Raw genomic sequence first — 72,089 nt, forward strand, 5'->3', positions numbered from 1 at the left:
TGGAAAGTCTAGACAGTGTTTTCTCTAGAGATTGCAACTTTAGAGACAAAGTTAGTAGATCATTTTTCCGATTGTCCAAATAATTGGAAAAAATATTTAGCACAGGTGGAGACTTTTTAAAAAAAGAGTAAACATGAAAAACTGGTCAAGGCATTCGGGCCTAAGGCCTACCAGGACCCCTTTCACTAGGAGGAGAATACATTTTATTTTGTGAGATAATGATGATCTCTTGCACTCTTGCAGTTTCAGGGCAAAATTATGAATGACTTGCTTTACTTCACAGATTCTTTACCTCCTCGGTATATTTTACAGTACACATAGTTTACACAAGCCATGGAAATTTCTGGGAAATACCAGTCCTGTCTAATGGGATGAACACGCTTACTGTTCTAATATTTAGCTTAATAACATTAAACCTTAATATCCCAGGAAGAAAAATGAGCTCATGAGAGGTACCAGATGGACAGATGTGACACTGGAACCTCTAGCCGTATGTAGAAGGATAAAAGATGAAAAGCAAAATTAACATTCAGAATATCAGCATCTGTTTTCTCAGTGATGTCAAGTGTCACCTTGTGCAGAGAGAATGCACCTTATTGTGCTCCCATAGACACTTGTATGTTAGATGTGATGTTAAATGCAACAGTTATACCAGGATAAGAGCACATGAGGCAGGCTCATGCCTCAAACACAGCTGTAGTCTTTTAAGAAGAAGAAAGAAACAAATGTGCGAGGAAGTTATCAGCTGACGAGTATATCTGTGCACGTAATACCTTTCAGCTTTCACCTGTGCATACAGCCAAAAGAATAAACCATAGTGGGTTATTTATGTATCAGCAAGATCTGTCCTGGTTCTTTGTTGTGTTTGTATTACGGTCTCACAGCAGGAAAAAAAAAAAAGCACGTTGGCCCTGCGGAATGAAAGAGGCATAGAAATGTCCAAGGGGGTGGAACCCTGAGCTGATAATTTAATGGTGTTGTGAAGTGCTGTATGGACCATACAGCAATCTTGTAAAATCATGGGTCCAACCTTACTGGACCTGAAGTGCACTGTATGGCTCATATCACCACTAGTTTAAGGGTCTTTGCTGTGAATATTATTTCTTGAGGTAGGCATACTCTGAGAAAAGAGTTTATACCAGCCTCTTAATATGGTTCAGAGGATGTACAAAGATCATGACACCAACCACAGTAGTAGTACAGAAGTTGCAGTTCCTGGTACCCTATTTCTAATGGTTCTGTACCGCTTATCCCCACCATCATACTCAGCGTGTGATCCACATTTGCCATTTGAAGCCTGAGAAGTACGGGAAATTAACCTCCTCCCTCTGCTGTATTCACCACCAGTAGAGAAGGGAAGATTTCTTTCTTCTCAGTACCTGAATCTGAGAATGCTTTAGAGGCTCCATATTAAGCTGTAGGAAAAGCTGGGAAAAGTCTGATTAAAAAAGTATATATTCCGTCTGTTCTTTTTTTTTTTTTTTTTTCCAAATGGCAATGAACTGGAATATGAAGTGAATTTCAAAAAAGGGAAAACTTTAAAATGTGTTCTGCTTTCTATATCCCTCTCAAGTTTTTAAAACACAATGAATATATAGAAATTGAATATGTGAAGTATTTGCTAGTACTTCTTACAGAATGAACAAAGCAGTATATGTTGTACATTAGAGCTGTTAACAGCAATGGTTTGCTATTTATCTTACTTTTTTTGTCCTGTAGCGTGATATATCATAGGTCAATGCTATTTAAATTTAAATACCATTAATAAAGTCTTGGCTCTTGAAAAGTCTGTAACCTTGGTTCTGGTCCTGGTTTAACACAAGATAAATGCTTCCTGAGATGTACAGTTTTCAACAGGGAATTGCAATTTACAGAAGAGTGTACTGGGAAAGAATGTAAGACAGCAGCCTTCCTTCAGCTTTACACTTGTAGGTTTCTCTGTGAGAGAAGTAGATCTTGGATACATAGCTCTGCTGCAGAATTAAATGTTCGGACTGCCTGAGTGGCCAAAAGCGAAGGGAAACACAAGAGCCCACTGAGAGTTGCTCTGTTATACACTTATCTCCTGGAACTGGAAAACTGAGTGATCAAAGACTGACCGTACTTGTCCTGGATTTTCAGCAGCTGACATAGGATTTCATTTAAATTACAGTGAAAACACCTGGGGAAAAAAGGGAGATCAACTGATGTGAAGCTGCATGTGTTGAAAAGTCTACCTTTCATGAAGTACTGAAACATTCATTTCTAAATAAACTTGCATATCTTTGCAGAGAACCTTTCAAATAGAGTTGTAAATCTGGGGGCACAACATGTGGCACATAGACAGTAAAACAAGTAGCTAAGACTAGAAGAAACATTTTAATCCTAAAAACACAGAAATTTAATTACATATAACCACCAAACTTGAACCATTGGGCTCTTTTTCTCTCTTTTTTTTTTTTTTTTTTTTTTTTTAGGAGTATGAGCAAAGCACGTGAGCACATGCACACACATACACATGCACACCCCAGTTCAAAGTCACTGAATGGTATCAGATGCATAAAGTTAAAGATCCGGTTAGATTGCCTGTGAGTGTTTCTCATCACTGAGCACTCGTGTCCAGTACTGTACCCAGTTTTAGGTCACTCACTACCGTGCAGATGGTGATAAACTGGAGCGAGTTCAGCAAAGGCCACCAGGACGGTTGGGAGCTGGATGCTTGCCCTGTGAGGAGACATTGAAGGAGCTGGGCTTGTTCAGCTTGGGGAAGAGATGATTTCATATGGATGTTGTCAGGCAGCTGAGCACTTTCTCCCACCCCTTTCGAAGAGTTTGCCCATCCACGCTCGTAGCCAGCTCCCTGGTAAGGCAGTGGTCTGAGAAGCCTTGGCTGGCCTTGGAGCTCTGCAGGAAGAAGCTGGAAGAAGCCTCAGAGGACCTCCCTCTCAAATAGCTCTCCAGGGAAGGCTCAGTCGGGGCTTCCCCTCCTTTGAGTTAGAGCTGCTTTTAAGCAGAGGCTCTCATGTTTGGTCCTGGCCTGAGCTGTATTGCAGCCATGCCTGTGCCTGGTTATGTGCACCCTTGATTCAGATCCTGATCCTGACTCACAGATGGACTTCCCAGGTTAACCTTGGATCTATCTCATCATTATGGGCATCACTGAATGTTGTCTCCCCCTGATTACTGTTTCCAGAACTGATCCTAACCCTAATTTGCCAGCTCAACATATGGGGTTGACCTCAGTCCTGCTTTATCGCCATGGACTTGTTGGGTCAGCGGCACTCTTGGCTAAATCCGATAACTATTACTAGACCTGCCCTGCTTGTCTCACTCGCGTCCTGTGAGACCGGGCCCTTGTGTGATGTGACTGCCTCTGCCTCCGTTAGCATGTTTGGATCCTGCTCCCCCTGTTGCCCTCTGGCATATCTAATTGAAGTCTTCCACAGCCAAAAGAGGAGCATAGTTAGAGAAGATGGTGCCAAACTCTTATCAGAGGTGCACAGTGAAAGTACGACAGGCAACAGATGTAATTTGTTGGAAATTACATCTGGATATAAGGAAAATTAATTTCATAATCAGAGTGGTTTGCCCTGGGACAGGTTACTCAAAGATACTGTAGGCTCTTCGTCTCCACAACTTTTCAAAATTCAGCCGGACAAGACCCTAAACAACCTGACCCAGCTTTCAGGTTATGTCTGTTTTAAGCAGGCGTTTGAATGAGGTTTGAGGATGCTGTGCAGTAAAATCACAGATTATAGTTTTTGAGACTAACTTGTTCCAAAGGTAGAATGAAATATAGAAAAGAAAGAAACAAATTCAGTGTATCCTGTATATTATTCCTACTATATCTTACTTTGTGTCTTGCAAAAATTGTGGTGGCACTTACAATCTAATTATTCCTGGTTCCTTTAGGAAATCATGTTTTTAGCACCTTTGGTCTTGCCCCAGTGGAAAGACCACAGCTGTGATGGACTTTCGTACAGATTGTGTAGCTACATAATTATTGAGCACAGTCTAGGTTATTTTACTGAAGTAGATTAAATGTGTGTGACCCACTAATTATTATTGACTACTTTCCTTCAGCTCTGTCAGCTCTATCAGTAGGGGTTAAGTTCTCTGAAGAAAGGACAAATACATTTTATTCCCCTTATTACTTTGAATGGTCATAAAGTCTTGTTCTAGGACAACAACAAAATTTTAGGAGATAGAGTTGTTATAAAATAGCCATAAGTGTGTTAACAGAAGCCAATGAAATAAACAAGAAATACATTGAATGAAATAAAAATTTATGTAACATGCACATTGATAAGAAACAAACTAATGTAGAAAACCTGCATATTCTCTCTTCTTTGCAAATTAGCTTAATTTAGGCAATTGTGATTTCCATAATTCACTGCATTTTCAGGTTGTAGCAGTCATTTTTTAAGGATGGTGACAGCAGCTAGTAAGATATATCACTGTTATGCAAACATGCTTCTATGTTTCCATATTAATAGCAAAATTTATCAAATTAAATGAGCCCCTTTTTGGATGATGGTTAATGAAGATCAGTGACATTACGTCTTCGGTAATGATTTTTCTCCAATTAATTTTCTCAGCATACTTCTGGCTGATATCAAAGCTCCTAGCAACAGTGAGACTGTGTCACTGAACTGATATCACTGCATATCCCACTAGAATTGATTCCCAGTTCAATATAATATTATTCTGTCCTAGATCATCTAATTATATGAGATATTTTTCCATTTTCTGTGTTCAGTAAATCAAGCATTTTTGGAAGATAAATTTACTCGTAATAATATCACAGTCCAAACAAAGGTGAATTCCCTTAGGCCATTAATTTTATGTTAATCAAATTATAATTACTTTTCATTTCTAGCTGTAATATGCAATCATTTAATTAAACACAAAACAGATTTGCCAACATGGTGATTCCATAGGATGGGGATGGCAGTAAACATTTCTGTTTCCTGTTTCATTTGAACAGATTTTTGAGAATAAAATATATTTAAATATCTCTTAAATACTAGAGTTCTTTGGTGCTTAATCATGATCTTATTTATGACTGTTTCTGACTTAATCTTGGCCCTTATTTTTTGATTTTGGAAATATTGTAAGCTCAGTTAAGAGTTCAGAGAATTTTTTTTAACCCTATTGCTTAGGTGATTATCCAGCGGTTGAAACACTTCAAAGGGCACAGGATATACAGATCCTGGCTTTGCAGTGCTCTCCTCTGTTGCCTTCGATAAGCCTCTTACATCAGTGTATCTCCATTTCCTCTTCGTGTAAGAACATATCACAAGCCTTCTTCTGCAGGGAATCTTCACTGCTCCTAGGGGAAATTCTAATTGGTCCTACTAGAAGAATGCAAGTTTATGAATGCATATCTGCAAAGCCTTGCAAAGCTTTGGCAAAACACATTGATGGATACCTTTATAAATATCAAAGCACTATTTTTTACACATATACACAGGATGCAAAATAAATTTGCATACATGCCACTTGCCACTGTCCTAGGATAAATTCTAACAGTTCCTCAGAATTTGTCCTTCACTTTACTGGAAGAAGTATGAAGTTGTTGATGGAGTTTCTTTCTCCAAACTCGAGGACCACACTGCTTCTGTCACACTCTCTACCTTGCTCTTTCTTCACTGGTTTGCAATTCTAAATCACGTCTGAATTTACTACATAGGTATGTTTTGCATATGCTGCATACTTACTCTTCCTTTTCATTGCAATCCTTAAAACTGTTTTTAGCCACATCCCAAGGTTATATTCCTTTAATGACCAGTAACCACCGGTGATCAAATAATACTCCGCTTTTAAAACAGGCGTATCACTTAAATACCTTAATCCTGTGTGGGATTAATCCAGTCAGAAAGAATCTTCTCATAGATTATGTAAGCATACGGCTAAGATATTAATGGATACAAGTTATATAGATTCTAATGCTATTTGTTATTAGGAGCTGTGATACTTCAGCCATTATGAAGAGATGTAGTATGCATTATTTATGCGGGTGCTGAGCCAAGCAAGTAGCACCATAGGAGTAGCAGAGGTGCAAACTGTACTCTGTGACGCAGACGCTTGAATCTGATATGAACAGTTGACCCACATTTAAATGCTGATTCAGCACTGACACCTAAAATTATGGTATTAATTTGCTCAGCAGATTTCTTTGAAATTCTTAAGATTCAACTTTCAGACTCTGATCATAATGCCAGCTAGATACTAACCAGTTCTGATTCTGTATTTTCTGGGTTATCGGATTATGGGGGTAGGCTGAGACTAGTGACTTCCCTCACTCCACACTGGTTTGTTGCTAGTAAATGCCAGAACTTGCTGAAAGTTCACATTAGATTTTTTTTTTCTACCCTTTAAAGCTATAATTACACTAGCAAACAATGAAAAAAATCAACGAAAAAAGAGTCTGACTTTGTATGATCTCTCTAGGTAACTGTGGAGCTATCTTATGCTCCGCTTTGAGATATTTGAACTGCTTATATAGCAAGGAAAGTTTCTGCATTGCATTATCAATCATTTAAGCCATTCATCCTCCTTTCTGAAAGTGATAAGACGTTTGCGGCATGCATTACAGGTGATGACAATAGAGAGTGTACAGATTCTGCTCATTTCATTGAGTATTCAGTTCTATTTATTTATGAGTTATCTATGACAGACTGCAGAGGCAGAATTTTTTTTTTTTTAATGTATCTCTCTAGTCTTAAAAATGTCCGCAAATTCCTATAATGAAACTTAACATTTACGAACTTCAGTAAATGGATGTAAAATAAAGTCTTGACTTTTAATATTTATTGAATAGAGCTGGAGATGTACAAAACACTTTGCTACTTCAGCAAGCTTTTAGGTATGGATGAAAAGACTAGAGGAAAGAACTTGAATAGAAGCAGATACAAACAGTGCCATGGAGAAAATTATTCTGAAATGGTACATGAAAGACGGTATTTAGTGAGGAAATTCTAACCTCTTCTTTTTTTGAGCCTAATTACCTCACCTGAATTCTTTTTTATTTTGTTTTGTTTTGATTTGGTTTGGTTTTGTTTCTACCTTCTATATTCAGCAACCTTAGGTTATAATGAACTAAATGAATTTTGGCAAGATTTTTGGTTATGTAGAAACATTCATATACAGAAACCAGAGTAAACGCATATTAGGACCCTCGCTTATTTTGGTTTTGGATAAAATCATGATACCATTAAATAATAAAGAGCTATATTGGAGTATGCAACTACTCCAAACTAAATAACTAATATAACTAGTCCAGTTCATTTTCTATAAGCAGGGACTGTGGGTTTTCTTTTGGGTGAGTATAGCTGCAATGTGCTCTAAAATGAATTAAGAATTGTCTAATGTGATAAAACAGGCCAGTTTCAGAACCAGAAATGTCTCACTTTCTTTGGAAAATTTTGGAAATTTCCAAAATTTCGAGATAAAGGATGCGCCTGGTGCAAAGAATATGCACACATATTCTTTCCCTTTTCCATATGATGTTCTCCAGCCTTCTCTAAAGAGGTATGGGAAAGCATGTGAATGGGAGGACAAAACCTCACTTCTTAAGAACTAAGTAATCATAAAGATGTTAAAAATGCTTCTGGTATAGTTGGTATGCTATATCTTATGGAGGCTGTCTAGAAAAGCTGTAACATCACCCCTTCAATACTGCAAAAGTTACAAGGTTGACACTGAATGAATTTGCTTGTACTGTGTAAAGTGAAGGTTCAATATTTCATTCAAATATATGCATGCTCTGAGATTCATATTCTTCTGAAATCATTGTTTATTCCTGAATGCTGTTTGTTTGCCTTAACAACTAATTATAACAGATCTTTGAAACTTAAATGGTCAGATTCATTGTGGGAATAAGTCCTTCAATGTCTTCAATGAATATGGCCATAGGGGACATGAGTATTCCTATAATATTTTTTGCGTCTATATCCTAAGAGGAACTTGACTCTACTAAACATTGGACTGGAAATCTTATTTTTCCAGAAATGTCCTGCCTAAACTTTGTCCCGCTTTGAATATTGAAAATAAATAGATATATGATTGTGTGGCAAATGTAAAAACTGTGTTTGCTACTGTTAGCTCACTGTTCTACTTTGCTATATGAAATGTTTCTTTCTATTTCGCCACCTAGACAGATCACAAAATTTCACTGTCTATATTAGAATTGTTAATTTTTTCAGGATATAAAATGTAAACTCTTAGGCCTTTCATATACTGATCTTATTAAAAGAAAAATATAATAGTGGTTTTCAAAAATGTACTATCTATATAAGCTATATAGCTCTCTCTAGAACAGAAACTATCAATATTGAAATGCATTGCTATGAAAACAACAACAAGCAAAGAGCTGTAAGTGAGAAAATATTTTTTTGAGATTTTACTGGAAATCTCAAATCTCTGTTAATGCAATCTAGAAGCTAACTTCTACTGCATTGAGTATGCTCATACCCAGAAAAGAAACTGTTGCTGAAAAGCAGAGAGATAGAAACCTTCCACACTGTCTCTTCAAAAATCAAATAAGAGTTGGACCAAAAGCTTTCGGTGACAAGGATGGAAGGACAGTATTTGGTAGTCCTCATATTTCTTTCCCCTGACAAACCTCTACAGACTCCTCACTACTGAAAAATTCTATAGTGATCTGTTTGGTCAGTATGTTTGTAGTTCTGCTACTGAAACCTGGAAAAGTATCTTCAAAAATTCTAAGAGAATGTGGTTTATATTTTTGTTTTAACACTGGATTTACATAGGCCCTTAAATTCATAGAAAGATCTCTGCTAACTGGTGAACTGGATTAATATCAGTATTTAATAAAGTTAAGCAGAGGCATGGCTGTTTCATTATAGTGCAGACTAGAAGGGAAAGTTTCATTTTTCATTTCATTTGTGAATGTATTCATTTGAAAATCTGCTTACTCTCAAATTTCTTTAGTGAAATTTTGCTCCCATTTATCTGCGTAGACACAAATATTGGTGACTAATACATATTGACTCATTGAATTTAGCTATAAATACTACCAATTTATAAATCATTTAGTGTCTGTGAAAAGTTGCATATCAACAAAGAAAACAAAAACTTAAAAAATGAGCAGTAAATGAAAAACATATATATATATATGTATTCCAACAAGATTAGGAGTAAGAATATATGGTTTAATCCTGATGAAAATTAACTTATCTCATTTAAATGATTATACAGAAGAACATGTTGTATTTCATCCTGTTATAAATTGATTATTATGAATAATATTTGCAGGCTTCCTCTATGACACATTTTACAATATCCCCTCACGTTTGTTAACATTATTTTCACTATAATTGTTACAAATTCATTAAAACATTAATTTAACAGATAAATATGATGCCAAACTACGAAAACATCCTGGCACTATTTTAGAAACAATTCTTTTATTCTCATAAGCCCTGTGAAACGTGTATCCTAAATCTTCTGTTTAGCTTTTTATTTTCATTTAGTTCATTTTCACTATTGTTTTCTAGACTCGATTATAGCCCTAAGTGAGCCCTAATCTCTAAGCTCTCTGCTTCAAATGTCTCTGACACTTATGCTTCCACTCCTGCTCAGCTGGAAAGCGTAGCTCTGCACTGTAAAGTCCCTCTAAAAGGCACATACTGTATCCCCCAATCTTGCTGTTCACTTAGCATGTCATGAATTGCCAGTCAGTTTGTTTTTTTCCTCAATACTTTTATCAGAATGAGCTGTCTGGTTTTTCAACTAATATACCCTATTTTAAGTGCCCAGAAATTGTGTCTGCTTTGATTTTTTTGTGCTAATTATTAACAGATATGATTGGTGTAACCTCATCTTCTGCATGCATCATTATAATTCTTTACCCTTCATCAAAAGAGATAGCATTACCGCAAGTAATGCACTGGCTAATTCTTTAAGATGCTGAATTCCATGAAAAGTATTGAGTGGTCCTTCTTCACTTTGATATAACAGATCATTGCCTGACAATGCATCCTGATAGATGAGACCCTGAAAAAAAAGGAAAATATTATGCTGCATATGAAGTTTTGAACACCTGCTACTCTTACACACCTGAACACACCTGAAACAGCACATTTTAGCCAAAAAATCTTTTCACAGTTCTGATGAAGCTTACATTAATTTTCCCACTTCAAATCATCTTTGAATTGTGCTTTATCCATAGTATCAGCTAGCCTATTCTTAAATCATTCAAGGGCATCCTTTCAAGCACTGCCAACTTTTCTAGTCTCAGCAGACTCTTCCCTTTTTATGGTTTTACTATAAAAGGATATTGTAACATTTTCCTATTCGTCTCATTCAAGTAGTGCTTTCCCACATCACGCACAAAGAAGCAGTGAGAAAATGGCAGTGGCCATGTATGAGTGAGGAAAGCTGATACCAGCACTGTCGAAGCTGCTGTACTTCAAAGTATTTGAAAGTTTTGTTTTGATAAAAGATAAAGGGACTAAAGTTCCAGTTTTGTGAGCAGAGGCCCAAAAAGCGGGTATCTTCCGATGAGCTTCACTTGTTAGCTTTGGACTGCGTGCACTCAGACTGTCAAAGTTGCCAGCATGGCTAAGCTGGATAAGAAAATGAGTGACACAAAGAAAATGAGGGGCACAGGAAAATCAGAGGGGAAATATATGAGCATTTGTCAACGGTGGGAATCACAGGAGAGCTGAGTAGGCTTTGATATGCCTAACTGATTTGTAGAAGAAATATTTCGTCCACCACACAAAGTGCCTTGCCTGCTGCCTCCCTGAGCTGGTAATGTTTGCCTACAAAAAGGGAGGATCACGCAACAGAGAGGTTAGGGAATGTGTTTGCCTGCCTATATTCTCTCTTCTTATTTTTTATGCAGGGTCCATGAATCTGTGCTATTTGAATCTGATTCTCTAAATCACAGAATCATGGTAAAACTCAGCCTGGAAAAGACCGCTGGGAGTCGTCTGGTTCCGAGCTCCTGCTCAAAGGAGCGTTCACTTCCAAGTCAGATCAGTTCCCTCAGCCTCTCCTCCTGGCATGTGCTCTAGCCCCTCACCATCTCAGCGCGCTTTCAATTCTGACTCGGTCCTGGCTCAGGCCTGGAGTCTCTCCAGTTTGTCAATATCTGTCTTGTACTGGGTAGCCCAAAATTGAATATTGTATTCCAGGTATGGCCTCGCAAGTGCTGTGTGAGGGGAAGCAATCACCCCCTTTTGACCTATTGGTCACGTTCTTGTTAACATAACCAGGTATGCTGTTAGTGTTTGTCTCTATGAGGTGCAATGCAAGGAGCTGAATAGATCTGTTGACTCTCCTGGCATTTCCTTCAGCCAGTTTTAACCGACTTACTCTGTCCCTCGCTCCAGAAATGAAGTAATTATTCTTTTAAACTTAAATTACTCTTTTTGAAAGGCTCCAGCAGGAAAGCTGGCACCTGTAAGAACTCAGTAATGAACCTGATGCTTAAGCCCAAACACCTGTAATGTAAAGTCTCAGCAATTTAAGGTATCTTACCCAATGACATCCTGCTGATTTTTGAATGAAAACTTCCCCAGATGACATGATCCTTCATCTCATTTAACTGTGGTGCCTGTCTGCACCTGCACCTTTGTATGACTGATCAGTAGTGTTCTCTCATTTCCCTTTTACTGTGATGTGAGGTAGCTGTTTAGATCGACAGGAGTCTAAACAACTTTCATTTAAGTTCATCTTTCATTTGTAAAGATTATTTTAGAATTTGTATGCCATAGTGTTTGAACCTTTTCAGTTATTGTACAGTAAAATGGATGCAAAAATGAGAACTATAACTTTTGGCATGTTCCTTACAATACCATATCTTTTCATTTGTTCAGTAGGTGCTTTATTTGCTAGAAACACTCCCGTTGTTTCCCTTTAAAACAAGTAATGACCATACATTGTCAGTATGGTCCTCAATAACATTTAGTTTTAAAGTTGGACTGTAGACAATCATTAAGGAAAAGAACCTGATAAACAGTCTTGGAAATGTGAGAAATCTATTAAAAAACATCAAGTTTTATAACTGTGAGCCGATCACACTTAAAACAAAGATTCACTTATCACTTCAGTGTACACTCATATGTGTCTCGCACCAGCTGATTAATCTTCTTATTCCATTCTATCCCTTCTCTTCCAGCCTTTGCCCTGGCAGGCTTCCTTTTCTAACAGTTTAGCGTGTGATAGCTCCTTAAATAAGCTTTTGCACATTCTCTGCCCCAAAAAGTAGTCAATACAAAATGATAGACAAAGGGAGAAAAGATTTTTATATAGATCTTCCTCCCTTCCTTCCTTCCTTTTCCTTCCTTCCCTCCTTTCCTTTTTTTTTTTTTTTTTGATAGTCTCTGACTCTATTGGTGATAGTTCTAAGTGAATTTTTATGCAGTCAGCATTGATTTAGATCCCTGTTCAGTGCTCCCTGACTAAATCCTCATACAATGCTGAGAAAAATATCACCCTGAACACTTTCCAGGTCACATTCAGTTTAGCCTGAATACCATAAAGTTGCAGTCTTTGAAGAAAATATAAAGTAGCGGAATTTAATATATTCTTTTTGTGTCTGAGTTTATTAACCACTGCTCACACACTATGAAAATGTAAAACAAACAAGCAATTGACCGAATATATCATGAAAAATTACCCAGGAATGAATATCTAATGGCTTTTAAAGGGGCATTCCTTTTAGTTCAACTGATACTGTGCAATCTTACATCTGAGATTTGTAATTTAAAATTAAAGGTAAGATCTTAGGTGGTACTAGAGAGGATGAGAACAGAATGTTAAATATAGACATTTTCTGCGGTAGCCTCTTGCAACTCCATTTTCTGTTCCATTAACTTTCAGCCTTTGCATTTGGGATCAAAGGTAGATTTCTAACCAATTGATAATCATGATTTTAAGCCTCATGTAAGGTTTACACAGAAACATGTGATGCAGAGCAACTTCAGCACAACTCCTCCATTTGGCATCTCCAAGCTGAGGATCAAGAGAATAAGCTACGGTGAAAGGGCATGACTACTCAGAGGTATCTGATATTTTAGACTGAGCATTCCAAAATACTGGCTTTTATAGCCATAATAGTTTAAGAAAGTTGGAAGTGTGTATGTAAGGAGGGTGAAATATTATAGAAATCAGTTTTGAACAGAATACACTACATAGGTTCTTGGGTTCATGCATATGAAAGCACCATGGGGTTTCAGTGAGTAAGAGAACTGTTTACCAAGATAGAAATGCCATATGAACACTTCTAACAATATTTCTGCATATGGAATTTGGAGTGAATGAGCTGGGCATCAATTAAAACTAAAAGGCCAAATACACTAAGGAGCGTATGTACCTAATTGTTATTTAGGATGTTTGATTGCAGTGCCAGTGGAAAGTTTTAAAAACACCAGTGAGCTGCAGGCTAAGCCTGTAATCCTAACCCTGAGTCCTATCTTGTGTGTAATTTCTATTAGTGTATAGTTATCTAGGCTGTTTCTGAAAACAGAAACAGGCCTCTTCCAAGGCTGATTCATTCCACTCTAAGATTAGGAGGCTGAACTACCCGTTGGGGGTGCCTGTCTTCGGGACCCGGGTAGCTTTATTTTCTTCTAGCTTCTGTCCTCAGTGACTGTGTATTTCATTAAGATTCAGTTAGCCCTATGAGCTTGTTTCTTCACATCATTTGAACAGCTGTCATTCTCTATTTTTACTGCAAAAAGGTGATTAAATAGCTAGCCTTTTTTTATTTCCTTCCAGATTCCCCCTTGCACTAAATACAAGGGTAGTTCATCAAGAAAACTCCAGCTGTAATCTCAGTAGACACATTTACATTTCCCACCATGATACGTTTCAGACTGTATTCATTTTGTGAGTATATGCATTCCTCCCTTTGGGGAAAACCTTTAGTCCATGTAATTTATTATATAACTTGTTTTTCCATTTACAATATAGAGGATAGAGAAAGTAACGGCATGGCTATAGTACTATAAAATGATTGTTGTCTTTATGGGTCATTTTTCCTTAGTCTTTAGTTTGACATATTCAAGCATTTCTTTATCTTATTTGCTAAAATTGTCCATTTGTATGACTTTTTTGTTGAATCTTGGTTAGGTTTTTATCTCTGTTTTTTGGCTATAGATTGACAGATCTGAAAATCTACAGGATTAAAATCTGACATTTTATCCATTGGACTAAAAATAAGACTTTTTTTCCCAAAAACCTAATGCTCTCTAACTCTAGGTCTGCAAAACATGTGCAAATGCTGTGTACCTGATTTGTTCTTATTTATAGCTTGCCCTCACATTTAGTCCACAATATGCATAGGTCAAAGAGTTTATCATATAAAACTGGTTTGATATGCCAACGCTAGCTAGTGGCAGAATGGTTGATTCAAGTAACTTCGTCATCAATAATATAATAGTCGTGTTGGTTTATGTTTCACTTGATATAACTCCCACTTTTTGTTTTGCAACTTTTACTTGTTAAAATAGCTACTTTCACAGCTAAGCTAAGCTAAGAAGCCTCTGGCTGGATCATGAGAAACTGAGGCCTTTTCTAATAAGAATATTCACTTTTCTCACATTATTGTTAGACAGAAACAAGGCCATCCCCAGGAGATGACTGCCACTCTTTGATCTGGTAATTATGCAGGATACACTGAGAGCTAGTTTCAGATGGAGTCTGTCCTATGAGAAATATAGCAGAACATGCTGCTCTGAAACACAGATTATCACAGTAAAACAACATAAGCTAACTGACAGAGAACTTTCCTTGACAATATGAAAAGCATCTATACAGAGATTTACATTGTCCAAGTTAAGTCAGTAAAACATATCTATCATCTGCTCCGTTTGGCATATTCCTTAATGACATTTACACCTAAGGAAGGTTTTAGAGTGGTCCTGAAGACAAAATAATACAAACTAAATAAGTAGAGTAATAGACATGCGAAAGGAGGCAGTAAATTGCAGATCCTTATAACTTTTTTACAAAAATATAGAGTATGGAAAAGGAAAGTAGAGAAGACGTGGATGTAGAGGACAAAGATTAAAGACTTTTGAGAATATTAGAAGCTGTAATAAGACTCAAAGATTAAGAAGGTAACAATCAGGAAACAGGACTGAGAAGGACAGGACATGGTCAGGAGGTGCTAGAGTTTGAGTGATGATAAAACCTTCTTTTTTTCCAAACTGCCATGAAAGGAAAATAAAATGCAGTACTCATTTCTGGGGACATCATGAGATGGACAAGAGCCAGTAATTGCCCATTGAAAATCAAGAACTAAAACATTAAGTAAATGATTATAGTTTCGAGAAAACAGATAAAAATTAATTATTTTTTTCTGATGATTGCTTTAAGTCTGAAATGAGGCACTTACAAAGGTCAGTAGCTGTTTTTTGAGCATCATGTTGAAGGAATTCTGACCTACCATTTTTCCTTCTGTTAATTAAAGTATTCAAGGTAAGGACAAAATAAATAAGGAAAAAATTACTCTGTGAAGAATTTAAGTGTGCATACATTTTACTATAAAAGTTAATATGAAATAAGTTTTTAATTCTGGAAGATTAAGGGATTAGAAGTCACATCAAAACTTCATTTATCTACCCAGTCAGCAGTGAAAGTGAAAATAACTAGCTTTCTTCTGTGAGATGTTGCCTTTGTTCTTACTTCTGATACGTCAGCTTACAACGAAAGCAAAATGACTACAACATCAGAAACACTATCATGTTCAGCAGTAATGTTGAACAGTCTTTCAGCACAAAGAGGAATCTGATCTTTAGCTGTACCTGCTTTGCTGTCATATCTTTCTTTAAGAAATAGAAAAAAAAGCTAGTCACATACATTTTATTTTTATCTTACTAATATAGTTGCTCAGAGAATGTTTATTTGATTTCATACAGTAGCACAAATGAACCCTAGGAGAGGAAGACAATGTTCATAGCAAATTCTGTACATCTAATCCTTGTACAAAACCTCTTCAAGTGAAAAAGAAGAGTTCATGATCAAGAAGATGAACACGCGGTTTGTTAGGGAATTAGCTGCATGTCAAATAGAGATGACACACAGATTTTATACTCTCATCTGATGTATGCAATCTCAGAGAGCATACATCCAGAACTTTTCTTTCTTGGTGTTGTATTTGGTGTCTTTATTAGAGAAAAGGATAATGGCATGTGTGGATAGACTTTTTACATAGTGTGATGAGGACAACGCTTTGTAAGTTCAGGATCATGGAAACCATTAGTCATACATAACTGACTCTGCTCCTAGTTGATTGTGATTTCCCAATTTGCTATATTTAACGTGCTTATACGTGCAGTATTAGCAGAGGATAACCTTGCACATTCATATTTTCCACTGGAGAAACTAGAGCTGCCAATTGGACCAAATTTCCTAGGTAATGTGCAACGTAGAGTAAAAAAGTGTGAGGTGTGCAGCAACAGTCAAAATCCTTTAATTAGAACTATCAGGTGGATTAAATATGTAAGGAATGGTAATAAAGAATAACAGCATAATTTTTTTGATAAATGACACAGATGCAGTTTGTCATTTATATTTTCAAAATGTGTTTGCAGAAGAGAGTATTAGGACAAGTTTTTACTGATCATGAGTTATTGGATCTCAGGCCGTGTGAATTTAAAATTCACTAAAGGAATAAAGTCCTTTACAGTTATTTACACACATCAGAATATTCCTCAATATCTTTAAGTGCAGCCATGATGCAGCTGTGCTGAGCGAGCTACAATTTTTTGCACTTGTACAAGTTTGCTGAGTATGTTGACAACTTTAAAAATTTGAAAACAGGGACTTTCTCGTCTACCTTTCGATTTCTTCCCAGAAGCTGTCAGGATGTGTAAGAAGTAATCAATCGTTGCATTACTGAGCATTTTTCATAGACAGATTCAAAAAATGCTAAGTGGCTCTAAAAGTAACGTCTAACACCATTAGAAGACAAGTTTAAGTGCAAAGAATTAATGCAGACAAAATAATACAGTTCAAGAGAGAGCTGATAACAGAGACAAATATTCTACGAAGGCAGATCTGAGCCTTTTCAGACAAATGTGATGGAAAATATATTCTGGAAAGCCCCTCCAAAGAGTAATCACAATGGAAAAAAACAAGAGGCCTATCAAATTTTATGCAGGTTTTCAGAATAAATAGAAACAGACTCCTTACATATGATGAACATTTGCTTAGATCGTGAATAGACATGTTAAGTAAAGCAAGACCACTGAGAGCCTTAGAGTGTAGAGACAGACGTTTAAATTTGATTTTGTATTTGACTGAGAACCACTGAAGCGAATAAAGGTCCTTAATTAAAAAAAAGAAAAGACACTTTTTGAACAAAATGTCTGAAGTGTTATCTGGCTTTGCGAAATGCAAAATCTGTAAATACCAAGAACTAAAGTTTGTAACAGTGTTAACACTACAATAAATAATTAATGGAATGCCTAAATAAGGATATTTATTTTTCTATAATGTAAGCAATACTTTGTGTGTATGTTCATTTGAAAACTCTCACAGCCTTTGAAAACGTCATTATCATCTCATTTAGCTGGGCTATATTTCTTCAGCTGAGAACATTAAATAAAATTCCCACTTTCTAGTGTTCATTGAGAAAGACAGCATGACCTCCTGCTATCCTCAGCACATTTCAAGACCTCATTCTCAAATCAAGTGCAGGTAACATAAAATATTCCTACTAAAACATCAATTAATAATTCAGCCCACATGCTGATAGAGGCAAGGGTGATCAATGTGAACTACATTATCAATGATTGAAACAGTTAATACTTAAGAGTCGGTCTTAGAAACAGGAAGAAATTGATGTAAGTTGATTAGTCCTACTGAAGTCAGTAGATTTTTACTATGTAAAATTGAAGTAAGTATGAATAGCCTCAGAATACACCATCTTGAAATTTACAGCTGAAAGTATTTAAAAGATGAACTTTTTCTCCCAAGCAAATCATGACTCTTTTAATAACCAAGCATTCTAAGTTACTCTCCTCTTCATTCATGTAAGCTATTTGCTGTCTCATAAAATTTGTCAAGACATTGTGCATCTTACCTAAACAATAGAACACCCATTGTTATGGCTGATACTCTTTCCATGAAGGCTACATTTAGCTGATATTCTTTACATAGCTTATACATTAAGAAAATGTGTTATATCATTTATTGTATCTTATTAAACTATGATGATTTGGCTATCACTGTACGTTCTGTGTAGTAGTTTTGTATAACTAAATATAATATTGTTTCTGAACATAAGCAAACACAATATGTTCATTTATTTTGTAATTTACAATTTTTGAGATTCTTGCTTCTCCTACTGAAGAACCATGTAATGCTTTATCAGATAGCCAAAAGTTACCGCAGATTACTATGTCAATCTAGCTGCAAGAGGTTAACAACATCCTCATCTCTAAGCTTCTACGGTTATCTAAATGAGAAGTAAGAAATATATGATGAAAATATAGGTTTTGAGATGCTTTAAGGCAGTTTGTCAATGTAACTGTTATTCTGACTGTTATTCTGTTCAGCCAAGGTCATTTGGAAAGTCTCTGTCAGAGAGAGAAATTTAGAGCTCTTGACTCCAAGATATCTGTATTTTTACGAAAATTCCCTAGTAGGGTCTGTTATTCACACTGAAAAACTAATCAACAAATAAGCAAAACTTAGCAGAAGGACATATGCAGAAGGAAAATAGCTTTCATTTTGAAGCGTAAAGAACATTAAAATGCTATGTGTGAGAGAGGGAACCTGAAAACAAAAAATGTTTAGGAAAATAGAATCAAAATAGTTTCACTGGGTTTGCCTGGCTCCTACTTAACTAACTTGACATGGAACAAGAAAGTTTGTGTGTTTGAAAAGGATGGGCAGCTTAGAAATCTGGGAAGATTAATACTAAAAAAATGAGAATGTGAGCTAAAAAGAGACTTCACTGGAGTCACCATAACTTTCTGAACATTACAGTTTCTAACTATTTTCAGAGAGAAGTTCATCCATCCCAATTTTCTTCTGACTTCATATATCTGACTAAAGAAGAGCTAATTTAAACTTTTTGGATCTTTAGTTCAGACTGTTAACTCATTTTTGTCCTTACAGAGCCAGCCTATGCCAGAAGACTTTTTATGAGATCTTTACTTGCAATATTTCCAACTGCCTGTCAGAGTTGATCAGTAAAGAGCACCTTCCTCATTGACTTGGGACAGATAAGAAAACCTGGGACAATAGATAAGGAAAAAAGTCAGTTAAGAAAGAGAGGCACTGACCTGTAGAAGCATTACTACGTTGGTCACAACCTCTTTCACATATATCAGCTAAAACACCTTCGGCAAATTTTCCCTGGGATAAGCTCCCACTTTTGGGGCTGATGAAAATGACAAGATACAGTAAAGTGTCTGTGAAATACGACACCTCTAAATCCCAAATGGGTCTGATTTACAGATACCTACGGTAGTTCCTTGCTCAAAAGTAGTCCTTAATATGATGGTAATCCCAAACGACAACTGCAAGATACCTGCCGGATGGCATGCATTTTGACTTGAGTAAGTGATCTTGTGTTAACAGCTCCTCGGTGTGGGCAAAGTCCTCTTTAGAGTCTGTCTTGCAACATAACGTCATTCCTAACTTGAAATCCTTAAAAGAGAATAATGAAAGAGTTGCAGATAGTCAAAATCACATAAACAAACTGCTTTTCCTATACAGAAATCTTCACCAAACATCCTCAAATTTTAAGTGAAGACTATACCTTTTTACGTTAATGGTCCATCTGAGATGCACAACAGCCATGGGCAGAGGAGAAAACACCTGCACTTGAGAAGAAAAGCTGGCAGTTCAGTCTTACCTTTGGTAAAAGGCATAAAAATTCAACTCCTGCATATATAGGATTGTCTTGTGGCTGTCAGCAGCCACATGTTCTTTGGGACTATTTTCAACTACTGAAGCTGACAGTACCTAGCATTTAAATATTTATAAAAGTTGACAGTCATTGTCCTTAAAGCATGGATAACCTTCTTTTTAAAATAAAACCTCAAAATAAGAAACTAACGAGCATCAGGTTACCAGACCAAGAGAGCTGATGCAATGAAAAGTTATAATATAAAAAAATTCTTCATAGGATTTTGAATATGTCAAATCCTGATCTAATGGAGCTAGTTGCTAGTTAATGTAATGTTATTGTCAACTTAAATACTTCAGACTTTCTGAACCAATACAGCCGATGTTTATCCAGGATATATGTCTCTTTTAGGTATCAATAAAATACAGCTCTGTAAAAAATGTCCTCTATCTCTTGAGCAGTTCAGGATAAATCACTGTAGGCTGCTGTCAATTTTAGGTTATTACTAAGAATGCTGAAACTGAGGGGTCAAAGAAATCTAACCACCCTTCCCCCCTTTCTTCTCTCTAACTAACAGAACTTTATTTAAAATAAACAAGCAACAAAAGCTTGTGGAAAATGAGACTATGATTAGGTCACGATTACTCTGACCTGATTTAGACATTTTTATTAGGCTGACTTGATTCATGTCCTAGATATGCTCATTTCTCTTTGACTGTCGTAGGAAATTGAGTGGCTATCATCTCAGTTAAAGATATATGCATGTAAAGATCCATAACCATTCACGTAGAAGAATTCAAATGCTTGCGGTAAAATGTTTAACTCTTACAGAATTTATGTATAAAAATAGTCTACTTTTTAAACTGGGAACTGAATATTTGCCTGTGGTCCCCACCTATCACCATCATGTGGTGCATAAATACCAACATTAACAGCATTAACCTTGATATCTTTTCCGAGCATTCAGGAATAGTTTCCCTACATACAGATCCAGCCACAATCACAGACCTTATTTTCTATTATCTCACCTTAACACTCCTGTTATTCAGCATTTGATACAAAGCATGCATTACACATTCAGATACATAAGGTTGAATACTATCCTCAATTCCTCACCTACAGGTTCACCAGGTTAACCATCACCTTACTGTCATGGCACAGGCATAACAGTAGCAGCAAGGAGAACAAGGTAAGCAGCAGACAAAAACCTCTTACTCCTTCATTTTGTGGTCACATGACATGTAACGCGTCTCAGGGCTATGGATATTGTCACAAGCACTGGATTTATTTTGTAAGAATGAGAGGAATGCTTTTTGGTACGATCTGAAGATTCAGTATGGAGAAACCTTGCTAAAACTGCTTCTCCTTCATTTCCTCCTAATTTGAGTTGAATGCATCTTGTTTAAAATCAGGCAGCCAATACTGAGTTCTTGAAACAAAAGATAATGAATTATTATTAGGTGATAATAAATAGACTCTTACAACTGAGTCTGTTATATCTGCTGATACAGCACTGTGGATATGTATCTCAATTGTTCTGCCCCTTTCTGGTTAATATGTGAGTTCATTCACATTTTTCTCCTGTTCTAAGAAAGGATAACTTATATACAAAAATATATGACTATGCTGTCATATGTTCCTCTGTTTGAATTGATGGCTAAAGATGGTAGTCATCCTAGAAAGGCAATGGTATCAAACAAGAATTCTATTCTATGTTAATAATTTTCCCTTTTTTATATTTTTGCCCTATTTTATGTTTCTATTTGATTAATTGTGAATGTGTACCTTAATGAGGAATGTAAGTGGTCAACTGCATTTTAGAGTTGCAACCTGAAGATGTCTGTTTCATGAAAAGGAAATGTAGCAGTATAAGGATGGTGACACCATAAAAGGGATGATATACTCTATGTCTGTTGGGGAGATCAGGAGAAATAAGGCAAAAAGACAGCAACTTGCAGTGGCAATAATGAAAGAATAAAGACTAGTTATCAATTTAAACTACTCCTTAACATTAATTAGAATACATGTTATCAAGAAAATTGATTAGTGCTGAGACATTTTTAATCACTTTTTTTTTTATTTTTTTCAGTTGTCTGATTTTTTTCTGTGGTACAAACTTGAAACTTCATGCACATCCTTCTTTCCTTTCTCCCTCAGCCCTAAGAAATGTACTTTCAGTGAAAAAAAAGAATGAAAATTTAAAATAATGAAAATTTAAAATGCTACTAGAAGTAGCATTATCATGAATCAGAGAGTCTAGTTCGTATAAGAAGGTGAGGCAGAATAAAAATTTGGTAGTAAGAAAAACCTTCCATATCTATAATTTATTGATATTGGTAACTTTAGGATAAGTTTTATAAATGACAGTTCTGGAGACTGTGAAAACAACCACATATTTTAGTTTTCCATCTCACATTATAATCCATACTAAATCAATGTCTTCTCTCAAGGCTGTGGTGAGAATGGTGAAAATGATGTCTTGTGAATATTTGATTTTAAATGGCTGACAATTGCTTAAATGACTTCACTATATATAGTAACTCTTCAGAGACTATTTAATTAAGTCATAATTACAAAAAATATCCTTGTCAGGCACTACAGGGCCATAGGGAAACTGAAAGACGTGTAGAGGAGAATCTCATTATCAAAGATCTGTTTTATACAAATTCAAATTGACTTATTCCAAATAGACTAGATGAATTGAAAAGGCTATGTCTTTTCAAATTAACAAAGTAGTTCAAACATACTCTAAAATAAAGATTTAAGAATATTTAAATTTGAATATTAAACGTGCTTGATGAAGATATAAAATACATGAGGAACGGAAACCCCCAAAATGATCTCCAAAATTATGAACAAAGGAAACCTCAACATTAACAAACATCCTTTTTTTTTCTCTCTTTGTGATTCTATACCCGCTTTTCAACCCAGTGTTGTTGTTTCCAGAGTGTATCGAGCAGCACATAGGGTTGAGAAGTTTCATTACTAATTACTCTCAAAATTAAAACTTTAATACTAGCAACAACATAGCATGTCATTCTTATTGCTTTTATTACTCTGGGACTTATCAGTCAATTTAATCAATGAAGTCATCACCTTCCACAAAATAAAACCCTAATTTCTTCACTGGGTCACTTACACAGGGACAGGAATCTAACTTTATGGATTAATTTAGAAAGTATATATTGTTGGTTGTTTGAAATGCTACCTTGTGACTCTATAGATGGAGTAAGACACCAGAGAAACAGTCTGTCTGTCTTTAATTTCAGAAAGTTATGGCTTCAGGATCATAGAGTAACATGAAATATGCAAAAAGGAAACATTATACTAAAGGTAGCTTCAAAACAGTTCTTTCGAATTCAATACGAGTACTGATCTCTCATTTGGTTCTTAGTAGGTGGTATAGCACATAGTGTTATTAAAGAAAGATAGCTGTTATTTAAAATACTATTCTTATAAACAGTTTTATCTGTTAATTTTTTTTTTAACTTAATCTATAAAAAGTTTCCACAAAATTGAGGCTCTGACATTGTTACTTCATTCACTTCTCTATTCTATTGCTCCTAGAGTCTGTAGGTCAGATACACAGATGGTCTAAACTGGTGTCTCTTCACTGACTTACTTTTCCGGAAGATTGACACGTCCTGAGAATAACAGTACTTTTCAAAAATAGTTTGGCAGTATGCTTATCTATGTCATTTTCATTTCAGCTTTTCTGGCACTGTGATACTTTACAAGAATTAGTCACAATTTATTTGCATATCTAATTAAAAAATGAGGATGAAAAGGAAAGCTGACAAGAGCTTATAAGAATAGACTTGCCCTTGATGAACATTAGCATATGTTTCAGTCTCACTACCTGTTTCTGCTGTGTGTTTTAAGTTAGAGTAGAACACAGAGTTGTGGCTTGTACAGTGTAGGTTATTGGGCAGGCTTCCTACACAGTCCAAAACAAAACAGAGGCACTTGTGCTTCCTTCTGTTATTTTTCATCAGTGCATGTACATCAAACTGAGTGCCCTTACACTAGCTTTGGTGGACTAACAAACTGCAAACTGATAGGCTCTCTGGAGTCTGTCCTGCTGATATCATCTTTTCACAAATGAAAAAAGGGACATCTTTGAATGATACTACAAAGATAATAGAGATCATATTTCAAGATATAATTCAATACAATACAATATGATACAATACAATTTTCTTCACCATTCCTTATCCCCTTTAGATGAGCCCGAGGATTCATAATTTCTGTTTCTAGAGATTATGATGGAAGATAATTATTTTATAAACAATAAAGAAGACTATTCCAATTTCAGGATGAACTTTCTCAGCCTTTCAGAACTGGTACTTCATATGCAATCAGCTAAAGATTTTTTACCTTTTTTAATGCTTTGATAATTGTGCCATATTTACTGGCTTTTGGCTTACTTTTTTGATGAGACTCTCAGACTATGCCTTCAGTAGGTCATGAAATACCTTATCCTGAAATATATGTTAAAATTCACTCCCTTCTAGATGTATGACAAAGCAGAGATATCGGCAAATTACTATTATATTCCCCTTATTCTCTAATACCTGTTTATTTATATCACTCGCCTCTTTGTGTTATTCTTATGCTAGAATAGGTACTTTAGTGCAAAGATCATCTCTCTGGTGTACATCTATCTAGTACTGACAGCTTGTAGGTAACTTCTGGCATCTGTTACAAACATCACATCTGTTGTGGGAAGGTAAGGGGCTGGTTCTGTTTTGCCTCTCCTAAAGATAGACCTGTAACTATGGATTCAATAATCTCTACAGAAGGAAGGAGCCAACTTTCTGCAGTGAACATACTTGCTTCTCAAACCCTGCTTATTGCTATATCTGGTCACTTCCACTCCCCTTTTTCTTTGTGATTTATCAGTTAATATCTGCTAAGACATAAAATTACGTGAACACTTTTCATAACATCTCTTTTAAAACATCTTTATCTTCTAACAGTCTGAAGAGTCCAGGTTTGCAGCACCTCTTAAACGACAGATATGCTTCACATAATTAGTGGAAGACATAATTATTCACATAGTAGTGCCCATAGTAGTGCCCATCACCTGCCTGGCCAAGTACACTAGTAACCAAGAAACTGAGAAAAAGCTGACTTTTTAATAAAGACTGTTTTACATGCATAGAATCTAATTTAGGGGGAACATTAACTAGAACATCAAGTACTTTAAAGCAATATTGAAAATCACAGCTAGTAGGAAAGAACGTTACATAAGGGTCAACTGCATGTAGTGGGTGAGATAAAGCTCCTAATTGGATATAAAAAATTTATTCCGCATAATGCTTAAGATATTATAAAGAATGAATGCTTGTGTAGGAGTATGGAGAGAAGAAAACAGTGGAAAAGAAGGTCTTAATCTAACATCAGTCTAACCAAGGAATAGCGCAGCACTAAGGAACAGCATCGTAACCTAAAAAATAACTCAAGAGCCTGGACTCCTCCTCAGCAATCTGAAATAGCTGACCAAATTTCATTTAAATGTAGCTCAGTTATCTATATAGTAGGTATAGAGGTATAGTAGGTTATATAAATATATAGTAGGTATAGATATATACTAGATTTATACTATATATAAATATATAGTAGGTATAGATCTAATTTGGCAAATTCTGCAGTTGCTGAAAATGTCTCACCTTAGAAGATAAAGCATGCCACTCAATTTATGCTTTGAAGTGGTATTATTAGCTAAGATATGTATTTGCCCTTTGTGTAGAGGATGCCCTTGCCTATCTCCATTAAAAACCAACTAGTGAAGGGACTAATACTATTCCTTCGATTCGCTGATCCTATAGGTAGGCACAGTGGTTCCCAGTTACCTTACGGCAAAACAACGGTGGAATTTGGAGTCACTAGCGAGGTGGAACGTATTTCAGAAGGAGGTGAATTGCTCTGCATGCGATGATTCAGTTGCTCAAACACAGGCATGTAGCATAATTTAAACTGTCATGAAATCTTCTCTCTGGCCTCTAGCTGCTTGTCCAAAATGTCAGAGCTTTCCCTAATGCATATCTCTATTCCTTTTATCATATTTGACATAACTCTGTGGATAGCTTGGATACTCTGGTGCTTTTGAAATGGCACCTGATGTTTATATTAAAGTAACTGCCACGAACTCTACCTTACAGAGTACTGATCCACTCTCCAAGCTCTGATGACTATTTTAGATTGAGGTTTTGTTGACAAAAGGTAGCCATTTATTTTCATTGGAAATACCTGCAATGGCCAACCCAGAAGATTATTAAACAAAGAGTTAGTCATCTACATACAGGCTGCTCTTCAGTTTATGCCTGCATACTGCAACTGTCAAATGACAGCTGCTTGACTCTGGGAGATCTTTATCACGTGCTGTGTAACTGCTATCTCCATAATCACCACCGGTGAGTACTATTCTCAAACTGTGTGTATTAGAACTGCCAGGGTGCACTGTCCCAGGGGTTCATCAAAGTATGGTCTGTACTGCCAGTCTGACTGCTTCTAATGATTGATGAGTTTGATTTTTAAGTAAAGCTCTATAAAAGCAAGGATAAACTTAGAGCTGGTGAACCTCATCACGGACAGGAAATCTGAGCAGCGTGCCATGGCCTGACCAGAGGTCTGTCTGATCCTGTATCATCTTGGGGTTCCTGGCATCCGAAGGGATGCCAATATTCCACCAATAAATAGTGATCCACCTTGAACGTGTTTATGCCTTTCTTCTAGGGATCCTAAATGAACCTGCACTCTCCAATGCACAACATTTCAACCTGCATGTTCCGTCCAGAAGGGCGTAGGTTTGCTATAGATCCTGTGACATACCTGCTAGATGCATGCAGAAGTCTCAGATACACTAAACATTCTCAAATGATGCTAGATACCTTTATCTAGACAACTGAATTGAGTCACTCATCTCAAAAATAGGCACCTACATTTAGATGACTAAATGTAACTGTTAGTCTTGCACCGAACCTCACCCAACATGATGGCTAATAAATCTTCCTTTGCATGACTGAAATAAATGCTAAAACTTGTTATTCTTGCCAAAAAACATTTTTTTACTACTTAAATTTTAGTTTTATTTGAGAAATATAAGTTTATTTAAAAGCTCACGTTATTTCACTGAGTCCTGATTGGAATAAAAAGATATATTTAGATGATTAAATATAAAAATCAGATGTACCTGCATTATAATCAAAGCATTTGTGAATAAAACTGAGGAGAAGAATCATTAGTGTTCTTTGCGTGTAGTGCAGCATAGTTTTATTATGAAGAAAGTGACCTCTGTGCAATCTGACAGTACCATTATAGTCTCCTGCTCAGCCCTTGTGATTGTTTCTTTTCTAATTCTGTTGCTGGTAGGCAATTTTACCGTGTTCTGAAGTCTTCCAGCATATAGTTGCAGGAAACCGAACTTCAGGGAAAGTATGGCAAAAAAAGAAGAATAACAGCAAAAAAAAATTGAGATATTTTCAAATGAGTGATGAGAAAAGTATAGCTTTCCAAGTGAGAAACCCTCTGGTTTGAAGAAATGAAATCAAACTCAACACATTCTTTGTTTTAACAGCTGTAATTCTCATGAGTTAAAAACTGATAAGTGATGTGGGCAAGCCTTCACTGGGAATTGATATGTTTCTTCTTCTGAGGTCAATTAAGTTTTATATCAAATTGTCAGGTTAGCAGAAGACATTTTTTCCTACTCTGAAAAAGAGGTTAATGTGCACTGCTGAGTCCAGGGACTGAGGAAACAGTTTTACATTTTCAATGGTCAGACGCTGTCCCTGATCCACCATTACCTGAGTGGCCCCACAGAAGTTTATCAGAAAAGTTGAATAACTGTACTGTTTACTCCTCTTCCAGGTTACTTGTGCTCTACCCTAAATGCCAAAGTGGTAGGAATGGGCAAAGCTCTTCAGCAGCACCAAGCCCTCTGAACTAGGTGGAACCTTCAGGCATCCTCTATTGCTCACTGTACCCTTTTCTCCGCTCTTAAAGCCATAAAGATTTTATCACACTCTTGAGTTGCACTCACAAGCTTTAAATCCATATAATTTTAGGCTCTGATCTTGCAAAAAGGCAAGGCAAAGTACATAGAATTCCATATGGACCCTATGGCTTCCAGGAATAATTCTTTGGGAAAGGCTAAAATGTTTTGTGTGCCTGCATGTGCACATATATAAACTACATGTATAAGCATATAGTCTTTTCTTTCCTGAACAGTAGTGGTCCAAAATTTGATATTAGCAATTTTTTTTGTTGTTTTACTTCTGAAAACCATTCAAAATGTAATTGGTCTCCCTCTCTCTAAACTGTAACTCTGGAAGAAATCAAACGTGATAAATGCAAATTTCCATTAAAAAGAAAAGTTAAGTAACAGACCTTTCTGATTATAAAAGTCAAAGAATAAAAATAAGCCCACGGTTTTTTTTTTGTTTCATAAATCTTATGCTTTCTCTAGAACATAGTAGTCAATTTTAGATATGCAAGGTTACTGAAAATGTGGTTCTAAAGCTGTGGTTCTAAAGCCGTATACAAAATGACAAATATAAGCAGTGACTTCAGTATTATCAAAACACACAATATACTTTTTAAATAATTCAAGAACAGCCAAGAGTTAATATAAGGGAAATATATACTAAGTTTCTGGTTAGGAAGTGCAATTTTCCTTACATTTTTCAATATGTCATTCCTGTTAAAAAGCCTATTTAGGGTCTTCTCTCATAAGCTAAAATCAGATCTTTAGTATTTGAGCTGTATCTATCTAGCTACATTCAAATGCTATTACTTATTAAGTTGGTACTTGTCAGGGAGCAGCAAGGGCCAACTGCTCCTTAATGGATGGGGAGCCAGGAGCCAAGGTGACCCCAGTGCAGGCCTTGCCCTCACTGATGGGTGCAGACCCGCAGGGGCTGAACGCATCGGCAGAGCCGGGTGTAGGTACCAGGGTCCATCGATGGCCCCAATACGGCAAGTGGTGACCCAGGTCCAGGCCACCCCCCGTCAGGAGCAGGAGACGGGGCTGGGGCTGGGGCTGGGGCTGGGGCCAGGGCTGGAGCAGAGCTACAGCGCAGATCTGAGGAGTCCTCCCGGGAGCCAAGCTCCCCACAGTGCAGGTCCAAGGATGCCTGCAGGGCTGAGCTCCCCATGGCACAGGTCTGAGGGGGCATCTGCGGGATCCCAGCTCCCCGTGGCACAGGTTCAAGGTATCTCTCCTGGTGCTGAGCTCCCGATGGCACAGATCCGAGGAGTCTTTCCTGGTGCTGAGCTCCCCAAAGCACAGGTCTCAGGGTGCCTCCAGGGGCCCAGCTCCCCACAGTGCAGGTCCGAGGGGTGCATGGAGGAGGCAGGGTCAGGGCTAGAGACCCACACTGCTATGATATAGCTTAGGCAGGAACTGGGGTCCCCGGCCTGAGATGAAATGGAGCCCTTGGGCAGCAGTAGTGAAGGCCCCAGATGAGCCTGGTCAGGGCCAGTAAGGGCTGTTAGTGCCCTCAGGCCCTGACAGTGAATGGCTTTCATTTCACTAATACTAAATTTTTCCTGAGAGGAAAAAAAAGTAGGTAATATGAGCACGCTCTCCTTCACATTGAGCATAGATTATTTTTCCATTTTGCAAATTAAATGTTTAGTAATATTCAGAGTAAAATCTAATTCTACATTGCTCAGATATGAATACCTGCATAATTGTTGCAGTTTGTGAGCGTTCTCTCAGTATGGAGACTTTAATGTTGGACCCACGGCTGTTTTCCCACCTTCAGATTTTCTATGGCAATATGAGCAGCTTAAATTTGAAGTTTGTTAATGGGCTGAAGTATGGTTAGCCTTTACTCCCTCAAAAGAGTTATTTTTACATGACTTCATTGCTTTGCCTCTGTAACTACCATTTCTTTTTGCCAGCTGACCTTTTTTATTTGGAAATTTCTATTGAAATTAAGTAAATAAATAAGTAAATCGTATGGACACATTTTTACAGAGCACAGAAACAAGAAATAAATGAGAACAGAGACATACCGACCTTTTCAAACTGTCAGCATTCAACATATCGGAGATGAGAGATTCATTGTGGAAGATAAGTACAGTACATGTTCTTACTTGAAATATCAAGAGTATAGAAAGTGTTTCGGTGCGTTTCCATGAAATGCCTTCATTTAATCACCTTCTTTTAAGAAAGCTCTTTTCCTTGGCAAGTAAGTATTATTACCCTATTGTATATACAAACTGTTTTACATAGTAAAGAAAAGCTTATTGATAAATACAAGAGGTGCACATTTTTCCTTTAGCTCCATTTCCATTTCAAATTGTATCACATTATCATGTGGACACTTCTGGCTTTTAATCACGTAAAGTTTTAAAGCATATCTTTTATTTCTTTTTTCAGATGGTAATTTGCTTGTTAGTAAAGAGGCCTCAGTAATGAAAAAAAAGCTTCCTTGTGAAAACCATTGTAATAAAAGTGAGTGAATGCTTGAAGAATACTTAATCCCCAAGGGACAATTGTGGTCCATAAGACTGGGCCACAGGGAGCAGGTTTGTTGAATTTTAATGTGCTTAATTTTGTTTTTTCCTTCCCTAAAACTTTAATAAATTGCTTTTTTAGAACTACATTGCTATATTACTGGGGAAATAGATGATTTAGAATGCTTGAGTTCAGCACATACTGTATCCTGGCTAAAAGTAAGAAGTATCTCTGAGGTATTGTCTGTATAGAAGTAGTAAAAATGACTGCAGATTGTGTGGACTGAACCAGCTGTAAATTAGCTCTCTCAGGTACAGCTATCAGTGTAGGTACAGAAGCACAGAACTCCAGGCAGGAAGCAAAGCGGTCTCGGTAAGCCAGGTTACACCACTTCCATGGCACTCTCACTCCACTGACACGATGCTTGAATAAGCTACAGGAAAACTATGCAAACAGATATTTCCAAACAAAACTAAGGAAATATATTTATGAGACTTCTACTATTTCCATAAGTAAGATATAAATAAGAACTATAAAATATATTCTAAATTACCATATCAAGGGCAGGTAGGAATACATTGTGGATATTTCATAGAACGTTAATAGCCCCGGAAAAAGCCGTTAATGAGAAAAATCTATTACTACAGAGAATGCACGTGCATGGTCAGTGTAATGCTTTGTACTTGTTCTTCACCCCAGTGACATTCGTTTAACAAACTATATTTTCTAAGTCACTAAGTAATGTATCTATACAACTATATGTATATATGTATATGTATATACGTATAAGTATATGTATACAACTTTATTTCCCATGAAATGTTTCTAAAGTAGATTTTCAGATTTTCAGTGTTTGCTCATGAGTATTACCACAGTATTAGCACATTTCTCGTAGTAGAACCTAAATAGCATATATGATTAAAGCTTACTTCATATTAGAGGTAGATATTTTAGGCAGTTAGTTCATTTTCTTTATGTACTGGGAAAAATATTATTTATTTATAAATATTTATATATTTCTTTATGTAGTGTCATCCATAGAAATTGCTACTATTAAGCACAGATTAATTTACTAGCTTTCCAACTACTGTGGGGCACCCTACTGTCAACAACAGATAGTGGGAGGTCAGTATGGTCTTATAGACGGGACACCTAATGCCATTCTTGTCCTTAGTGTGTTTGCAAATGTTTTCTAGGACTATGTGCTCATACAGTTTCCCAAGGCCTCAGGTGACACTTAAAAGCCTGTAGTTCCCTACATCCTTTTCCTTGCCCTTCTTGAAGATGGGAGTGATATTTATTTTCTTCTAGTTCATCAGGAACCTCTCCCAGTTACCATGATCTTTCAAAGATAATTGAGAGTGGCCTCACAATGATATCAGCCAGCTCCATCAGTACTTGTGCATGATATTAGCTCCCATGGATTTGTGTATATTTGGATTGTTCAAGTGTTCCCTAAATTGGCCGTACTTTTCCCAGGGTCAGTCTTCCTTGTTCCTGGGCTTCAAACTGATCTCAGGGACCTGGGATTCCTGAAAGCCATTCTTACCGGTGAAGACTGATGTGAAGAAGGTCAATTACGTCAACCTTTTATGTGTTCTTTGTTAGTATGTCCCCTGCCCCATTGAGCAGTAGGCTCACATTTTACCTAGCCTATGCAGGGTTGTAGAAAAGAAACTTTCTTACTGCATATCATAGTGACATGACAGAGAACACCCTCAGCAAGATGATACAAAGCTGGGAGGAAGTGGCTGATACACCAGAGGGCTGTGCTGGAGAAATGGGTGGAAAGGATCCTCAAAAGTTCAATAAAGGGAAGTGAGGGGTTTTGCACCTGGGGCAGAATAATCCCATGTGCTGGTACAGGCTGGAAAGCAGCTCTGCAGAGAAGGACCTGGGGGTCCTGGTGGACAAGAAGTTGAACAAGGGCCAGCTGGGCTGCTAGGATGATTAAGGGACTGGAGCGTCTTTCATGTGAGGAAAGGCTGAGAGAGTGGGGACTGTTCAACCTGCAGAAAAGAAGGCTCAGGGGAGATCTTATCAGGGTGTATAAATATGCAAAAGGAGGGTGCAAAGAGGATGAGGCATGAACCTTTTTGGTGGTGCCCAGTAAATGGGCAAGGGGCAAAGGGCACAATCTGAAATTCCATCTGAACATACGGAAAAAAGTTTTTTTTTACTATGAGGGTAACAGAGTACTGGAACAGGTTGCCCAGAGAGGTTGTGGACTCTCCATCCTTGGAAGTGTTTATAAACTGTCTGCATACAATCCTGGGAAACGTGCTGTAGGTGACCCTGCTTGAGCAGGGGGGTTGGGCTACATGATCTCCAGAGGTCCCTTCTGACCTCATTTGTTCTGTGCTTCTGTGAAATCTTCATATTGCAAGTAACAATAATGTGCTTAGCATGAGAATTAGCACTGAAAGCCAAACTGGTGACATTTATCTCTTGTGATAGAAAAGTTGCTTCATGCTGGTGCATTATTTCACCTGGCCTTGCTTTTTCCAATGAAGACTTTTTAAAGTATTGTCATTAAAAAAAAAAAAAAAAAAAAAAAAAGAAGCACATACACACACTAAAGATTTCAAGACCCCTAGCATGACATCATGGAGAATTTGATAGTTTTCCTTTTAAAAAAAAAAAATCAAAAAATCATCATCAGAATCTTCCAAATGCTCTGACATTATTTTATGAATATATTTGTGTCATAGGTCATTATGAAAAGGCAAGTAATTTTAATGAAACTTAAACAGGGAATAAACAATAAGCTTTCCATTTTAAATTATACTTTCTGTTTTGACAATTGCAAATATTATGACTTGCAACGTATGCGAAAGAGCACCTGCTGTTGTATTCACTAATTCTCATATCAATCCTATATCACCACTCTATATCTACCTTCCTTGTCACAGCTGTCTACCAGGCTCATGAAGACTGTTATCTTCATCAGGGCCTGCGGTGCTCATCATGAACAAGAGTTGTTTTTAGGTGTCACTTACCTATTTAGTTTCATTAACCAGCATACTCACGGAATGAACGAGCATTCATTTGTGCAGATTTCCATCCTCCTGTTGTAATAGTTAAGGGTTCCTACAGTTAAAAGACAGAAAACTGTAGTTAAGTAGTTTCATCAAAGACTAACATATTTTAAAGGTATCAAGTGCAAATGCATTGTTTGTGAGTATGTTGTTTGAATGCATGAACTCTGTTTTTATGATCTGCAGACTGCCTCCAGGAAGCAACTGGCTTATGATACAAATTCATATCACTCTGAAAAATTCCTCAAAGAGGCCCTGAACAATTTATATTTAGAGAAAATGAGAAATTCCAGCAAATAATGATTGGTAAATAAATCAGCATACATTATGCTGCTCTTAAAAAGAGAAAAACCATGTATAAACATAAATATAAATGGAAACATTCTTGTAAGACAAAAAAAATGGTTTTTTTTTGCTTTTTTGCATTTTACTCGGAATATTGTAAGACGTTGGATGTAGTAATATAGAGTAGATCTGTAATCTCATAAAAATGAGGACAATTTAAGCAATCCATTGAAAGAGATTGAATACATATCTATTCATGTGACATAATATACAAGCAACATCTCTTCAAAAGACAGTCCATGCGCAATCCTCTTTTGCAACTAGATGTGCACTGCTTGTATGAAACAGATCGTATAGTATTGGATAACTATTGCCTATATGCCAAGTGAGGTAAAGGGGAAGCAGCTGCCATAAATCATCTTTGAGCTGCTCCTTAAAAGGATGTTGGAATTCTTTCACAAGAAAGGCTTTCCTAACAAAGAGAAGATAAAGGAAATGATAATTATCTTCAAATAGTAAAAAAAAGAGTAGTTGTGCACAGAAAGGCTGTAAGTCACTATCCACATTTCCTGTGAATACTATAAAGATAAGTCTTTCTAAAGGTAAAAAAAAAAAAAAAAAAAAAAAAAAAGGTTAAATTTAGGGGAAAACTTCCCAATGGAAAGGATACTTTGACACTGAAACTAGCAAGGGATATGATGAATTCTCCATCGCTAGATGATTTTAAATACTAGTTAGATAAATATCTCTTGAGCAGACTACATGATTAACTGATCATTCTGAATCAGGCTGAACTCCCTCATTAGTCCTATTTTTTTATAAGCTGATGATTAGGACAATCTCAGGTATTTTTGGATCAGAGCCATCCACAAAAGATTCTCTAACCTGCTGTACGTGTTAGTACTGTTATATTTCAGCTAAAGGCACCTTGGACATTACAGATCAATGCCTTTTTTCATCCATGTTTAATGTTAATGAGAACCTCACCCTTACAGATCTTTAATCTACACAGAATTCGTGGCTAAGCAAGAATTTTTGTCCAGATATAGTCGCATGACATGAGTTTGGGCTTAAACAGGAGCATATATATTTTCCATATCTCAGCTCACTGTTTTTGAAATGAGATAGTTGCCCTTCCAGATGTGATACTGTACCATAAATATAAGACTGTTGTTAGATGATAGTGTAGGAGAAGGATAGTAGGAAGGATATCCAAGAAGAGCTGAGAATCTTCATATATTCTTTTCAAAAGCTCTTGTAATCGCTAATAAACATTTATAGCATATCTCCCACTGATTTCGATAACATAGGTTTAGAAAGAACTGTAGCAAATGCAGCTTTGCTTCACTAATTCGGCAGGCAGCAACAAGCTTTAAGGTCCTTTATCACTATAGTAAATGAGAAGCAATATATATTCAGTATCATTTAGGATACTGTTCTTGGGCACTTCAGATTATTTCAAAAATCTATGATGAAAAACACTGCAATGTCTCTTCTTTTTGTGAAGTTAAAAAGATGCATACTATTAATTATGTTCTGGGAGTACTAAATGAGATAATTTGCTACCATCACCATTCCTTCTCTCATAAATGGGCTTAGAGTCGTAGTTAAATTCTGCCTCTTATGCGAAGTGCCAAGACAGCCTAGTGGAAGCTCTTCTGAATGAATGATAATGAGTTCTTTGGGTTATTGAATATACATGATGTTTTGGGGTAGAACGTGTATCCATCAGCATTCTGGGATTATTCAAATGAAAATATATTTTTCTTCGATCCATTTCATTGTAAATATATTTTAACCAGTAATTCCAAATGCATTTACTAGGCTGAGCAAATAAAAATAAATCATAAACTGCTCTATGTAAACTATTATTTCTTATGAAGGAACCTTTTGTTGTGGACAGATTGTAGGAGTTGTCAGAGCAGGCTTTCCACTGCTAGATGACTACGGGGAAATCATTTCCCATCTCTGTCTCTGCCCCCTCTTCCATTATCTGTCTTGTCATTCCAGAGGATAAGCTTTTCAGAGTTCTATTTTATGCTTTTGTTAGTAACGTTTGATAGCAGAATAGAGCTCCAACCCTTTTTAGGTGTTAACGTTCATGCAGTTACGTAACACTGAAGTCTTGCGTCTTCTTTCCAAACACACTGGACAAGAAGGGCCACACACTTGCTTAGTTGGTATAAATTGCATAGCCCCGTTGAGGTCTACTGATTTATATCGAATGAAGATTAGGTCACAGTCTGTTGGTTGTTTGAAATTATTTCTGTTGTATATTCCATTATTCTATCATTTTTTGTACAAGTGTGATGACAGGAGGACAGTGTTGAATATAGAGTCAAAACGAGTGTTATCACTGAAGCAGGCAATAAAACAAATTTACCAACCTGGAGCATTTATAATGTCTGATAGGAACAGACACCTCTGATAAGTAAAATAAATGAGATAAATACAAGCTAGTAGGGAATAACATTTTCTCTGTCTTGGAAATATTTATAGCAACAACTTTTCTCTCCCCTCTAAATCACCACATGCTCAACAAAATATAAAGTGTAATTGAATATTAATGAAAGACGTGAAGACAGACAGGAATTGAACTTGGTATGCATGAAAAGGGAGACCATTCCAGGTATAGGATGAAAATATCACAAAACCACAGAAGTCTATAACTGGAAATAATTTCAATGCGTGTTACCTTTAGATTATCCTACAGCTTATTGATACAAACCCTGGTATTAACTAAAATATGCAGGTTTTCAAATAGCAATGTAGCAAACAACGTGGAACAAAAATTGTTTCAGCCAGATCTGTAGATAAAGAATAATCCTGATATAAATTTATATTACCTCAGTCTGGTTCTCAGAAGTGGGATGTGAACAGCCATTTTGCATTTCAAGACAAATATAATAATAAATTAACGCATTCATAGACAACTTATCTATGATGGAGGGTGAGACTCCCTCTAGTTTCATTGAAATGAGTAGAAGTTGACCTTTGTGAAGTAACTGGGGCTGGGAAACGAGTTTGCTCCTTCTAGCACTTTTGAAACCGAGAAAAGGAGTTAATCTCTCTTTTTCTCTATAGCAACATGAAGAATTAAATAGCACAAAGCTTGGGAATTGTATAGACCTCAAAGTCTTGATTTAAAATTTTCCTGAAGCTTAAAACAATACAGCTTTTTGCTGAGTTATATTATATTGCTAATGCAAGATATATCTGTAGTAGCGCTAATGAGACATTTAAGCTATGCCTATACTAGTAAATGAACTCAAAACCATTCTCTAGGGACAAAAGGGATGAAATGATCCACCGTAATACTGTTACATAGGCTAGCCACATCCATAGTCCCTAGCAGCTGGAATGGAACTATCCAAATTGTTCAGGAAAGTTCTAGTCAACACAGTTCGAAACTGTGGCAGGGGCAGTCCTAAAAATTCAATGCTATAGACAGCTGAGATATAATTTAATTTGACAGTTTAAAAGTAGCATGAGTTTTAATGCCCTATAATATAAAGAATTTAGGGATTGTCACTGTAAAATTTGTTTTTGGAGTTCCATGAGTTCAGCGAATAAATCTAAACATGTAAAGTGTAACATAAGCTTAAGTGTGTGATTCCCCGCTACTCCTATCTTCCACAGTTTCTATAGGCATTTAAGATTATATCCCTAAGGCTCCCTAGGCCCTTAAGGCATGCTCCTGGGCATGCTCAGGATGAAATCTGTCTGGCTGAGACTGAGTAAATGTATGACTGGTTCACCTCTAAATTTATTCAGGGATTCCAAACACAGTATTTCCTGCCTGTGACTTCTGCAGAGCCTAATGCAGCAGATTTTGTCAGAATAGTGAATTCAGTTGATCACAGAGCACAATAGGCAAAGCCATTTTTATTCAAAAACTCACCTGATGATAAAGGTTGTGCCAGTCCTTTACACCTTTACATATATATATATGTTGTAGGCTAGTAACACTCATCTGAAATATGGAGGAGTTAGTTGAATTTAAAATAAGTGACAAAGTTTAATTTTTTTGATCAGACAATGGAACAGTAAGCATGCAGCATGCAAAGATGTGTAGCTCAGTGAGTAAATGGATCTACTCACAGTTTGCATGATAAAATTCATAAATGATTATTGAGTATTAAGAATAGCAGCACTTCTGTCAAAGGGCGGTTTCAGGAACAGAGTAGGTACTCACATCTGCAGCGGGATGAAGCTTTGCATTATTCTGGCATGACTATGTCCTTGGAACCCAAAGGCACCTAAGGTCCAGCAGCGGCATTAGTGCAGTCCTGAGACTCTTCTCATTTCCTCATATGGCTGGTGTTACTTCAGACAGCAGTCTTATGGAGGCGTGAGCTAATCTGTTTTGAATTAGCATTGTCCCTTTGTTTTCTTTTTATGTCTTCAGGAGAATTTTTTCTTTCTGATCATTTCACATTCTAGCTTGAACATAATATGAACCTCAAGCAGTGTTCAAATCCAATCAAGCTTTACATCTGAGGATATTTAAATGCTTTGCAAACCGGGTGAAATAACTACCATAGTATCCCTCATGGTTCACAGTTGATCTTATCACAGTGTCATTTATTTTAGAAACTGAAAAATATGGCATTAAAGAGCAAATTTGAAACTTGTCTTAGAACTTGCATCTCATGCCTTACGCATGTAAATGACTAAGACTAAAGAAAGTGGAAATACACTCTCTTTACAGTGGTCTATCTAAGGTTTTCATATATATAAATTAAATAATTAGTAGTAATCTAGAGTATACAAGTGGCTATTTACTCATGTACAACAGAATGCAAGCATTTTTGTGAGCTTTTGTGCCTGCTAGCATAAAAGGTGAAAAAAGAACCTGAAAATATAATTCTGAGTATTTTAAGTGAAATAAAAGTAGCTGATCCATTTCATATGCTGTCGCATCTTTTGACTATGTACACACAATAGATGCAGAAAATATGCCTTATATTTTGCTTATGTCTAGGTGCTTATATCTGTTACAGTCAAACAGAAAATATAAGATTCCGGTAGTGATAAACTGAATTTGTTAGAATAATCTCAAGGTTATACAGATGTATTTACACATGCACACAATAAAGGAGAAGGAGGAACAGAAACTGTTATCCAGTGGTTTGCTACTCATGCTTGTGTTTTATTGTTGTAGATATACTGACTATATGCTTCATAAGAGTCAAAACATCAAAACTCTTAAAATATTGAAACATTAACTAAACCAAATTTCTATCATTGATATTTATTTTCTATTCAGATTCATTTAAAGCCTGTAAATGCTATTTTGAAGAGCAGGGTCTCTAATAAAGGGCAGAGTCTTCTACAAGTTCAGGGTGGAACCCAGAACCCTGGATTGAATTTTCTGTACAGTGCAACTGGAGACCTGGAGGTCACAGAATTCAGTCCACACCAGCTTGATAGCAAAATTTATCTCCCTACAGACCATTCCTATGTATTAACCAGGCTATTAACAGTTTTATGGCTTACAGTTTGATCATTAGTGTTCTCCTCAAATATATAAACCTATCTCAAAAGAATTGAAGCAATCTTGTGATTTCATTTCAAAATTAAACGTATTTGGTAAATATAATCTTCATTTTCTTGTGTTATGTTCTATTAACAAGCTAATTTTGCCTTTGTAGACTATTTAAATATTCTCACAGTGTAAGAAGCTTCCTTGTAAAGTGACTGATATCAGTGCTTCTTCCCATCAGCATATCTGATAAACCCATAATTTACACATTTGCCTCTCTCTGTAACACACAGGACCTAATTATTGTTTACACAAGGGCCATTGAACATTATGCTGGCACTGAAAACGGAGCCTTCAGGTTGGTGTAATTTACATTACAAAAACCTAAAGATGCACCTCAATTACTTCAAGAGCACAGTGCAAAAACTTCATTTGTACATGAAAATCAATTCAATGATGTTTGCAGAAAGTGCTTGGGTTTTTTTTTTCCCCTTCAGCATTTTTGAGATCTACTCTTCAGTTTGCATTCCAGCAGTAAACAACCTGTGACATATTCTTTTGGGACTTAGTGTGGGTAAAACCTACTGCAAAGGGGAATTCTCTAATCTGATAATACTTTTACCTGATATCCCTTAATACATTTCTGCAGTAAATGCACCAAACCTAAAGAAAACCTGCATTCTCACTATATGTGGTTTTTTTTCCTAAGTTCTTCATAATAGTTTGAAGAAATTTTGTAAGAGGAACAGCAACAACAAAAAATTGTCTACCTCTATACACGAATGAGCTACATTAACTACTATTACAGTTTCAGTAAGAGCTCAACATACCTGTATTTCTGAATGTGAGAGGTGGAAAGATGTACCTAGTAGAGAGAGCATTTAAACCTGGATTTTCCTGTCTCCAGGTCAGACATGCAGTCACATTTTCATAAGGTGAAACTTTCCTTCATATTTTACATAAAATATAATTAAATGTTTAGACTTTCACATTATGTTAATGTTTTTCACAAAACTGAATTCCTATTTTTAGAAAACTCTACTTAATATTTTGTGGGACTGAACGTTTTATATAACTTTTTTCCCATGGTCTGACCTGCAAATTCTCATTTCTTTCAACCACGAAGAAAAAAATTCATGTGATCCTTTTGTTTTCACTTTGATGCAAGCATTTTTTTAGTATCACTGATGGTACTGAACTGTATTTATGCTACCTCATTGCATCTACATTCTATTATGATCCAGAAACTCTTTCCTGGGAATGTATTCTCAGTAACATTATTAAGGAAGGCTTTTAATGTGATCTTCATCTGATGCAACATTTTATTGAATATTTTATTTATTGCCATTGTAATGGTGCTCTATCTGTATTCTTTTCAGAACAATAATAATGCCCTGAAACCAAGCTATCCACAGTAATGAAATTAATCAGTACTGAGGTCATGCTTACTGGTACAGAAGAAAGAATCTTACAGCTGATGATTTGCAATATCACAAAAAAGAATAGTTTTCTTCCAGGGAGTTAAAAAAAAAAAAAAAAACATAATTTTAGGGATGAGAGAATTTCAAAAGGCACAGAATTTTAAATAGGATTCATATAAACTTTTAAATGTTTAAATAACTTCTCCAAACTTGTCTCTGTGATCCAAGTGCCAAGAAACAGACTTCTCATAAGACTTCAGAGACATTGGATTACTCTAAGTATGGGTGATAAAGGGCATGAGCTAACTGTTTTATTACTTAGTAGAACTTCTAGCAATGGTGAGAAGAAAATAAGTATATTTGACCTTCATCAAGTAGCAGGTCTCATTTATGTTCCTTTTAAGAATAAATAAAATTGCTTATGATTTTAGCTGAAGGGTTTCGCTGGGTCCAATACAGTCATAGTGTTAACAATAAAAGTAATTTTTTTTTTTTAGGCTTTTTAGGTGTTTTATAAGCTACCTTTTCTGTCTTCACACTGATTAGTGTTACTTCTTCTACTGATGATAAAATACTTTTTTTTAATTAATTTTATGAAAAAATCACATCTTACTGGATTTTAGTGTAAATTAATGCATACATAAATGTCCCACAGTTGTCTTTTTACAACTCCTGCCAACAGTCCAAAGAATATACATGATTTATCATCCAACTTTGTCAATACAATAAAGTAGAAATGTAGTATCTTTGTCTGTCTCCCAGTAAAGCCACAACAGTAATGTAAATTAAATCTTAAAAAAAAAAATGAACTTTTTTTGGTTTTGTTGACATACTGAAGATTTAATTTCTGTGATTTTGTTCATAAGGCTTGTCCTTGTTCATAAGGGCTATACCCTGTGTATTGTTAGACTGATATGTAACACCCCAGTAGTACAGTTTTTCATGGCCATTAATTTGAATTTCAAAGATAACAGTGGAGAAAGCCTCTAATGCATACTCTATTTCTGCTCATCAAAAGATCTTTGTTTTAGCTGAGTCGTGATGCGTCCAATTGCACATGCTGGAAATCTTACAGAGGTGCCCCTGCTGTATTTAATCAGACATAAGCTTAGTTGCTGTTGTTTTAAATGACTGGTTTATTAGCTGCCTTTAGGAGTTTTGGAAATGTTAACATTTTTCCAGCTGATTTAGCATAGACCATCTGTTTAGTGATTCCTCTTTTTTAGAAGATACTGCAATATACCCATAGAATAGTAAACTACAGATTAAAACAAGCAAATTAAGCACGTAAGCTATATCTAATTGTTCACAGAAACAATGTTCTTAGTCTTAAGGAAGTAACTTTTAAATAAAGAAAGATAATAATCATTCATTGGTGTGTGGAGCTTCAGCATTAATAATGCTGAAGTTCCAACCTTAAAACAATTACTCTGCTTGGGAGTTAAAACATAATATACTACACATCTATTTCACATGATGAAACAAATAACATTTGGATAGATATTAGAGAACTTTAAAATAGTACTTCAACTTTGGAATTTGGTAAGTTTTACGATTATTTGAAATTTTAATTCTAGAAGAGTAGAAAGGAACACTTACCCCGAGGAACTTTTCAAGTAACAAGTCCTGTAAATACCTTCCAGCTTTTCTCCACATAATAAATTGAAAAATTACATTTCAGGAGTGTCATGCACTGTGATTTTTAACCTACTGAAATCTGAAGAATAATATATGGTAAAAATTTATTTAAAAATATTTAAATTTTATTCTGAAATGTTATGAGCAATTAAACCTTGCTCAAAAACCATTTGAATCAATATAGTGGTTGTTCTTCTGCTCCACGTCTATTCTGGAGAATTGTCACTTTTGCTTAGATCTGTAGGACATCCCACTGAACTCTATAGCTATACTGCAAGTCAGATGTTTTTTGTTACTATAGGAGTGCTACATTACTTTATATTAATCATGGTAAACATGTACTAGGTATCTTATTAATTAGATCATTTATGGATTAAGAGTGAAAATAAATTTATTCCTTTATTAAATTGGTACCTGACTTTCTTGATGCACTTGCTCACATTGAAAAGTATAAATGTAATGTCCAAGGGACCGCCAGGATACCGACTAGTATTCTCAGGCTGGTATCAGCCATGAACTTGATAACTGTACACTCCGTCCCGTCATCCAGGTCATTAATAAAAAAGTAAAATTATTCCGGCCCCAGTACTGGGACACCTCTAGTAAATGGCTGACTGTTGGCCTTTGTGCTACAGATCACAACCCTTTGGATACAACTGTCCAGTTAATTTTCCACCCACATTATAGCCTTCTTAACCAAATCTTATGCCATCATTTTGCCCATGAGAGTGCTATGAGAATCTATGTTGAAGACAAGGCAAACAATGACTGTACTCTCCTTACCCACAAAGTCAATTATCTTATCATGAAAAGCAATCAGGTTGCTGAGGGACAATTTGCCAATGGTTAGCATGCTACTGCTACACCAGTCTTTCTCTGCAGCTATGGTTATTCACTTAAAGGAGCCATAAGGAAAGGCGTAAGAGCTCAAGTATAGCCTAAGTCTAAAGTTCATATACTCCTAAAGTTTATTCAGCTTCTAGTTAATGCTGGGTGCACCAAAAACTCCTGAAAACCTGTAGCCTCTGTTATGTTCAGAACAGTCTGAATTTTCACTTGTTACGAGACTAACTCTGATCAGATTCAAGCGTTGTTTAGACTAGCTTGCTTCCAAGGACAGATCTCCCAGGTTTTCTCAGAGGGCATTATTAGATTAAATTCTGCACAAAACATAAATATAGGAATGTTAAATGCCTTGTTCCTGTCGCTCTACACTCTAGCTCAACAGTTCAGTGGTTAGAAAGCATATGGAGAAACAGATGATCCTCCTCCGCCTAGAGAAATCCTCTCATTACCAGATGTATATTCTACACTAAAAACTAATACCCTGAAGGAGTGGGAGGGTAGGAGGAGGGGTTATTTTTATTCTTTCTAAAGAAAAGCTAATTCAAGATTCATTTAACTAGTAAAAGAAGCCACTACATAGCATTATAATTAGATATCTCACCCTGAAATGGGGAGATTTGGGTTTTAGTCATTAGCTCAGTGAGTATGTAGCCTCAAATGCTGAGTTAATCATTTGGGGAAGGAACGGAACTCTGGTGTTCTCTCAGAGCCGTAACATCGTGTTAGAGCCATGCATTTGTTCCTTTGCAGGCCCTCCCCCTATGTATGCAACGAGGAGTGGAGAAGGTGAATTCAAAGGGAGACACTGCAGTCACATAAAGCACAGTAATGAAGCTCAAGACTTCATAGGTTTGAAGTCTTCCTTCATAAGAAAACTGAATTTCTCTGGTCTGTTTGAAGGGGTGGTTTTCTTTTCTCAGAAGAAGGTGTACAGCTGGACTAGGATGGTGGAAGAGAGGCCTAGAGCTCCTCTTGCAGGAAGAGGAATGGGATGGGTGGTGCTGGTTGTTGCTGGGAAAGGTCACACACAGAGGCTAATGCACGCGGTATCACCTCTACCTCCACAGCAGCAACAGCTGATTTGCAGGCCACAGACACAGAGGAAGACAATAAGACTAACACCAGTTTTCCACATGCCACCCTGCACAACTATGTTGATGCCTGAAGGTATCCCTGAGCTACTTAAAGCATTTACCGTACTTGGGAGATAGAAGATGAGATCACATCAGCACAATCAAAAGATATGAAATAACCCAAATTCTCCAGTATTTTGAATGATTGAGGTAACCACTCAAAAGCTGGTTTAAAGAAAAACATAACACTTTCTCCTCTATTTAGTGAAAGAGCCTAGGATACATCCCAGCAGTGGGTGACTGCAAAGGCTATGAATTGCGTCAATGATATATTTCTTTCTAAGATGCCTGTATAGGACTAAAGACAGACTTTTATCAGTGTTTCCCATTGGATAGCTTAGCCAGCTCCATATTCATTTCAGCAGTTTTCAAGGATCTCTTCTCAGTAACCTAATCTTTCTATTCAGATAATAAGTACATTTAATTTAGGCAAATGGATTCCAGTAAATGGAAGGAAACCCTTATCCTCTGAGAAGATGCATAGTGCTTTGGTATGCTTCCTTAGTTTTGGCAGAACTTTTACAAACATAAATGGATCTTAGAGATTTGTATTCTTAAACACTAGACTGGTGTAAATCTGTCTAAGCTATATAAAAGATTGCTGTTTAAACTCCAGATTCTGTCCTCCAAACATTTTTCTTCAGTGACTTACTTCTAGTTGCCTTGACAGATCACTTCTACATATCTTCTTGCCTAAATGTTTCTCAATAGATTTCCGTTTAATTCTTGAAAATGTTCTTTTTTTTTTCTCCTTTTAAGTGAAGACAAAAAAGACTGGCTACCTACTCTACCTGATTTTCTGTTTAATATGGATTTAGTTTCTCAAATTTCCAAGTCCGAAGAGAGTCTATCTCTGATAGTGATGAATTTGTCAATAATGGAAAAGATGAACAATCACTATCTCTAAAATTCTCTCTTTTCTTACTTTACTGTGTACCTTGAAAGTTCTATCTAAATTATTTGTAGTCTTGACTCTTTCCATTTAAAATAAATCTGTAGAAATTTCGGTTTACTTTTTTATGAAGATAAATATTAATCTCTCAATATCCATATTTCACCCTATTTGAATGTTGTCATAACTTTGACTTCCAAAACTATTTGAACCTCTGATTTTTTCTGAAATTAGGGGTTCTCTCTCCTAAGTTTGTCACTAAAAAACTGCCAAATTGTAAGAACGGAAACTATATTACTAAAATTTCCACATAGTTAATATTTGTTATTTAATCTGTGTTTGAAAAAAAGATGATTCAATTAGACAAAAATATAATTATATTTGTATTATGCACCTCAGTGGTTATTTCAAAGTCCTTAATTTCACTTAGAATTGTACATTCAGTCTTGATCCAATTATGTCCATGGCTAGTTTCCATTGCTTAGTATAGTTAACATAGTTTGCAAATTTTTTTGGCTAATATGTAAAATGTTTATAAAGACAGAATGGTATCATTTTGAATATACTTTGAATAGTATAAATGCTCACATAAACACAACAGGAGAATCTAATGTCTTAGAGAGGGGTACTCTTATTGTACAGAACTTAAATTTGACTCTTGTATGTACACAAGAAAATAACACAAGTGACATACAATTTTTACCATTTGCAATTGCAGCAGATATGTGTTTATGATGTTGAACCACAGTTATTATTTTACGATTTAATCCCATACTGAATGAACCATGTTACCATGCATTTTGGATGTATTTTTGTTCTTATAACAGTATATTTTTTATTTAAAAATGCTGTGATTGTGTGATGAAAGTTTAAATCAAATTTTAATATAATATTTATTTTATTTAAATCTGTAAGTATTAACGTATGCACGTTTGCATATTTAGCAAAAAAAGAAAAAAAATCACACAGCAATATTTGTAAGGGGAAGATAGCAGTTCACTTATAAATAGTGAAACATTTACACTTCTCTGCTTTGATGTAATGTTAAATAGAAGTTCTGCAGCAGGCATTGTAGACAGAAGGTGTGAGGTACAAAGTAGCTATTTTCTAAGATCCTCTTGCTGAGATTTACTCTTTACTCGACGGGTGGGGAGGAGATGACTGTTGAGAAACTAGAAATGTAAAGATCACAGAATGGTTGAGGTTGGAAGAGACCTCTGGAGATCATCTGGTCCAACGTCCCCCCCCCCCCCCCCCCCCCCCCCGTACTCAAGCAGGATCAGCTAAATTAGGCTGCCCAGAACCCTATCCAGTTTTTGAATATCTCCAGGGAAGGAGACTCCACAACCCCTGTGCACAACCTGTTCCAGTGCTTAGTCACCTTCTCAGTAAAGAAGTTTTTCCTCACGTTCAGATTGAACTTCCTGTGTTTCGATTTGTGCCTGTTGCCTCTTGTCCTGTCACTGGGCACCATAGAGAAGAGTTGGGTTCTACCTTCCTTATGACCTTCCTTCACATGTTTATGCACACTGACAAAGATCCCCCTACTGAGCCTTCTCTTCTCCAGGCTGAACAGTCCCAGCTCTCTCAGTCTCTCCTAGTATGATAAAGGCTACAGTCCCTTAATCGTCTTTGTGGCCCTTCACTTGATGTAGCTCCATATCTCCCTTATACCAGATACAGCACTCCTGATGGGTCTCACCAGAGCTGAATAGAGGGGGAGGATTACCTCCCTCGACCTGCTGAACGCATTATTTCTACTGCAGTCCAGGATACTATTGACCTTTGCCACAAGGGCATATTTCTGGCTCACAGCCATTTTGCTGTCCATTTGGAAGGCCCCAGAGACTTCCCTGAAGAGCTGCTTTCCAGTCAGTTGGCCACCAGCCTGTACTGGGGCATGGGGCTACTTCTCCACAGGTACTTCTCTGCACTTTTCTTAGCTGAACTTCATGAGATTCCTCTCTTCCCATTTCTCCAGTTCATGGAGGTCTTATAAGTGCGTGTTGATCTAGCTAGCTAAAAAAGACCTAATGCAAATATAACATTTTATATGTTTATAAAGGTTTGCAACATCTGGCCTACATGTGAGCTCTTAAAGACCAAATATATTTGTTCATATACGTTTTCACATAAATTTGCAGAACATCAAATGCAGCAACATCTTGATTTCTGATTGCATCTTTGGGACACTACTGCCATGAAAATATAAAAGAGTAACAATAAAACAAAGTATTTTTCTGACTAATTGGGATTCTTAAGGAAAAGAATACATTTGCTTTTCTATCACAACTGAAACATTAAGTTATTTTCATATGACAAGGAAGCATTCTTCTTGTTTTTAAATAAACCAGTTTATTCCTGCTTATTATTGATATTTTACCATTGTAACTTCTCTAGACTAAAGTTATCATGTCTTCAAAATTTATGGAGGATACTGCTGCTGAATTTGGAAGTAATGGAATACACAGTATTGTACATGAAAATTAAAGAGATGAAACTGAAGCAATAAAAACAGAAACGGAGAACACTGTGCAAATAATAACAAGACTTCTAAATATGTACATAGAGCAAATGAAGAAGTCTATTCTAATGCATTACAATAGCGATATGGAAAGATTAACAAGAGTGATGAATTTTTAACATGGGATGCATAATTGAAGATGCAATAGCAAATCAAAAAGAAAACAGTACAAATTCTGAACCACAGGAAGTTCCATCTGAACCTGAGAAAAAACTTCTTCACTGTGAGGGTGACAGAGCATTGGAACAGGTTGCCCAGAGAGGTAGTGGAGTCTCCTTCGCTGGAGATATTCAAAACCCGTCTGGATGTGATCCTGGGCAATATGCTCTAGGTGACCCTGCTTGAGCAGGGAGGTTGGACGAGATGATCTCCAGAGGTCCCTTCCAACCTAAACGATTCTGTGATTCTGTGATTCTATAAGAAACCTGAAACTGTAGTAAGTTTGATTAATTTAGAAAAACACTAGTCATGAGGGAGAATTTCTTTATCTCTTAGGCTCCCAGTTCCGCAGACTCTAAGCATTCCAGTAGTACCATTGGTTTAAATTCTTGAGTACATATTAGACATTAGACTGGGCACATTTCAGTCATAGAGCTATTGCTCAGAATGCTTCAAACCAAGCATCCTCCTTGGGCTTGCAACCTGAAAAAGAAGAGGGAAAAACATGTATGCATGAATAACGTTGCTATTATTAAATAGATGCTAATAAAAAGTCATTATAAAGGTATTACACATAGATATATATGTAAAAGATATGTATGCAAATATAAAAGATATGTATGAAAATATATACCGTTATAAATATAAATGTATAAATATATCCCTTTACTATTTCTGTGCAACTTGAATTTCCAGAATCCTTAAGAAATCTGGGAACTGTAAAGCAAGAATACATATGTAACAGAGAGTGTGCTAGGGCTTTCTTGAAGCATACTTGGCATCAGCGAGACCATCAGTAAGATGTTTTAAAAGAAGATTAATCTATATCTGAAGAAAAACACCTTGAAAAACGCTTCACAGAAGGACAGGCTATCTGGGAAAATATGTCATTCACGAAACTGGAGTATTATTAGATTAAAGACACAAGGCTCTTCCTTGAGAAAATCAGTTCAATTTGTTTCAAAGGATCACATGATTTAACTATACAAGTGATCATCACAGTTAACCACATCTAATAAGGTAAGTGGAGCCACCTCTTGATTGTGTATATCAAGCTGCAACAAACCCCACTGAGTTGTGAAAGTCAGGTGTGCAGAACTGATCACTGATATCCTGTGTGATGCTGTTACATGCATCTTGCACTAGAGTCAGAAAACTTTTAAGCCCACCAGCAGAAAGGCACAACTGAATGAATTGTTTCTCTCTTGCCTGGGGAGTAAAGCAAAGAAAATGTGTCAGATGGTAGAAAGTGGCTAAAGCCCTGTAGGGTTTTCTACCTTTTTGAACTTACTGGGGTTCTGTCCCAAGCAACCTCTCAGTAAAGTAGACTAATTTATCCCAGAAGTGCTATATGGCATGTTATGATATGTCAAGTGGATGAAAAGACGCCTTTCACCTGCCGTGTAGGGAAGCACTTCTAGTATGGGTATGACTATTTTTCTCCTCAGGAACCTTAACCAGTCACTTTCATATGAATGGTCCACCTTTTGTCAACTATAAAAGTCATTTATATCACTAATAATAACAGATATTTCACTCTATTCTCTCTATATTTGTCTAGTTGTGTAAGGTAAAATCAATCACAGAATCACAGAGCAGCTGGGGTTAGAGGGCATCTCTGGAGATCATCTTGTTCAACCCTCCTGCTCAAGCAGCATTACCTACTGCAGGTTTCCCAGGACCGTGTCCAGATAGGTGTTGAATATCTCCAAGGGTGGCAGCTCCACACTCTCTTTGGGTAACCCATTCCAGTGCTTGATCTCTCTCTGAGTGAAGAAGTATTTTCTTGTTTTCAAGTGGAATATTCTGTGCTTCAGTTTGTGCCCATTGCCTCTTGCCCTGTCAGAGCCACCACTAAGAGTCTGGCCCCATCTGCTTGACATCCTCCCATCAGCTATTTATGCACATTCATAAAATCTTCCCCAAGCCTTCTCTTCTCCAAACTAAACAGTTACAGCTGCTTAAGCCTCTCTTCATATGATGCTCCAGTTCCTTAATTATCTTCATGGTCCTTTGCTGGACTCACTCCAGTAACCCAAGCCTTTCTTGTACTGGGGAATCCAGCGTTGGACACAACACTCCAGATATGGAGTAGAGAGGAAGAATCAGTGCTGAGTAGAGGGAAGGAACACCTCCCTCAGTCTGTGGGCAATACTCTTTGTGATGCAGCCCATCATACTGTTGGCCACTTTTGCCACAAGAGTATATTATTGGTTCGTGTTCAGCTTCTTGTCCACCAGGACCTCCAGGGTCTACTCTGCAAAGCTGGTGTCCAACTGGTCAGCCCCCAACCTGTACTGATGGAAGGCGTTATTCTTCCCCAGGTGCAGGTCTTTGCACTTTGTAAGATGTTAAACAGTACTGGACCCAGTATGGGCCCCTGAGGGACATCACTAGTGACTGACTTCCAGCTGGACGTTATACTACTGATCACAACCCTCTGAGCCCAGCAGTTCCATTAATTTTCAGTTCACCTTACTGATCACCTATCCAGACCAACTTTATCAGCTTGTCCATGAGGATGTTATGGAAGACAGTGACAAAAGCCTTACTCAGGTCAAGGTAGATCACATCCACTGTTCTCCCCCTATCTACCAAGCCAGTCATCTCATCAAAAAAGGCTATCAGGTTGGTTGAGCATAATTTCCCCTTTGCAAATCCTTGCTGTCCTCTCTCAGTCACCTTCCTGCCCTTCATGTGTCCAGAAATAGTCACGATTTGTTGCTGAACCACCTTCAAAGAGATTGAGGTGAGGCTGCCCAGCCTGTACTTTCCCGGATCCTCCTTCTCGAAGATAGGAGTGACATTTACTTACTTCCAGATCTCAGGAACCTATCCCAGTTGTCATAATCTTTCAAAGGTAAAAAAGAGTGGCTTTGCAATGACATTGGCCAACTCCCTCAGCACTCATGGGTGCATCCCATCAAGGCCCATGAACTTATGTATGGTATGTTTAAAAGTTCCCTAACCTGATCCTCCTTCACCCAGGGTAAGCTTTCACTGTTCCAGACTTCCCCTCTGCTCTCAAGGGCCAGTTAAGAAGGCACTCTCTACATCTGCATCTTCTGCATCCTTTGTCACCGTGGCCCTTGCCTTATTAAGTAGAGGGCCTACTTTTTCCCTAGCCCTCCTTTTGCTGCTTATGTACTTTGAGAAGCCTTTCCTGTTACCTTTCATGCCCTCTGCCAGTTTCAATTCTAGGGGGGCTTCAGCTTTCCTAATATCATCCCTGCATGCTTTGATAGTGTCTCTATAGTGTCTTGAACAGTATCTTCTGTGTCACCTGTCCCTACTTCCACCTCTTGCACACTTCTTTTTTACGCTTAAGTATGCAGGCCTCCTGCTGCCTTTGCTTCATTTCCTACTTGTTGAGATGGATCCTTCCTGAGCTCAGAGGAGGTGATCCTTGGATATCAGGCAACTCTTTTGGACCCCTCTTTACCCCAGGGCTGCCTCCCATGGGATGCTTGCAAGCAGATCCCTGAACAGGTCAAAGTCTGCTCCCCCGAAGTCTGGGGTTATGATCCTGCTTCTTGCCCTGATCCCTTCTCAGAGGATCCTGAACTCCACTGTCTCATGGTCACCACAGGCAAGTCTGCCCCAACCTTCACATCCCCAGCCAGTCCTTCCTTGTCTGAACAAGGAAGAATCCTTTACTCTCATTGGTGGTGGATTGATCACCTGCAGCAGGAAGTTGTCAGCAACGCACTCCAGAAACTTCCTGGATTGCTAGTGCCTGCTATGCTGCTCCTCTAGCAGATATCAGGATAGTTAAAATTCCTGATGAAGACCAGGGCTTGTGAACATGAAGCTTCTTCCAACTGTCTGAAGAAGGCCTCATCTACCTCCTCCTGATCAGGCAATCTATAGCAGACATCCTTTTCAATGCTGAAGAAGTCACTGGGAAATGTTGCATCTGAAATATCAACTTTGGGTTTTTTTCCTAAACTTTTGGTATTGCATTTAATATTTTAAATTTATATTCCTCTTTGATATTCATGAAGATTCAATATGTTAAACTGCAACTGATTTTATTCATAGCATGGTGGACAGTGGAAGAAGTATTGAAGCAATGGGTAACCATATCTTTCCTTCTCTGTATTTGAATGCATACTCTTTCCTATATAAAAACTTTTATATGTGCCTATTAATTTTGCACTACAGATTAAAATATCTTGCATAAAATTCATCTCAGCTAGCTTTAGCTCTCTAAAACCTTAGTATTACATGAGATGAATCCTACCCCCTTGCCCCAACTGGAATTGTACTTGCCCTCTGTGAAACCTTTAATTAATTATATTACTAATGTTTAATGAGCCAATTTTGCACAAAAGGAAGTGTTAGCTCAGAAATGTTAAAACGAAAACATTTTGTTTTCCGTATCAGTAATTCAAAACTTCTCTAATGTCAAAATGCATTCTGTAAATGTGTTTACAGGGACCTGCTTTTCCAGACCACCAGATAAAAAATATGGTCTTTCCAAGATTAACAATTCTGACTGGTGAAAAGATGAAGACTAGTGTTTTGTGCAAATAGGAAGGAAAATCAATGAAGAATATTTTAAAAGATTAGCACAGAGGACATCTGTTTGTAACACTTATGTAATAAACAATAATAGAAAGAATTATGGAATTAGAAACACTGGTCTGTATTGAAAAAAACATCCAGGCTCTGGAAATTTCAAAGGCATGACACAAATTAAACATAGACAAATGTTATTCCCCTGTCATACAAAACCTTAGCCACCTCAGCCTTGTGCCTTATTCATATCCTTTCCTTATTCAATTGAATGAGGAAAAAAAATGACCAGTGAACTACTAGAGGCCCTGTCTTTAGGTCCCAAATGTTATTAGTTAGTTCAATTTTAGTACCTAGGAAAGACAAAGACATAGCATTGCTTATGATAACGATCCTTGTCCTCCTTCCCTCATAGGCAGAGAGGCCAAATTATCATACTCACTGCATTAGATCTATGTCTAACCTTCAACACAGCTGATGACAGGATAGGAGTCACCCATCGTGATGAAGCAGATAAAGTGGGCTAAATGCAGTGAAAAAGCATCCTTTCCTTAAGAAGATTATGTCTTGCTAACAAAGACAGAAAATGCACTAACACTTTGTCTGACAGCACATCCAATTAAAGAAAATGGCTAAAAACACAGATGAATGTAGAAATTGATCCCTTTTAGCAGAACCAATGTTTCATGAATTATATGTGATATGTCCCTTGTGATAATATTTACAGTACCCTAAAGAGAAATTTGGTTGAATGATTGTACAGTTAAAACATAAACTTGTCCTTGTAAGCTACCAATATCTGGGATATTTTAACAAGTATGTTAATCCTCAGTATCTTCAATGCTTTACTAGAAATGGCAAGGTACTGCAAATTGTACAATCAGGAATACCTCTTTACCTGCAAAGGGATAAAGGTATAACCTAATATGTCTTCTTACTCTTACTGGACCTTTTACAGTATTTCAGGAACCATTCTTAAATTCTTATACTGCTTAGGTCCCAGTGTGAATTCTTCTTCTTTTTTTTTTTTAGTTTAAGTTTTATTTCTTGATTTCTCTTCTCTAAATCTCAAAGACTTTTCCTTTCCCTTATAGTTAATGCTGTACTCTGCTGGTGGTTATGCACCTTCAACTATCACCTGTCAGTGGTTTACTAGAATAGTAGGTACAGAATAAATACTTAGTACAATATACATGGATCTAGAGAGTCAAATGTTACATCTAGCAATCCACATTTTCATTATTTTAACTTTGTAATTTTGTCTCTGTAGCTGTTCCAATTACAACATTTTTTTTCTAAAGATCTAAGAAATGTAAATGTCCAAAATTTTCAAAAATTTTACATGTTTGTATAGCTGAACCCAGCTTCCTATATTTTGTATCTACATAGATTTGAATAGAAATACAGGATATAGATTATTAGTCAAAAAATAAACCATCTCAGCTAGAGGATATTATAATTTAATACAAAGGTAAGCATTCCCACATTTCAGAAATAAAAGGATCACCATCGTACAAATCCTTTACAGTGTTATATGAAGCAGCTAGAGCACATTTTTAAATCTACTCTATAATACTTAAATACAACACTAACATTCATGGCACTACAGTTGAGTTACATAAACCTGAGCCCGTAAGACCATGTCTGTACTTGACTATACACAGTCTGATTCTCAAGAGACCATTAGCTCAGATGGTAGCGGCATGAACATAGGAATTATATCATTTATTAGAACTGCAGTATTCCAAACATTTCTTTTTAATTTGTATAGTTAACTGTTATTTCCTGTTATTTTCTTGTCACTGGAATAAAGGGAAGATAGAAATATTTATTCTGGCTACCTCGTTTAGTCCATGTATTCATACTTGTGATTTAAAGTCTTCAGCTACTTATTTGAGAAACCATTCTCGTGTTTACGTTTCTCTCCTCTGCACTTGTACTATTGTCCAGATAACATGATTATTTCATACTGGTTTCAAGTATTACATTAATCATCACATAAAGCGTTACATAACATTTTTCTGTTTGTCTCTGTCTAAAGTTCAACGTTTGCAGAAAATGCCCTTAGTCTGCAAAGGTTTCCATTATAAAAAAGGGGCCACACTATACTAATCCAGGGTCAAATAATATTATTTTATTAATCATTCTGTCTCAGTTTCTAAAACCAAATTTCTATAAAAGTACTTTTTGATTTCTATTTTTCTTAGCTATTCGGACACAAAGACACTGTAACAATGTATACAAATCAGAAATATTAAGAAAACAGAAAATAACTGAATCATAATAGGCTAAAAAGATATAAAATGTTCATGAACATAGTAACTGATATATATTATGTTTGGAAAAAATAATAAGCAGCAGCAGGACGTTGTGTTGCAATGCAAATAATAAATTAATAATGAAAATGCAAATGGCTAAATACTAGATAAGGTGGAAATGTTAACAACAGTCAATCATTATTAATTTAAATTGTTCAATTTGAATGATTAATCAAATTTATAATATTGTTTTCAAAGACATTGAGTACCAGCAACTCCATTTAAATTGTAGGTGCTCAGTAAAGTGGAAGGTCAAGTTAACTCTATTTGATACAGGCAGATTTAAATATTTAATGTACACACATAGGTTTGAAAATTTTAATCAAAATAGGCTGTCACTTTATTATAAAAGATAAATAGAACAAGAGGCAAATAGAGTAAAAAGTATCTATTGAGGCAAGCTTTTGGCCTAATACCCGTTTCTTCATATGTCTGCAAGAATCAGCCATGCTTTTCCAATTGAGTTAGGAAATAAAAAACAAACAAACATACAAACTACAAGTGTTCTAAAGACTTTCAAGTCACTGGATCTTATATTATGGAATATAAGTTCCATATATTATGGAATATAAGTTCCATATTCTTATAGATCATGATTGAATTGGACAACTTCTCTTACTCTATGCTATCTGTGTGGAAGGGATAGGTTTCAGTGTGTCACTTAATGAAGGAAGCATCTGAACTAAATTAAGAAGTATCTATTCTGCATGGAATCTATTCTGCACGAATGTAACCGTATGACAAATCATTCTCCTGTGAACAGAAAATTAAGTGAGTGTTACTTCCCTAAGGTGAGGAAGGAATCAAGGTTACTAATTAGAGGAGGAAAAATATTACCACATATTTGGGAGTCAGAGGGCAGAGAGTAGAAGGTGGGGAAACTCAGTGAACAACTAACATTCACAAAAGTTTCCATGGACTAATAGGTGGAACTGGTCTGGCCATAATTACAGATCTCAGGATGACCTGATAACATCAGCCTAAAGAGGACTTGGAAGCTTGCTTTCTTCCTTTTCTGGAGATTCCCCAGAAAAGCATTCAACAACCGTTCTTCTATCAAGCTAGTGATATAACTCCAGCACAAGACAAGCGTTTGAACTGATAAGCCATACATGACTAGAAGTCGTATTTTAACTGATTAAGTCGTAGTCTTAGGTCAGTGCGGTAAGGTAATTTTGATAATGTACCAGGGATATTGCTGTAACACATAGACACTGATAACAAAGAGTTAGCAAAGCTCTGTATGTTTGTCTGTCAACCTATCTATCTATCTGTTTTTATAGATCGTTATTTTTATGGTGTGAACTATTCCAGTGACCCAGGAATATGAGTGTATGCATAACTATGTTGTGCTAATAAACATTACCTTATGTTTTCAAGAAGTTACATCATTAACCCTGTTTAAAAAACAACAACAAAAACAGGGAAGTGTTGCAGGGCTACTAGAAGTACAAGCATAGGATGATACCAGAGGCCTTGAAAGGATACATACAGGATGATGCTAGAGTTTCGGGGGTGTAAACACAAATCAGGGATGGTCAATTAGTGGTTTCATCAATGGTAAAACTGGTTTTGGAGGTAACAAAGAGAAAAAGGAGCAAATATCCAACATAAGTGAAGCTTACCATATATAGTAAAATTCAGATGTAACATAGAATTTAAGGGCCAATAAGGAAAGAGTAAGTAGATGGACTGTGTTAAAAAAATGTATAAAAGTAACCTCAAGATGACGTAGATACAAGAAGAAGGGAATTCCCACCTTCATTGTCATACTGTTCTCAGCAAACAATTTGGGGTGCTGAGGACTTGCCATAACGTCCAGTGCTTCTTGGTGAGAAAACCTGGCACCGTAGGACATAGAGGGGCAGTGCAAATGAAGGGAATGCATACTCCAGAAAGTTTCCATATATCACTTATAACTCTACCATTACTGGGAATGAGCTCTGATCTTTGGATAATTTGGTCTGTAAGTGTTCGTCTAATTTTAACTGGATTAATAATGACTCTTTGATAAGACTGTGAAGTTATTAATTATACCAACAATAAATTTTTGACTTTGTGTATAAGGTGCATTTCTTTAGCTCACATAAACTGTGAGGTATTTGGTCTAGTACCTCACCCTTGAGACTTAGTTATAATTTGGATGTAAGATCAGAGCACTTAAATTTCCTTTATATTCCTCTGAAGGGCTTTACTAGGTCTTGAATCTCTTCTTAAAGAGCACTAGGGATGCTCAGTAGAGTGCGATCTTCTGCCACTCCTTGGATTCCCTTTCCATGAAGTCTTTAGTTTAAAACAGAAAAAGGAGTTAATTCCCTCATTTTAAATATGAGATAGTGCTTTAAATTCTTAATATTATCCACCTAGTTCCATATTTTTAAGTGGTTTATATGGAAAGAAATTACCTTGCTCATATTAAAAGGATGGATTAATTAAGCAAAGTAAAACTGATCCTTTCAAAATCAAGATATGTACCCTGCTATAAAGATCATGTATGCTTTGACATAATCTGGCAGAGACTTAATCAGTAGCAGAATAAAATCTTTCTTGCATTAATGAAGTTAGGCACTCCGCAAACAAGGTATTGACTTCTTTCAGGAACACAGGAATAAAATATCCCAAGCAGGAAAACATAAAATATAAGCACAATTAGCAGTACAGTATGGATGCAATATATTTGGCCAAAGTAACTTATTCTTTTAACTAGTCATACTGTAATACCTAGGAATCAACTCTTTAGCATCTATAATAAAGGTTATTTTCAGTTCTAATGTAAAATTCCCATCACCATTCCATCAAAAATAATTTAAACTGGAAGGAGAAGATGGTGTCTTTTAAAAGTATATTTAAGTAAAATAGTTATTTTAGGTTCTAGTCCTTACCCCAGCTCTGTGGGAGTGCTGCCTATCTAGGGACTGGAGGATAGGACCTGCAATAATTAGCTTCCTATTTGAAATAGTGCTCTTTTGAGTTTCTAAGTTTGAATAAAGCCTTCTTAAAACTATTTAAATATATAAGAATCTTCTAGGAATGTCAAATCAATATAAGGTATAAATTAATAAAAAAGTATTTAAGTTACTATTTCTAGTAACTTTAGAAATAGCACTTCCAAAGTAATAATGTATCATTGCAGCTGTGTATTTTAAAAGAGGACTTGCTGAGTAGTGCTGCTACATGGTAAGGGTATTAAAAAGTCAGGCCTGTCTGTCAGGCAGGCTGTGCAGATGTGCAGGGATGGGAGGTGCGGATACAATGGAATTAGCGGAGGCAGCGTGTTGAACATGTCCTACCCGGGTTTCCATGGGGAAAGAGCACTGCGGTAAACCTGAATCGCTCCTTCATGCGCTAGCCAAAATGTAACTGAACTGCCCTGCGCCGTGCCCAGCGACAAGTTTGGCCCAGCAAAACTGCTTCTCAGCTGGCAAAGCAGGAAAAGGTGACCATACCTAAAGAGTAGGTGATGATTAAAGGACCTCTCCAGCTCCGTTTTCCACAACTTTAGAGGAAAGTGTTCTTTGAAAAGGCTTCAAAAATTCTAACTGTTTTAAGTAAAAATCAAAATTTTCATCAAAAATTCCACAGGAAGGTGTTTGTTTTGATAAAACTCTCTATGAAAGCAAGGATGAAATTATTCTATCGCAATAACTATTTTTCATTATCCATATTAAAACATATACTTAATCATATTTTAAATAGTATCTAATAGATGCAAATAAGTCATATGTTCGAAATACTAAATATGTATGTAGATTTTGGTTGAAAATTTAAAGACATCATTTAATAACTAAAGATTTCTAAATATAAGAAAATCTTAAACTATAAATAAAAAAAATCTCATGGAGATTTTTCCAAAAACTTTTTTCTTTTTTTTAAGAAAGTGCAGAAGATCAGATTTATCTTCAAATACAGAATTGCAATATAAGAAATATTGATATTTTCTGAGGAATAAAAAATCAGACTCTTAACCTGCTTTTTCTCCCACAGCTTATTCTGAGGCAGTTCAGCAATATATCATGACTAAAGAATGAATCTAGTTTATTCTGAACTTGTCTAGCATGAACCTTGCTGAGTTTTAAGAAAAAGAGCCATGAAAAGTATTTGTTTCTTGATACAATCATATAATTTTAGCAACTCCTGCAAAAGCCTTAGTAAGCCTGACCTCGGTGGTAAAGAAAATCCAGCTGAATAAGTATCTCTCAGTAGGCTTTGTTTTTGTCAAGGAAAACTTACAATATAAACAAAAAAGAATTATCTGGTAAAGCATGCCTGAATTTGGTAATTTTAAGATAGTGATATGTTTGACCAATTGGAATGTAATACAAGTAGAAATTTAAACATGGTAAAACTGAATAGAATTAAATGTAAGGTAAGAGTTACATCTATCCAGAAGCATACTGGATAATGCAAGGTTTTAAGGTATGAAGGTGTACAGTTAATAATAATGATAATAATAATAATGATAATGATAAATCTCTGTAAATTGAATCAGGGTAACAGAAACACAGCAGAAGAAAACACTGCATTTCATTAAGCACTACTGTTTCCTTCTTGTTTGAAAATAGCTCACCCATACCACAGTATCACTGGACCAAGAGTTTACAGACTAACAATATAAATAGCACAGTTTGTCTCTAAAAAGCAATATGTCTGCACAATAATGAATAAGCATAACTGTCATCCTAAATGCATAGTATGATGTGCAAGGATACTGATGAGTTACATGTATTCACTTCAGTGGACAAGTATTTCCCACCTTCGAAAAAGCTTTAAAGCCATAAAGAGTTTTTTTGATGGTTTTATCTGGGCTCTCAGGTAAGACAGGTAATGAGATTTAAGAGCATTAAACTGTTTTTGAAACCTAATACAAGTCCTTATAGCATGTTTCACAAAGCATGTTCAATCTTGATTTAAAATTCCCATTGATGTATATGTCACTCTTTTGGTCAGCCATTACAGTTAAGATCCTATGGTTAAAACATGTACCTTAGTTCTAGGTTGACTGTAGGCTTTCTGTCATTAGAATTTGTTATATGCCCGTGAATTAAAGAATTTCTAAATGCATTTCTTTTCTCCTTAAAAGCACTTGTAAACTGTTACCAATTTTTTTTTTGTTATGCTAATTGGATAAGTTATTGAATTGTCTAACTATAAGCTATTTTCAAACACTTAATTACTCCTGCATCCTCTCTGATTTGTCTCCAACTGTTCATCCACCCAAAGAAATGGAGCACAAAAAAGGACAGCACAGTATAACTTTATAAGGCTGTATAAGCAGGACCCCCTTCTTTGGTCCCGGATGTGGGGCTCTGTATCAGCCATACTTAAATGTGGGGTTTGCCTATTTATTTTACTAAATAATTTGCAGCATCTTTTCCCATAGTTTTTACTGTATGCAAACTGTATCAACAATGCTAAATTATTTTAGTAAATCTAAATAAGAATTTTTTTGGCAGGTAGGTTTACACATGACATAATGCAACTTATAACACAGATGTTCTTTTATTTTGGTAAGAAGGGACTTTTTTCTAAAATGCTTTTCAGGAGAAACATTCGTAAAATACCTTTTTTTAAAAGTACAGAGAAAATATCGTAAAAGAGAAGATTCAGTGCAAGGCATGGCATAGAAAAAGACACAGACAAGGAAATGCATGAGAAAAACAGGTCATATTAGTAGAGAAAAATGTCAATACATACAGAATAATTGCATAATATATTCATGACATAATAAGATTTTATATTTGCTTTCATAGCTGTGTTTCCTAGTTCGAAACAGCTCCTAGTAGATCTGATGCTTTTTGATTTTGAGTTTTCCCATTTTCCACTCAGGAACATTACCTTAAATCTTCAGACGCTGGAGCTCTTTTGTATTCCTTAGAATTTCATGGACTAACACTAGGTAAGGATCTGTCATATAAACTCATACGTTTGTCCCCATACGCTAATACATACTAAAGTAAACTGTGATTAAATTGAACTTTCCCTGTTTTTTTTTTTTTTTTTTTCTCTCTCAGTCTGGCAAACAGCCTGATCTCTTTAGGAGACTGTTTTATCCTGGGTAAAGCTCTACCATATTTCCTTTTTATAGGCCCACATATTTATAGGTCCAAAATCTCCATCAGTAAGGACAGTGGCAAAGTGTTAACTGAAAAGAATTTCAGAAGAATAAAATTCATGTAAGTCATTATTTTGCTTTCTGTCATAATATTCCTACTTTCTGTTACTCATTTTCTAATTATATTTATCCAGCCTTATGTTCAATACTGTCCACAGATGCTGAAAATCTGCAGGCTAACAGTGGTCATTTGCCACTTGATAGACAAATCCATCATTTGGACTAAAACCTAATCACACAACTAAATTAGAACGCCGCAGAAACGTAGTTACCGGAAAGCAGCGCTGAAATGATGTTACAGCTGTCTTGCAACTAAACAGGTGGTGAATGATTGGGGCAGGGGGAAGAGAGTAACAAGTTAGTGTCACTCCATGGTGCCTGAGACAAACACCAGCTTCATTTTCTCTTCCCTTGAAAATGGTAAGTTAACAAAGAATCCATACAGAGATAATGTGAGATAAGTGGGTACATGCACCATTTAGCCTGCCTCTGAGTAGTGGTATGAACACCAAGATCAGTCTATAATATTGTTAAGAATTTGTTTGTTTTCCTGTTTTTACTTAGGTTTCGTTTCTAATGAACCAGCTAGTCATGTAGAGCATTTGTTAAAAAAAAAAAAAAAAAGAATAGTCTAATTTTGGAAAACAGCATTTTTTCCACAATTCATGATGAATATTCATTTAAATTGATCTGAAGCACTACTAGAGTATTACTAACAGTTTATTAAAAGTTCACTAATTAGTTTCCTGTCAAAAAAGTTAAAACTGGTTCGTGGCAATTGGAAAATATATAATCGTGTTGATTTTGTGAGGCTTTAACACTGACATTTCTAACAGAAATTCCATCGCAGTCATTACATGGTTCTGTGAAGGTTATTAGTCTTCCAAACAAAGGTTATCCTCATGTTTGCAACATGACTTACCTAAAGCATTCGTTCAAGCTAAATTGCACAAAAGAAAGAGCAAATCTGTGTTTAAAAGGTCAGGTCTTCTGCATAAAGTAGAAGGGAAAGAAAATTCAAGAAATACCGAGTTTAACTGCTTCTATGTATGACCACTGTAACAGATGCCGCAGTATAACTTGTGAGCAGTGTATTCATTCTGAAGTGCTTTGTCTCTCTATGGTTTTGAGATAATGACATTTCATATTCTTCAAAATATGACTTCATTTTAAAAATAGTATGAGCTTTTAATGCAACACTCCTCTGGAGGCTAATCATGTTATAAACGATGGACGTTATCACACAACAGGAGAGCTGCTCATCAGCTGTCAATATCTGTAATGGTGATATAATCAAATAAATTATTGAAAAATCAGTCTGCTAGCTTTTTAAACTGGTTTGGTAACTGATGTAGTGTATTCTTTTTGACTTGTTTGTTATTTAATTTTTGTCTATTTGAATAAAACTGTTTTTATTTAAGATATCTTAATGATTTTCGTCAAGGATATATTCTGCAAATTGATCTTAAAACTATGAAATAAAATTAAGATCCAGCAGAGCCTAAGTTAAGATATGACATGATATAACTCTGTGGTTCATTTACAGTCTTGGCCAGTTAAATATCTTATCTCTCTTTATTTCCAGAATTTCCCTGTATTATTCATTTTACAGTAAATCTGTTATACTATGTACATACAGTATAATATGATGTGCATTACAGTTCCTGCATCCAAGAATTACTAACTGTTTCCTCCCACCCCTCAAAAAAAAAAACCCCTTAGAAATAAGAAATGGAATTCAAGTATCAGAGATAAAATCAATGGGCACAACGGATGCCTATCCATATTTTAATAAATACGATAGGCAAGGGACTCAGTTTGACTGTGGAGGCCACCTCCTTTAATAAGTGTCCTGTCTTGATTATAATTCTTTTCAGAGGTGCAGAAGAACTGAGGGAAACTAGAGGAAAACAGCAAGAATGAAAAAGTTATAAACATGGTGCATGAAAGAGGTTGTCAGAACAGTATGATGTTAGCGTATAAAAGGAAAAGGTAAGTAGAGCAAGAAATAATGTTTGTAAATACAGACTAAATAAACATGTTCTGTAGATCATCTAGGTTTACTTGACCTTGCTTCATTAGACAAGAATGTTTTAAATGATTGCTTGTGATTCTTTACAACTCTGTATTTCTTATTTTATAAATAGTGTAGTCTTAAGAGGTATTTCAACTGTACTGATGCTAGTAAGTATCAATATTTCCACTGATATATTTCTTAGACTGCCAGGTTTATTGAAGCTAGGTGAAATATAAACCTAAATGTGAGATTAAGAGAGTTCTGGTATTCCATTATTCATTTCATTCTTAAAATAAACTTTATTAATAGTTAAAATAACTAAAAAATATTTCATTAGGAAGAAACAGAATATATGTATATAAATTCTGAAAGATTCTCAGTATTTTATGTAGAAACTGAAAGACTATTACTATGCCTTGATTGCAAAGAAAGGTCAAGGCTATACAGCTCAAAGTTTAAATATTTTTCGTATTCCTCTTTATCTTTCAATCAGTGTTACTTTGCAAATCTCTCTGGATTTAGAAATGTAAGGACAATTTAGAAATATAAGGACACAACTGATGCTTCTTGGAAATAACGATGAGGTTCTGATAAAAGGAGGAAGGGCAAGAAAACACAAATTTAGTGTCTAGCCATAGCCTGATTGCTTTATTTTTTGTCCTTAACAAACTGTGGGTGTATGAGCTCCATACAGAACCGCTTGTTTTCTTTGGACCTGCATTATACTGCTTTGCCACAATGGTCTCTGTGGTGTCAGAAGTGCATCTTTGAAAATCCTGCCTCCCTAGCACACACTTACCCAGGCAGTTAATCATTTCTCGCAGTGAATCAATCTTCTGCAAAAGATGCAGCTGTGAACCCTGTCTGGGAACCTGGCGTGGATGATTTTCACATGTTGAACTGGTCTGCCATTGTCCGTCTACTGCATTGTACCCACTGTGCTACAGTCTTCATTTCTTGTCAGTGTGAGTCAACAGATGATAGGAAGTATCTAAGTAAATTCAACAATTTAGAAAGTTTGTTATTCCCTGAGGTTCCAGGAATGATCAATATTAGTTCAAAAAAGGCAGCATAAAAAAAGATGCTTGCTCTTGATTTTCAGCAAGTGAATTCACTTCCTTGTTTCTAACTAACACTATCCATTTTATTTAACTTCTAATAAAGTAAAGTTCTGGTATTTTACACAAATGAAACCCTTATTATATCTCTTTTCACAAACTATCTGTGAAGCATATCATCTTGCATGGCAATCCGTGGTTTAAAAACACCCTTCCTGTCTGGCTGCCTTTAATGCACTAAGAGCTTTGCTGGGTTATTTTCTATCGATTTTACTGGAGTTCTGGGAAGCCACACCTTACCCAGAATCCAAGTGTTTCATGGGAAAAAAACAAGCCTGCTAATGAAAATGGACAAGGAAGACTTCTCCCCCCAAAATCTGACCTTTGAGTATTAAGAAGCTCTGAAGCTTGAACATCAATTGCGTCAGTGAAATACAAGCTAACTTCTGGTTTATAGTAATCTCAAACTGTTATTTGACCTGATAGACTAAAGCAGTAAGGAAGAAAAGCTTTTTTGATTAAAATCTCTATGCTTTGGCCCCTACAGGCATATCTCTGGACTGAGGAAAAGCCTAACTGATTTCATTGGGATCCTATTTGAATGGAGCTTTCTTTGAAACAACAACTATGAATTTTACTGTAGAATCAGAGCCTCGTATTTACTAAATTTTTAAAAGATTATAAGTTTGCTTATCTGCTCCATAGGGTCTTTACATAACAGCTCAGAAATGATTGTCAGTTGTACAATAAATGCATTAGTTAAGTCCCACATCACCAAGCAATACAGATATTCTGAGTGGTTTAAATTCAGTTTATGAAAGTATCCATATCCGCTGACTTCCCTAGGTTCAGAGAGAGAACTAGGGTGTCAGTGAGACTTGCACAGGGGAGAGAGGGAGAGACAACTCAGAAGAAGACGAATCATGCTGGAATTTTCCCAGCTAACTGGAGAACAGATGAGTTTGGTGTCATTGACTAGCACTAGGTAATTTTGTAAAGCCTATCCTTTTGAAAAAGTATGGATGCATTTGATTACCTTCATAGCTGGTGGACAAGGGCAGTCTCATGCCTGTGGTTCCTACCTTAGTGGTGACAAAAGGAACTGAAAGGGAAAGATCAGGGGAGAACAGAATTCTGTTTTCTTCTGCGTCCTATGACTTTCCTCAACGAGGAATTTGGGAAGGCTATGTCTGTAAAAGGTACTGGAATATCATCTCTACATCTAAGTTTATTTTGCTCTGTTTATTAAAGAGAACAATCTGTTTCATGTATCTGCCACTGAGCTGCTGTGATAAATTATACTGTGTTTCAAGGTAAAAATTTTTGCTCTGTGTAAACAACTGATGTTGACTTAATCCTGTAAGGATCAAACACACAGAAGTACTGGAACAAACGTAGGCTTTATTTCCTTGGGCTGAGTTACATAGTCTTGGCTAGGATGGAAAAGCTTAAGAACTCCCTAACATAAGGCAGTACCAGCATCCTCTGAATCCAGTTGCATTTGTGGTAACCAGTTCAGAATTGCCCAGTTCATTAAATGTATCCATCCCTTTGTGAGAAATAGCACACCCACTTCCATGTCTTCTGCTCTAAAACGTGTATGAACTGTGTTAAGCTCCTTCTGTCCAGGCTAGGAAAGAGAACTCAAGTAAGGCAACAATAGAATCCTATTATTTTGGTACAATAATTCTTCTTTCCCTCTAGCAAATCTTCTCAGTCTCTCCCAGTCACCAGTGTCAGTTAGTGTCAGCAACAAGGCAGCCACATTTTCCACATGGTATGCAGACCTCCTCAGCAGACTTCTATAGCATATTTCTGTGTTGCATGAGTTATTCTCCAAATCAATAGCCAGAAGAGACGGGAGCTTTAAATATTAAGGCAGTTATGTCAGCGCACTCCATCTCAGCAGGAGAGCTGAGAGCCCGACAGCTTTGGCTCTCTGCGGTTTCCAGTCACTTCCTCAGATATGTGCAAATATTAAAATGCTTTTGGCAAACTTTCTTCTTCCTCAACAGCCTTCTTGCTTCTGTATTTCGTATTTGCTTCTTGTTGTTCATTCTTACATTTAACCATCCAACATTTCTTCAGAAGAAATTTCTATGACCAGGTGATGAGAGAATGGGCACACAAAGTTAAAGACTGCACCCTGAATATAATTAACATTGCCTCTTTCTCACATTTTCAGCAGCATTTCCAAGTGCAAGACAAGTTGCTTTTAGTAATAAGTTTAACAGGCAACCGCATTTGCAAGCTTTTTCTGCTCTTAACTGTGTAAAACCTGCCTTTTATTGAATGAAAAGATGTGCAACCCCTTTGTTTGTCTTCAGACGTTGCAGTCCTTTTTTTCTTAATGGTTATTTATTTATTCTAAATTATGCAAGATTTTCAGCCAATTCTAAAGATTTATAAACAGTTCAACATTTTAATCTGAAACAGGGAATGTATGCAACTGTTATCAACTGTTTCCCTTAACAATTTTGACCACTTCTGAATTTACTTTAAAAGCAGCAGAAGGCTGACTGCTCCAGAGGTATTCTCCCAGTCGTCTTCTTCAGGGACACATAAGGGCATGAGTACTTAAAATTAATCAGAAATATAAATATATATTTGTACTATTATTACCATTTTTTACAAACTTAGATGTTCTAGTTTTGGATAAAGCCTTTCTTTTCTCTCCTTTTTTTTTTTCTTTTTTTGCCTTTGAAAAGATTTTATATTCTTCCATCTGGCTGTAAATTCCATTTTTCTACATCCTTACTAAGGTGAAGAAATTTCAAAAAATTTACTGACCGAGTTGTGTAGAAGAAAGGTAATATCAAAATTTGCTTGAATAAGCATGTTCCAATTCAATAACTGACAGAACTTTTTTACATTTGGTTGCTTTGACATATTTTTGTACCTTTTCAAACTGAACTTTTAAGCTTGGCTCATAAATCATGGGAACAGCTAGTATATTATTTTAGAGGCAGGAATTAAATTCTTCATTATGTCTTCTGCTTAAGCCAGAGAAAATAAACTTGTCCGTCCTTGAAGCAATGAATAGACTAATTTGGCTACATATTTCACCAATTAAATATATTAAAGAATTATGGAATTCCCAAAGAAGTGAATGATCAGATCTCAACTTAAATAGCATATAAGGACTCTTATACTTAGAGTAAATACAGTACCTAGGTTTTCACCGCAAGCATAATAAAAAAGAAATATAGAACGCCAGAACTGAGGATTTTTCCAGGGTGGTTTACATCTGCTCTAAAACCTAACACAGCCACTCCAGCTATCCAGGTGTGCTTTACTTGAACAAACGGACTCGATACAGCCAGTTTCACTCTGAAATTCTATTTTGCTGTTCTCAAGTCTTATGGACTATAATACTTGGTAAGTGTAACTTAATTGCTAAATTACTAATTGACATTTAATAAGTAGCTAATTGACACTGCATTAAGTTGTAAAACACAGCAATTTACAGGCTAATGAGTATCTAACAAAAAAGCCTTTCTAAAATCATTACTAATAGCTACTTGATATATTAATAAAATTGTTTGTGTTCAGTTTCTGAACTTCATTTTAATTCTATGCAGGATTAAGTGTCCCATTACTTTCGGAAAATAAAATATTAGATATTCATGATAACTATGATTTTAAGGTATATGGTTATAAACAACTGCATGAAATCTGGTCCACAAAGTTCTTTTCTTTTATCTTTATATATGCATATAGGGAACATTCTAGAAAACTTTCATTTCACAAAGCAATACAAGTAATGGTATGGAATAAAATAGGATTGCTTTGCCCTGTTAACAAAATGCGGATGCAACATGAGAGAACAAAGCATCATTCCTCAATAAGTTCAGGAAATCAGTGGAATGATGTATTCCTAAAAGAGACCAAGCTGACAGGATGCCTCTATTGCAGCTCGCTCTCTGATGGGCTGACATGGAGCATCTCCCACCTTTTCCTTCACAGGATGGAAACAAAGGTCTACCGCATTCAGGTGAATTAATTTAACGCTATATTTAATGCAAACAAAATGATCTTAAAAAAAAATCCCAATATACTTTGCTTAATGACTTCAAAACTTTCTTAAGAAAATGTGCTTTTCAAATACTTCTGCAAGATACTGGTTTTCAATATTTTACTTAAATATTTGGAGGTAAATCACAGTGATCCGATTGCCTTTATAGAAGGCGGATATATGTCCTTTCTTCTGAAGCAAATTATAATTAAATCATTTCCTAATAAAGATGCAATATATTTCATTTTAAATTAGGAGCTCTGATAAAAATGAATGTAAGATTTTCTTTTAGTTCCTCATCTTTTACTGCCCTAATTCCAGACATCATTTCCCACATTATTTAATCATCGATCTCAAGGACCAAGAGAGAGGCATCTTGAACTATTAGAAAACTTTTTATTATTGTCATTCATTGACAATAGCAGGCTTTCCATTTTTTGCTGGACAGTCACAATACTGGCTTTATTATTTAATTAAATATTTTCCAGTAGATGGCAGCATTTTACAATGATTTGAAAATACTGAACGGTACCAAGGAAGACTGCTGTAGCTGACAGCCTTTCCTCTGCAAACCTTGGTTAAAAAGGGTTTATGACTTTGCTGTTTCAAATTAGGATGGCTGCAGCTTGACATGCATGCTGTCTGTTTTATTTTCCCAGTATGTCCGAATTAGAAAGACTAAAAATACTACCTAAAACCGGACACCACCAATTTAAATATTCAATATTCCACATGATTCCCTTAATAGATGATTTGATGTTTTAATGCTATTAGGCTTTTGGACTAAATATTGGAAATCCCTTCTGCTAGAGCTGATAACTGCATTCAGTGGTGCTGGAATTTGGATCCATATTTTATTTCATAACATGCACACAAGAAGAAACATGCTATTCTACAGTTTTTCAAGGGCAAATATTTGACTTTTCTAAACATTCAATTATTCAACCAGCATGACTGCTGAATTTTCAATAGATAATTCTATTGACTCTGCATAATAAAATTTAGATCCTTGAAGAGAATAAACTGTACTTATTGGAAACATTCATCTTGTTAGGAACTGATCCACCCCCACACCTCATACAGGATTACTAGCTACAGTATACTATATGTCTTAGATACTTGTATACAATTATCACAATTCATTGCTCTAAGTATATCCTTATATAGAAGACTAAGACTGTTGGCCTTTGTGAAGCCATCTGTGCACAAGGTAATCTTTTTTATCAAGTGTTTATTGCACCATCCCACCTTTACTCCTATTGGCTTTCAGTGTCGGTTACACACCTTGTCCTTTGTGAACAGTAAGGATTTTGGCTTGTTTACATTGGTCCTAATGACAAAAGTTTTCATGAAAAGAGGTAATGTCTTTTAAGAGAGCTATATCTAAATAAGCATATATCCCAAACATGCCCTATCAAATGATCAACCAAAACATATTACAGATCAAAAATTTCATCTGCATATATTGTTTTAAGATGCCATTCTACATAGTATTCTGAGATTGCTTTATCAATATAACTTGCATCCTCTTGAGACCTGCTTAAGAGTTTTCAGGGTATTCAGTAAATTCCTGCCACATTTAAGTAACTTAAAAATATATATTTATATTTTATATATATATTATATATATGCTAAATGAAAACACTAAATTAAAGACACAATAGTGGCTCATGTCTTTAAATTTGTATAACCTAAAAAAAAAAAAAAAAAAAGAAGAAGAGAAAAAATTCAAGTCCTGGGAGTCTGCAAAAATATAGCTAGGCTTATATGATGTTCCTGGGAAACATTTAAATCTGAAGGTGAAAAATCCTATATAGTGTGCTGAGACACAGTTAAGAGAGATAGAGGGAGTTTATTATTATTATTTTTAATTGACTTTGTTAAATTATAGATCATGATTATATGGATTATATGTAGAAACATGTAGAGGATTTGAAAACTTATCCAATGTTACACAATTATTTCATATGTTAGTTATCTCTGTGTTGCCCTTACTGGTTCTGGGCAGAAAGGCTACTGAAAATTGTAGAGGCTGCGGTTAAGAGAGCCCTTGCAAATCATTCATGGTACTTGAAGAGTTCTGTTTAAAGCCACTAGTAAATAAGTCTGTAACAGTTCTTGTGAAAGACTACTCAAAAATCTATTACATTGTGTTACAAGTCTTCCTATTAAGTAAATGAAATAGAACCATAGTTAGAACTTGCAAAGGATTCAAACCACTTTACTTTTTTCAAACCACTTTTTTTCAAACCACTTTTTTTTTACACCACTATTGGTGTGCAGCACCTCTCAGCTGCGCTTACCTGGGTACCTATGAGTTTGTTGATTTTTTTATGTTTTTGCTCTCTAAAATTGAATAAAGCATGCTAGAACCGAATATAGACATGATGCACCCTGTCATGGCATATATATACTTCAATAATTATATATAATACATATTCCAATATGAGCTATTATTGAGAAGTCATTTGAGGGCAAAAAGGTTTGCAGTTAGTCCTAACAAACACAATTTTAGTAAGATTAAGGATGTTCTCATTGTCTTCCAGGTTCATGCAGTGCGAAGTCTGCTGCAGAAGTCTCAGGACACTGTTTTAATGAGATTTCCAGTGTAACATGGAGAACCAGGAGGTCCAAGAAGCATCTGAATTTTTCAGGGTTTTTTATTCCCCAAAATCTTTTATCGTTTTATAGCTTAGTTATATCCAATCGTATAAGACAATGCTGAGTTAAACAACTATTGCGTTTCCTATTCTGGGGGGCTTTTATGTTTTTTACTAATGAAATCATTTTCCAAGCATTTCATCTAGGAGACCTAAGAGCACTATAAAGTTATAAACTTGTGTGAAAGTGTGCAGTCAAGAGGCTGACACTTGCCTTAGTCAGTGTAAGGCTGTTGTAATCTAGTAATGTGTAGAATAGGGCTCTAACTCTTAAAAACAAATGAAAAAAATACTTTTTATTAAGACTCATCAGGGATCCCCACTACTCCATCATGACATTGATCACTGCTCTACTCTGCTTCCTATAGCGTGGAACAATATTCTGTCCTGCTCACTGCTAAAACATGAACTCTAATTGATTTTTACTTTACAGGAAACCAAAGAATGTGAACTTTTTTTTCTTCCTACAAGTGATTTTAATAATATGATGATTTGAAAGTTAGGTGACCAAAAGAACAGGAAGAAACATAGAAATAAAATAGGTATCTTATTAATCCTGACTTACATGAAAATCTGGGGTACTTGGTCTTGTTTTATACAATAGTAAATAAAAGTAACTATTAAAGTAATCTAAAGAAGCGTCTATGTATTTTGTTCAGTTCAAATTAATTCATTTTAATGCATACATGCTAAAGATGCTATTCAACAGCTTTGATGTAAATATTAATTAACCTTGGCCATAATTAATAATGTTTTCCATAATTCTAACCAATTTCAAGGAACTATGTAATAGTTGTTTATAAAGTTAAAAGTACTATGGGGGAAACTCTAATAAATATTCATACTTTAAATTCCTTTGAAATAAAGTGTAGCTATATATGCACATCTTAGAATAGATTTTAACTTCATATTTGCCTTTTAGATGAAGTAAACAGATTGTATCATGCTAAGCACCATCATAAAACCATTCAATTATCTTTCAATTTTAGTTATTTAGCTAAAATTAAGAATTTACTCAGAAGTGGCTCACACAGTTATTCCAGTTTTACCCTTTTGCAAGCCAAATATCACACTTGTATAAGTTGTTGAAGTTTCATGAGCTTCAGTGATTATGTGGGGGTTAACACTACCTGAGGAATCTATCGGCCATTATTAATATCTGCTTACTTTGAATCTGGGGTGACTGTAGGTATATCACAAGACAAAGAGGAGGATTGGGAGCAAATGAAAAGCCTACTGAAAATGAAGATTCCCTTTGATTTCAGAAAGCTTTTTAACAGAGTCTAGAAGTCTAATCATAAAACGTCAATCCTTTCTCTAATTATTACCCTAAATATTTAATGGTCTAATATGAGATGAATCTTGTACTGATGCAAAGCCTCAGGACAAGGACCATGAGATCACTCAGCTGAACAGTGATTGCTTATGATACTTTTTTTTATTTATTGGTGGGCACCAATATTTTATTACCAAAAGGCACCTTTCTGTTGCTTTTCCCACTGATTTTAAGGAAGACATTCGTGATAAGTAAGATTATTTCTCTATGATGCTACTTGTACAGTTTACGGCATTTCTTCAGCATAACTTCCTTTGCAGAGTTTTGTTTCCTAGAGCCTGTTTTTACATTTAAAATTCTAGGAGGACATGGTTTCCTCAAGTTACCTTATTTATTGACCCGAATGT

This window comes from Struthio camelus, chromosome 2 (assembly GCF_040807025.1).
Source record: "Struthio camelus isolate bStrCam1 chromosome 2, bStrCam1.hap1, whole genome shotgun sequence".
NCBI lineage: Eukaryota > Metazoa > Chordata > Aves > Struthioniformes > Struthionidae > Struthio > Struthio camelus.